The sequence below is a fragment of the Amborella trichopoda genome, chromosome 3, assembly GCF_054954075.1.
Source record: "Amborella trichopoda isolate Santa Cruz 75 chromosome 3, AtrichopodaSantaCruz75HAP2 v2.0, whole genome shotgun sequence".
In the NCBI taxonomy this organism is placed as follows: Eukaryota; Viridiplantae; Streptophyta; class Magnoliopsida; order Amborellales; family Amborellaceae; genus Amborella; species Amborella trichopoda.
This window is the reverse complement of record NC_142338.1, coordinates 5,027,461-5,099,549: the sequence shown is the minus strand read 5'-3', so window position 1 is coordinate 5,099,549 and position 72,089 is coordinate 5,027,461. Positions and strand designations below refer to the sequence as shown.

The window sequence follows — 72,089 nt, the reverse complement described above, 5'->3', positions numbered from 1 at the left end:
TCGAGATGTATGGACGCAAAAAAATAATTTCAAAATCTAAAAATGGTGCATCTTGTATCGCGAGTTATCTCAATTATTTATTCTTAAGATTTTCAAGTATTTATATATCTGCTTGACTGGTGCCGCTTTGACATTTTCAATTTAACAATCAGAGTTAGACATGGTTTTCCAATCATCATAAAGTCTTCGACGCCATAACTACATCTTCTTGCAAAATTTAGAGGTGTCCCAAACTTCTATAGGATAAGTCGGGCACCTTATCCCAAACTAAAATCGTAACTTATTATTCGTGGTTTTAGGTATGTTTTTTTAAATTAAATGAAATTAAAATGATAAGTTGTTAAATAAATAACATTGTTCAAAAAGCTTACAATTTGGATCGGAACAGGTCGATCCAAATTGGTAATTGGTAGGGCTGATATGGTCCCTCAAAATATTGGGAAGTGATTGGTCCGCTTCCCTCGAAACATTGGGAACGGGCATGTTTCTAGCAAGGTAGGGCCAAAATCGGGTCCATCTTTTATTTTCTTTTTTTTTCAATTTTTTGTTTTCATTTCTTGCTTTTTTAATGGGGCCGGTTCACTCGGCTGGATCGCTCCAGACCGCTTTTCCGGATGAGGGATCTAAGTTGTTGAATAGTTAGTCTTGATAGCTGTCCATAAAAATTTACTAAATTTTCAGTTCAAATTCTTTAGAAGTTCGATGAGATATCGGTTCAAAGTTTCAAACATACCCGAAGAAATTAATGCATGCTTTCCGAAATTTTTTACTAATCAGTTCCTTTTTTTTTTTTTTTGGGTAAATGCTAATTAGAGTTCTGAACTTTTGAAATAAGAGAACCAAATTACTGACAGAGGGTTATTTTGGAAAACGAGGTCAAACCATATATATATATATGGATTCTAGGTCGTAATGGAGAGTACAACGGCTACAAATTATTTAGGCCCGTCGGCGCGGAAAGGAAACTTCAACTCAAGATATGCTAAAATTTGAAAATATTTGAAACTTGGCGGCCCGTGGAAGGGCAAAATTATCACATTTGACAGAAAGGTGACCAGCTTTCCTCAATGAATGGCCACACGCTGAGGGAAATTTGTGGCCCATACGGATTGTGGTATTCTACTAAGAGTTAAAAACAATTGACTAAAATGCCACAATATTTTGTTGATATGACATATGCGATACCTTAATAGATAAAAATTCAATTATATCTTTTCAAATTAGATACATAAAGGTCATCGTGTAAAGTATCAAATTATATTGTCCATCAAACGAACTTATAAGACCGTCCACACCTATATGTATAAGACCTCAAAAGATCACTATTAAATTTGACACATATCTCTATAAAAAATCCTATATACATAAATGTGGGAAGGTCTTATAAGATCATTACTCTTAAAATAAATTAATGGTGGATAGACGGCCCTATTCTTGTACAGTGTATACTATACACTTGGGCTGTCAGAATACACCTAAGATAAACTCATTCGGGGAAGTTTTTTTTCAAAGCCATTTAATATTTATTTTTATATAGGAAAAGTTTATACAAGGTTGCAACCTTAAAATGTAGAATTAAAGATGCACCTCAAAAATCCATCAAAAAATGTTGTTTCATTGTTGAAAAACCCTATGTATATGAATAAAAAAAGATTATGATTCTCAGAACTAGTGCATCTTGCAGCACATTATCTAGACCACCCATTTTCAAGATTTTTTATATGTTTATAGATTTGCTTGATTTTAACTATTTTTGGAATTTTAAATTTTATAATTACATATGAAAATAGATTTTCAAATAATCCTAAGAATATTTTACACCAAAATTACATGTTATAATAAAATCTGGAGGTGTGTCGTAATTGAATTGTTTAAGGTTGCAACCTTATAGAAACCACGCCCTTTTTACATTTTTATTTAATTTTCAAATACCCATAAAATTACATATGATTTTGAGTTAGAAATGGATTGTCTACAAAGAGACTATTTATCTTTTGTATACGGACGTCACAATCATTCTTGTCCCTTGAATAGAGTCAAAGTTCCAAAAAGAAAATCTCGGATTTCGTAATTCAACCCACTCCTAATGAGAGGATGAGTGTAACCTCTATATATAAAAGATAAAGGGTCCGGTTTATATAGAGCCGAGGCTCTAAACAATCAAAGTAAAGTTCACCTTTAAATAGCATCGAGAAATGTTGTTTCAGTACTGAAAATCTTTGTGATAGCCTTAAAATATATTTTCATATTTAATTATAAAATTTAAAGCTTCAAAAATAGTGTAGATCAAGAAAATCTATGAAAACTTGAAAATCTTGAAAATTGAAAGTCATAAAATGCATTACAAGATGCACTATTTCCAAAACTTGAAATCCATTTCTTTCTCATTTCCATGCATATTGAAGACGAGGTGCTCAATTTGAAGATATTTGGGTATCAAAACAACCTCTTCGAATGAAATTTTTGAGGTGGGCTCTAATTTGATTGTTTAGAGTCTCGGCTCTATATAAACTTTTTTCAAAAGTAAATGGTCTCTTTGTAGACAATACCTAGAATAAAAAGTTAAAATGGTAAACAGTTGAAAAATCTGATAAGCATTTTGATTAATTTCTATAAAATGAAATATCTACAACATTTCCAATTTATCATAGAAACCCCTACAATTAATTACGCTCAAATCATCATCATCGAAGTTAAAACATCATTATCATCATCAAAGTTTTTTTTCCAACTATTTAAGATCGTCTATACAAATCTTAATCCATTATTCTGCTCTATCAAAGACTAAACTCTCAATGAGGAATTAACTAGGCTCAAATAAAAACAAAAATACGTCTACATGTATAGTTAATTGAGATATGCGTTTCTAATTCTCAAATTCCATAAGACTCAAATGATAACAATGATGATTGATTTCCAGCATAAACTTCACTTATCTTCCTTCTATTAATTTCCCCTATTGAACTCCTAACTCAACCTAAAATTACTTTTGCTCTCTTATGAGAAAACACAAACGAGGGCAAAATTGTCACACATGCAAGGAAAAGAGCATTGGTCTTCCTCTTGTCTAGCTAGTTCTAACAATAAAGAGTGGTTGTTATCGTCAATTTACCAAGGTACCCAGTTTTTCTGCGGCCATGCCTGCATATGTGGAAATGTGAGTCTCCTAATAAATCTATTTTTGAGATAGATTTTAAGACTTAATTTTAAAGACGTGCAATCTTTAATATGAAAAAAAAAGTAAATTTTAAAAGCTAAAAATAATAATTTTAGTAAAAAAAAAAAACAGTTTTACCGTTAGTTTCTATTGTTTTTAGATGGAACACCTAATTACATCTATCTTTAAGGCCTTATACTTTATTGGCCGCATATGTAAAAATGCGGCCCAGCCCGCATGAAACAGTTTTTCTTTACCAAATGTTACCCGAAAAGACAAAATTGAAGAACACGTAGTCGATCCAAATTTTTTACCTTGAGCTGGTCCGCCTCTTTCCTCTTCATCGTCTGCTTCTCCCTCGAGCAAATCGTCACCGTCCGATCGTCAACGGCAACATACGATCCCTCTTTTGATTGGGAGTCGGAATCTCCAGCGAACTTTCCCGACGTATCGCCGGAATTCGATTCGATGGAGAAACTTCCCGGAGCTATATCCGACTCGGCCTTAGTTGCAAATACCGAGTACTTGGCGGCCCTCTCCACAAGGCTGGCGTTAGCCGGCAAAGTGGTTGAAACTTCGCCGTGATTTAGTACAGTGGAGTAGTTTTGGCCGGAATTTCCTTTTCCACTGATATTTTGCCCGGAAATTGGTGGGTGCAGTAGTACTAGAGCTTCGCTTGATTGAAGCCCTAAAAGAGCAGTAAAGGAGCTGCTATCAAGATGATTCTCGCTCGAAAATCCTCGTATTTCTTCTCCAAAGTGGAAGGGCTCTGAAACTCCTTGAGCAAAGGGAATGGACGTCGAGGATTCAGGCAATGAATCCATAAACGGCTTTAACTTTAACAGGCACCGGAAATAATTTTGCGATCGAATTCCGGTGAGAAATGCCTTCAACTCTAGCTAGGGTTTGAGCATTTAACAGACGAGTGTGACTAGAGCACCATTACAAGGATTATTTTGCTCTAATATTCACAATTTTGCTGTGTCTTTTGTTCAATGAACTAAAATGACACACTGGTATATAATGGCCGGACACAATTTTGTGTAAAACTAATTTTCCTGTGAATTATGCCGTAAACCCTAGCTCACTCCATTTACTATTCAGTTGCTCTTGTTTAACTCAACTGAAATTCTCCATAAAACAGCCCTTTCTAGGACAATGTGCACTGTGTTTTCACTCAGAGTCTGACCAGAATTCAACCGTAATTCTCCAAAAGTACTTTTCCCTGCTTTTCAGTACTATTCCCTGCTTTTCCCGGCCAATCCGAAGCGGAATGTAGCAGAAATCCGGCGAAAACTTTCCGATAGCCCTAATTTACGGCCAATTTCTCTGCAATACCTCCCGTTAATCGACTATTTCTGCAAATTCCGGCCAAAAACCCAAGGCCTGGAAAGGAGGCTTATAATACAAGCGAGAGACTGATAAAGGGCGGGACCTCTATATCAGCCATGGCCGTCAGTTTCACGTTTTACCAGAACCTGTCTCCCATACGTGCCATGAATCTCACCTGTTCTAATGACGGACGGCCAGGATTAAGGGAGTGGAGCGTCCGAGACATCTGGACCGCCGATCGGGCCCCTTGCGATGCAAGCAATACGACGTGAAAGCAACGTATCGTTAGCATCCACTGGTGGTTTTGGGTTCAACAAAAGGAGATGAGGAACAAGCATTAAATACCCCTGTTGCTCTCGCGTCTCTCCTAGGTCTTACTTTCTCCTACGGTTGGCAATGGGTTGAGGCGGTCTTAGCCACAGCTCGGTATTAGTACCAAGCTCTGGATCGGGCCTGCGCCGGCCCGGATAAACCAAAAATGCCACATCTGTCCTAGTCCTATGAAAGCCAAACCAAGCCAGCCTCGGTAATAAAGGAAAATAAATCATTAAAAAAAGAGTGCCAATAGGGGTGGCAAACGACTTAACTAGAGCCAGGAACCGACCGGTATACCCGACTTCAAGTCTTGGTATGAGTCTAAATTTTGGATCAAATACTATTTAAGTCCAAGTTGGGATCGAGCCAGACCCGACCTATTCTTATAGTCATTAAAGTATATAATGGCAATAATGTATCTTTAAATATTATTGGTAAAAGAAAAAAAGCAAACCCGTAAGGTGTATGATGGTAAAATAAGATGGTAGTAACAATAGATCCAAGACCCGACATGTGAACCCAAGACTAGACAGGTCTAGGTACATGTCCAAATTTTAAATCAAAAATTCAAGTCCAGCCATTCGGGCCCGTGTCGCGTACGCGATTGGCTGCCACCCCTAAGCATGCTAGCGTTATTATACCCTAACTCAGCCTGCCCTTTGGGTGGGTGGGTTGGGGTGGGGTGGCCTGGCCAGGCTTACAATGAGGACTTTGTGGCAAAAGCCCCATTTTTTTTTAGTGCCGGGTCACTTGAATATCTATGATTCTATGCTACCGGGGTACATTCTCACCCGTACTTTTTTCTCTCCTCTCTGTTGCTTTCTCTCTCCTGTTACTTCTCTCTATCTGAAACTGTCGTCTCAGAGACAGAGGGACCGTATGTTTATACGGCTTGTCTGTATAAGTGGCGTTTCCCCTAGGAGTACGGATATGAACCGCATTTATACGATGTACGTATTGCTGGGGACCGCTCCCGATAGGGCCGGGAAGTTTCCTGCCCCCGCCGCGGGGCCCATCCGTCATTTTCAGTCATTTATTAGGGGCCCAAGCCTGTTTTACTGAATACTGACGATGGGGTCCGCAATTTTCGTTGGATTTTCTCCTATATTTCGGAAATGGAGGTTTTCCGAAATTTCGATTGTCTTGATGATTTTCTAGAACGTTCTCTGGTGAAGACGAAATTGCCCTCTCTGTCTGGTGGCTTTGGTGAGCTGCGTGGTGGATGGACGGTAAGGGGCTATTCTCGTATTTGAGCATCAGAATCTCATGATGATTTACAAAATTTCTATGATATTATTAAAAATTTGAAGTTATTTAAAAATAATTTTGTCTAGGATGCAGTTTTTATAAGGTATAGGTTTTATGAAAACAAAGTAAACCCACATTTCAAATCCTCGTTCTAAACAAATTTATTTGAGCATCACAAATATCCAAGATGGGTTCTAAAAGTAATTTCCAGCATGAACTATGAAATTTGAAGCTAAAAAAATAATAGGTCTCATGGATCTATAAACGCTTATTCTTAGGGTGAAATGAATGTTTTAGATAAGTTTTTATAATATATATTCTTTTTAGGGCTTGAAGTCTTAATTTGTTTTTACAACTATAATGATCAAGACCAAGATGATAGATTTAATGATTTTCTAACACCAGAATTATAATTTTCGATGAAATTTAAGATGACGCTTTACTTGTTTTTGATAGGTTGATTTCATATTTTTTATGTTTTATGCTTACGCCTGGCGGCGGAAAGAGTTTATATTACATTTAATTTTGTTTTCTACAAAAGTCAAATTCGGGAAATAGCTATCAATATCTCACATTTGTAAAATATCAAACATATATTTATCAGAAAAATGACCAAAATACCGTAAAGCTTTTGAAATTTACAGGAATAATTTGGTTATTTATAAATTAATTACATATTTTTATTTTTATTTTACTATTGCACTATTATGAGACTAAAATTTGTGTTTAGTCTGACATAGAAAAAATAAATACCCTTGAAAGTTTCAAGGGGTATTTTGGTCATTTTTATCAAAAAAATATTGGTAATATTTTTTATGGATGCCCCTCAATGAGAAGATAGCACATATCAAATTTCATATTCAGAAAAATTGTATTAAAAAAACTAAAAATAAAATACTTTGAGACATTGGATCTAAGATCAAACGATGAGTAGCTCTCTTGATAAAAAATGGACAGTCGGATGGTAGGAGGAACATAGAACTTCTTTGGTATAGAGAGAATATAGAAGGCTTTCCCTAAAGAAATTGCATTCGAAACTAATGATCCAAACAAGGATTAGTGGGTTGACTGACCAAAGTTCTTTACCAAGACTATGAATTGATCTGATTTAGAGGGGCTCCCCCAGTTTTGTCTATGTGAGTCTGTCAAGAAACCTTTACCACAGCATGGGTTAATCAAGATGGACCAAATCACCTGATTACTGGCTAATATATTTTTTATTTTTTAATATTTTTAGAATAAAATGGTATTTTGATATAATTTGAAATTCATAATTAGTAAGCAGAATCGCCTATCTAGTTCGCTCGGGATAATTTACAATGCCGATCTTTTTCTTCTTTTTTTTTGGGTGAGGTAGTGGGGAGAATGCCCCTACTCTTTTGTAGTAACTGAGCATAGGATGTAACGTTGTAAAATCATCAAGCGCTAACCAATTAAACCCAATTAAACATGGTTAAAATCTGAACCCTACTAATGGGAGATATGAGGTATGAAAGAGAGACAAAAACCAGTTATAGATAAGGAAAAGTATATATATAGAAAATGAAATCTCAAATCATGGTTGAAAGCTTAAATTTAGTTTACAAAATCATTGAAACGGAAAGCCTGAGGACTTTGGTCAATCACTCATTGCTCCATCATTTGATAAAACATCTTAACTCGTGGCCCTCAGGCGAGAAGCACGGCCGAGTCCGTCAGGTGATTACAGGGCTTCTGCAATATCAAAAAGAAGTTAAAAGAGTTGCCTAACTATAAAATACACATTTAAAAGTGAAACAAAGCCGAAAGTAACAAAAAAAAAGTCCAAAAAATTTAAAAAATGATATATAAAACATAGATTAAAAGTAAATGGTTCCTATCAATGGTTTAAAAAACAGATCGGTGACTCGGATCCGGCTTCCAAAAACAGATCCGGATTGGTGAATCGGCGATCCGGATCGGGAATCGGGTGAATCGGTCAGAATAAAGCTTAAAAAAGATTCGAAAAAATAATTAAAATTCATTATAAATATTGGTTTTTAGGAATTCAATAAAAAATGAGGGTACTCCATTAAGAATTTTCATGTTTTTGAATGAATATGCGAATATTGATATGTTCTTTCCCTGCATGAACCGCCATTCAGCATTTAATTTACAGTATTTCGTGCTCATCCCTACACTGTTGCTGTTGGGACTCGATATGTGAATAATATGGCTGGGATAGGGTGGCCTCAGAATCATCATCTCTCTCGTTTTCTCTTTGAATAATATGGATTAAAAAAAAAAAAAAACAAATTTTCAAAAAAATCGATCATGGATTAAAAAAAAAATCACAAAATTTCAAAAAATTCTATCATGGATTACAAAAAAAAATTCGATCATGGATTAAACAAAAAAAATCACAAATTTTCAAAAAATTCAATCATGGATTACATAAAATTCGATCATGGATTACATAAAATTCGATCATGGATTACAAAACAAAAAAAACAAAAAATTCAATCGTGGATTACAAAAAAAGAAAAAAATAGTTCGATCATGGATTACAAAAAATTCAATCATGGATTACAAAAAACTCTATCATGGGTTACAAAAAAAGCAAAAAACAAAAAATTCAATCATGGATTAAAAAAAAACAAACAAACATTTCGATCATGGATTACAAAAAAAAAACAAACATTTCGATCATGTATTACAAAACATTCGATCATGGATTACAAAAAATTCTATCATGGGTTACAAAAAAAAAAAAAACAAAAAAATCGATCATGGATTACAAGAAAAGAAAACAAACATTTCGATCATGGATTACAAAAAATTCTATTATGGGTTACAAAAAACCAAAAAATTCGATCATGGATTACAAAAAAACAAAAACAATTCGATCATGGATTACAAAAAAATCGATCAAGTATTACAAAAAAATCTATCATGGATTACCAAAAAAAAAAAAAAAAAATTCCGTACGGAATCTCCGATTCACTGTTCGGACTCGCCGATTCCGTACAGTGAATCGGCGATTCACTGTACAGAATCGTCCGGTTCTCTCTAGAACCGAACGATTTCCGATTTTTGGGCGATCCGGTTCCTTTTTCACTATTTTCGAGTCGAACCGGGCGAGTCCGATTCGACTCAGCGTTTTTTAAAACGTTGGTTTCTATCTATAATTTCCTTTAGAAAATTTGATTTGTAGTTTGAGATCTTTTGTAGGAAAAAATTTATATAGAGTCGAGGCTCTATCAAAAACTTTACTAGAAGAGACTGTTTTGATGCCCAAATTTCCTCAAATTGATCATCTCGACATCCAGATGCATGGACATAAGGAAAAAATGGATTTCAAGTTTTGGATATAGTGCATCTTGTAACGCATTTTTGACCGTCAATTTTCAAGATTTTCAAGTTTTCATAGATCTGCTCTATCTACATCATTTTCTAAGCTTTAAATTTTATAATTTAATATGAAAATATATTTTAAAGCTATCCCAAAGATTTCCAGTATCGAAACTACATTTCTCGACACCATTTGACGGTGAGCTTTACTTTGATTGTTTAGAGCCTCGGCTCTATACAAACCGCAACCTAATTTATAAGATCTAGAAAAAAAGAAAAAAAATATAAAAGTAGGACATATGACAAGAAAAAACTCACAAATCATTATAAAATAATCAAAATTATAAAATTTGTATAATTTTTTATTTATTATAAGTGGCCCTAGTTGAATCAGAATATTCGGCTCTAGAAGAAGCTGAGTCTGTATAACTTGGCCAAATCCGTGTGGACTAAGACTTCTCAATCATAAGTCGTTATCATATAACAACACATAGAAAACGTGTCTTACCAGAAAGAAAGATAGAGGGTTTAATGTCTAGGCAACTAAGGCATACACCGTCCTCTCCAAATGGAGATAACCCATGATTCTCAAGGACAGATTGAGTATTGTTCATCCTGTGACTTCAGGTCCACCTAAAAGCTTTGAAGTTTTGAACACCAAATTACAAAATAACTATCCCAAATAGACGAAAAAATTAGCTTAAGATTAAGGAATAATGTTGGGGCAATCGGTGGTTACGGGCTGATGCTGCAGCATAACATCCCCACCGTCCATTCTCATTATTAACACGTCGAAATAAAAAAGAAAAAAGCTTGAGATTGCTTGAACAGCAATGAGAAAAAGCGGCAAACCACAGCGGCGAGGTAAAGGTCCGATCCGTTCAGAAATGAAGTAAATCCATGCAGGATCACTAGACATAGAAATGTGTCTTAAAGAGAGTGAAACTCTACTAATCAAGCATGAACTGAGGGGTCTTGATTAACATATGAAAAAATTGTAGCAGCACATGCTCCAAAGCTTTAAAGTCCTTAGTAACTCTTGACTTGAGGAATTACAAAATGTCATTACAAAAACTTCACCACATAGTTAGCTAGATGTAAAATAATTCAATAAAAAAACAAAAAAGTGCAAGAAATAAAACAAACATAAAAAACAACAATTGATTTACACAGCTCATCCTAAATGGACTATGTCCACGGCTTTTGATAAGACAAAATCCACTATCACAATTAAAGTTATTATTTTGGATTACAAGACATATTTTTATCTAAACATCGGCAAACCCCGTGCCAATTCCCTTCTAAACCCACTCTCCTAACTAAACAACATCTGTCAATCAATTTCATATTTGCCGCTATCACATCGCTACTTTAAAGAGAAGTTTCAAAGCAATTGAGAAATTCGCTTTCTCCACAAGTGGAAAGTGAGCCAACCCAAAACCCACAGGAATATCACATCTAACCATTTTGATTAGCCATAATAAGGTGACTCCAAAAGGGATGAGTCTTGTACCTTCGTTGTGTGAAAGGCCTTTCACACATTGATCCCCTTTTATGTAGATCATTTGCTTTTTTTTGGTCCTCAGAAAACTTTCTTTTTTCTTTTGCCACAATACACTTAATCCTATCAGATCAAATTATAGAGTAGGTGAATAATTGAATAAAAGTGGTTAAAACTCAAACATTCTCGTCATAGCCACCGATTTCTGGTGGTTCTAAGTGGATTTTGGGCATCAAATTCGAATATAAACAATTAATAACCGCCCTAACTCACTAACAAACCGAAAAAAAAAAAAAAATTGATCCTATTAATTATCTATTTTGTTTAGACAAATGATAAACTTGGTCTTCATAGTTTCGAAATCAATCTCTGTTTAAGTTGATTTAAGATTATACCATCTATCACTGGTTTAAGACTCTTAAATCCATCATTGTTGAGAACAAACAAAGGATATTTCATCAATATACGACACGACGTACATAGGGTGTGTATGATATGCTTTTCCTTGGGGCTATTAATATTTAGCAGAAAGAGGGTTTGATGACCACTGAAAACTCAACAACTCACAATAGAATTTCTATCCGATATAAAGGATGTCTCATGGGTTTCTCATAAAATCAGGCCTTTTGAGGAGCATGGATACATTTCAAACATTTTCTTGGTGAAAAAGATATGTGCATTGATAGGATTTTTCATGGAAAAGAAAACTATGGAAATTGACTAAAGAAGAGAAAAAACAAAACCATGATTGAGAAGTAGTGTGCATTGTCGCCTTCAACAATGAAAGGAAACTGATGCAAAAGAAATACTCAAGGCATAAATATCTAATGCGTAAGACACAGATGTCTACAAGGATAGGGCCATTAAAGATGAGAAATAGCATTGTTACTTGGGGCATACCCTTCAGGATGTAAGAAACTAAAAGTAGGGCGGGCAATAGGCCTGGAGGGCCCGCCAGCATAATCGGACCTTGGAGGTACTTCAAAACTAGGGCCTGGGCCACAAAATTTGGCCCGGTTTGACACAAGTGCTAGGCCAGACCCATGCCACTTTGGCTCGAGGGCCAAACCCAGGTCAGGGGTCATGATCAGCCTGCCTGAGCTAAGTTTTTTTTTCTTATTGTCACGTTTTTCTTTTGTTAAATTAGGCTAGTTTTGGCCAGACGAGGATTGGGCTAGGGCTAGGCCACACCCGACCCTTCAACCCAGTCTAGACCATGCCGGGCCTTCAATGACCCGGGATGGGCTTAGCCCATTGCTAGCCCTAAGAATAAGGCACTAGAATCTCCATCGACGTTAAATTAGATTACTAACACATTTTTTACTAAAATTAATTTGTTTGTGTCAAATTTATTGACAGGCTATCGGTTTATATGATAATGACACTATGTCTATTATTGTTAACATTTCGTAGCAAAATTTGCTCAGGATTTCAAGTTTACATAAATTCATGACTTTGAATATTTAGGTGATAAGTGAGTGTTGAAAACCAGAATTAAACTATTTAAAGTGCCTTCGGCAGGCTAATCTACAATGTTCTAGAGCGAATTTGGGGTATAAAATTTGTTCCTTTCATTATTATTATGAGAACAATGGAAGTTTTTCCTCCAAATCTTTGAAACTTACGGTACTAGTTTTCTGGAAACCGCATCTTCTGAGTATTGTAACACCTCTCCGTTTGATAGCAGTGAAGTGCTATACTAAAATGGATACGGCGGTATCCACTTACCTTACATTTAAGGTTCAAAAGTGGATGCTTCAAGTTCAATAGAAAACTATAGACGAACCCGTGGCTTCCAGAAAACACACACACCCTTAATAAAATGGGAGAGGTGATGCCCTAACCCCTTCAAGCCCTCTCTCTCTCTCTCTCTCTCTCTCTCTCGTACACAAATCACAGACACACTCAGGCATGCACTTACTCCCACATTGGCAATTTAATTGTTTCTCGTGTGGTGTGTTAGGTGGTGCCTTAGCAAACTGCCCCTTTACAATTTACCTGTAACATGACATTGGATAGTTTCTATTTTAACCCAAATGAGGGTGGATTTCATAATTACATTCATAGGATTTGAATATATGAAGTGAAAGAAACTTTGAAAAAAATGAAGATAGAAAAAGCTTGATGGATTTTAATAGAGGTTTGGAAGTATATGAGGTGATTGACATATGATTACTGACCAAGTTGTTCAACAAGGTGTTGAAAAAAAAGATAAATCTAGACAAATGGAGAAAAAGTATTGCAGTACCTATTTATAAGAACAGAAGAGACGTATAAAATTGTATGAACTATTGAGGAACTAAATTTACGAGTCATACTATGAAGCTATGGGTAAAGTGGTTGAGCAACGACTGAGGCATAAAACAAGTGTATTGGAAAATCAGTTTGATCTTATGCCAAGGAGATCAACTATCGAAGTCATTTTGCCACTTGAACAACTGATTCAGAAGTTTAGGGTGAAGGAAAAAAACCTCCACATGGTCTTTATTAATTTAGAGAAAGCATATGTTAGGGTACCGAGAGATTTAATTTGGTGGATGTTGAAAAAGAAAGCAATCACCAAAGGCTATATTGACATAGTGAGAGATATATACGAGCACTAACCATTGTGCGGACAACTATAGACACATGAGTTCTTAGTAACATTAGGCCTACATAAAAAGTCGTCATTGGGCTTACATTTCTTTATTTTTGTTATGGTTGAGTTAACCATACACCTACAAAATGAAGTATCGTGGTGTATATTATTCGCATATGACATAGTTTTGATTGATGAGACTAGAGATAATTTCAACGCAATGTTAAAATGCTAGAGGGATGCTTTAGAATACAAATGTTTTAAAATTAGCCATACTAAGATAAATATATAACATACAAATATAGCAATAATAGGAGTAGAAACAAAGAAGTAGTTGAGATTGATGGTCAAGAAATACCTTAAAGAGATTGTTTCTATAGAATAGTTATATGACCAATCATGTTTTATGGAATGAAATGTTGAGCAGTTAAAAAACAACATATCTATAAGATGAACGTAGCAAAGATGAGGATATTGAGATATTTGAGTAGCAAGACTAGAAAAAGATTCAAAATTAATATATATAAGCGAACTTAAGTATGGCTTCAATAGGCGACATAATTGAGAAAGTAGACTTAAGTGGGTTGGCCATGTACTGCATAAAACCATACAGCACCAGTTAGGTGGTGCAACTTGGTTCAAGTGGAAGGCTTTAAAGGGCAAAGAGAATGCCCAAAAAGACATGGATAGAAGTAGTGAGAAAAGATATAGTGACTTTTTGTCATATTGAGGATATGACCCTTGATAGATAAACAAGAAGAAACTTAATCATGTAGCCATCCCAAGTAATTGAAATAAAACTTGGATGATGATGATGATGATGATGATGATGATCAAATAGTGATTTTTTCTTACGATCTGCTTGCATGTCACCTAAACCTTATTTTCAACAAATAATGGCTTCCACATATGCCCTTTAGCCCTTAAATAAATGTACTAAGAAAACAGTGTAGAAAGAAACCATGTTTTCTTCTCAACTACATTCTCGTTCTTTTATTGATACCTATTTGTTGGAGGATCATAAAAGTTTGTAAATCATAATTTTTTTAAAGGAAAGTAGAAATCTTTTATTTTTATTTTTCATTCTTGTTCTGTGTAAGGAGAAATCTCTTTGTGACTATGACGACATTCAAGTAACTGCAATATTCCTAGATTGGATTCATTTCCCAAACTTAAATAATCTATTAAACATAAAATTTAACTGTATTGAAATTAAATTATACCAATTCTGGTTTATTCCAAATATTTCAAGGCTAAAAAAATAGCCCTACACAAACTCGACCAAAAATAAGCCAGATTTGATAGGACCTCAATCATGTAGTTATGATCGTTATTATGCATCAAACATGTTGCCTAGGATCTCCACCCCTTAATCACCAATCTAATAACTATTGAAACATCAATCTATTCCAGATAAATGCATCTAGAATGTATGGTAGCAATCCAGTTGACATTCTTGAATAGGCATAAACTAAGTTTCATGCTTGCTCAATTTGGGTTTGAACTTCTCTACTAAACACTATTACATATTTAATTATAAGCATATCAAATAAGAAGCTTTCTTTGATGTGAGGCTATGTTTCTTTAATGGACCCGGTTTCTATGCGGCCAAACCCACATATGTAGAAATGTGGGCCTCTTAGGAAATCTATTTTTGAGAATTTTTAAGGACATATAATCTCTAACATGGCGATCAAGAATATCAAACAAATAAATAAATTTTAAAAATTAGAAATAATAATTTTAGTCAGAAAACATTTGGACTTTAGTTTCCATTTTTTTTAGATGGAACACCTGCTTGCAACTACCTTTAAGATGGATGCTTTACACTTTCTGGACCGCAAATATGGTCCAGTACGCATGAAACAATTTTCCTTTGTTAATTTCTTTCTTTTTTGTGCACATCATATTGATTTATGTAATATATAGAATTATTGTGCTCTGCTAAAGATTCTAGCAGCAATCAAATGACAATCTTTCTGACCAACTATAGCTGATTAAATCCAATCAACAAATTTGTTGTTTATCAGTTTGCCAATTTGTCTTGTAATTGTGCAGCCTATGCTTGTGACAAGGGATTTCTTTATAGTGGGTGAATCCATTGAATCAAGCGACAAAATTCAATGGTTCTGTTATTTACCGTAAATGTTTTAAAATCTAAGCGCAGGGTATACCGGTGTAGATTCGACATGTTTTCCAAGATTGTCAAGAAGTGGCACGTCTTTTATTATATTATAAAATTTACACTGTCCAAATAAAATAGCTAGCGTAGATTATTGCAACCTTCACTAGTTGCAACATTATATCGTCTTTTCCTTTAAAAAAAAAAAAATTTTCCTACTTCAGTGAATCGGTGACAAAGACTATGGGGAATAATTCTTTCATTGACCATTCCATGTCTTATAGGTTTACTTCATAATTGTTCCCCATACCAATAACTACTAGTCTTGGTATGCAAACACCACCAAAGAGGGAACCTCAAGGAGCTCCCATCCCTCTTGAAGTGATGCCCCATAGCAAAGACTTCTATGTTTAGGAAGAAACCAGCAGATGCTTCTACACTAAGGTGCTATTCGTCCTTATACCTTGTAACAACATGAGACTATAACATAATGAACCCATTCTAATTCACTAAATTTTCACAATATCGAAGCATCGATTTGTCTGTAATTTGTTTCACTATATCTATCTCTAAATACAATTGTATGGCAATTCAAAGTGGACTTATGTCTAAATGAATGTCACTTATCTCTAATTAAGGAATCCATCGATTATCTTTGTTGATTCAAGTTCAACTGTTGCGAACAAGCCTCAAAACATGAAGAAATGTTGTGAAATCTGGTATGCAAATCCATTGGGAGCTCAGTATTCATGAGCTCTTCGTAAACAAACTTTTAACATTTTCCGGGAAAATTATCGTCTTGTAATGCAACTGATTTTTCACTTTTTACTGCATAAACATTGAAGGTTTTCGTTGGTTCTATTACTCCAGGGCTCTCCACTGACGTCCACACTACACACATGCCCAAATGAGACTAAAAAGAGTAGGATTTTAGGTAATTAGGATAATGAATTGATACTTTTTGAGGGGTATTAACATGGAATTTGGGTGGTTGCAGGCCTACAGGCAATAGTTGTTGTTGTTAATAATCACAGAGTATACAGATTTGATCATTACCAAAATGAAGCAACAGTTCTGATGAACTTTTGAATGAAACTGAAGGATGGGCTGAATGTGTCCTTTGTTGAAACGCAAAACTTGCTGTTTTCTCCATAGTGTTTTTTATTTTAGATCTGCATATCTTATATACAGCACTGGATGTGAACTCGATCAAATCATGCGAAGATGGATTATGCATGTGTTTCAACTACCATGTGCCAAGTTATGTCAGGATTACTCACCATCACGTGCCTCTTTTGTGATACACTGAAAACAAGTTCAAGGCATCAGGTCTTTCAAAATTCTGCACTCCCCTTAAGATCATTTATTGGTTTTTCTAGTTCTTGCTTGAATTATTGGCACTTCAAATGATTTCTTTCAAGTCTCTTAGGGGTAATCTGATATGTATTAATTTTTACAATTTTGAAATAAATTTATCCATGGTCAAGTTTACTGCTCGTAACTCGACCTTGTTTTGGTTAAACAAGAAGTTTCAAGGTTACTTTGGTGGGGTGCAACTGTCAAACCAAAGATAACATGTGGTTTGAGCATTAAAACAACAATGGTTACAAAATGTGAACGTTATAAATGCATGTTTTATATAACTAGGGTTAATTTGCTCAGCAGCTATCTTTTACTTCATTTTCCTCTATTTCCTCTTATGGACAATCATCTATTTCCTCATTTGTTTCTTGGATATGGATGATGATTTTTCATAATAAAAGAGAAATCTAGAAGGATTATTACTCGTACAAGGTTACCACATCCTGATTTCCACTTTAAAAAGCTAGTAAGTGATATTTCAGCTGGCCTAAATTCCTTGAAGTTTGTCAACTAACTCAGCCATGAAAAAAATGCTCGAGCTTGATTGGTTAGCACTTGACAATTTGCAAAACTACATCCTAATCTCACTTCCTTCCAAGGGTAAGGGCCCTCTCCCCACTGACTCACAAAAAAAAAGAACAGCACAATGGATGAGTGCAAAGAAAGTTTAATTTTTATGAATATTAGCTGCCATTAGATTTGCTATGTTTGCATTCTACTTGACATATTGGGAACTTAGAATGCAACAAAATCATGCCATTTATATGTGGTCTTAGGGTCAAATGTTAAAAAGGTGGTTTCAAGATATTCTCCTTCTGTCCGCTGTGCATTTTCTTGTTGGCTTAAATTTGGACTTCTTATGTAACCAATAGTGCCTTTTTCCTAAATTTGCTGAGCCTAGAGTTTTAGTTTGGAAAGTATGTTGTTCCAAGTTAGTTCAAGTTGAATGTAGATGGGTCTCTCATCCATGTTTGGGTATTGCAATAAAGTTGGTTCCCAAACCTAACCATGATGCACGTTTATTTAGCCAAGGCCCTAGCCAAGTGGGACATTCAACCATCACTTGTTGAATTTAGATCAAAATTACAATTACTGATCTAAATTCCAAATAGCAAAAGCTAACTTGGTTGAATTTAGATCAAAATTATAACTACTGATCAAAATTCCAAACTTCAAAAGCTAAGTTCATCTAAATTGGAAAAGAACAAGAACATATTCTAAATTCCAAAATCTTGGCTTTCAAACTGATTTTGAGAATCATGTCGAAAACCGGGAAAATTACTATGAGCATATCACCACGAAAAATATATGGAGCAAGCTTTCTATGCTTTCCCTACAGCATAGAAGTTCTATCATCCCCCTTATCCAACCATCCATTCTGAATGGAGGGCTAAGATTGCCCCAATCACAATGTCACGTCTCTACACTATTTTATTTTTAATTTTTTTCTATAAATTATTTTGATACCAAATTTTGGACTTCCATTCTTCTATTAAACTCGTACTAGCGAAAAATATATAAATTTTTTTTTAAATAAAATAAAATGACCAAAATACCTTTGAAAGTTTCAAGGGATATTTTGGTCATTATATTTTATCAAAAAATTATTTTTAATATTTTTTATAAGTGCGCCCCAATGAGAAGATGGAACGTACCAAATTTAATATTCATACAATTTGTATAAAAAAAAAAACTAAAAATAAAATACTTTGAGACGTCGGATCTAAGATCAAACGGTAAGTAGCTCTCTTGATCAAAATTAAAGGATGGTACAGGATTGAACTTCGAAGCTATAGGGGAAGCATAGAAACATTTCCCAAATATACGGTCACAACAGAGTACCACCATCCAAACAATGGATGAACCATATGGCCTCTGTCATCAACTGGTTAAAGGATCAGTTTCCACCCATTTCTGCATGAAAGAACAACGAGATGGATCCATAGTGATTAAAAACTCACTTTTCAACTCGAATAAACTCGTATGAGTGGGTTCAACTTTTTTGACAGTTGCTCGTACCATAACTAGAAGCTTGGTTCTCTCCATGTGTTTTATTTATGCATATTATTTTGTCAAGTGAAGGTTTATTTAGTGGAATGATATGTTTTGGTGCAGAACTAGGCTCCTAAATGGTGTTAATGGGGTTACAGACATGGCCGCAAGCAAAATGTGCAGGATCTAAGTACGGCATTGACGGTGGTGGACTGCTCGATAGGCTTGCCAATAAGTGGGATCGAGCAGTCCCGATTCTAGCGCCGGCAAGAGTCCGAAGTTAGGCACGGGCCGAGATGTTAAGAAGACGATTGTTCCCTAACACGCTTTTATAAAAATCAGTGATTTTAAAAACAGGTCAATGACCAGGATTGGGTATCGCAAAAACCGGTCCAGATTAGTGAATCGGAGGTCCGGATCGCCGTTTTACTGTGCGAAAAAAATAGTGAACCAGACAAAACCCGGTCCGAAGCTGCATTTTTTACTGTAGCAAAATAGCATTTTATTAAAGCAAATTGCCGGTTCTCTTTTAGACCCGAAAAATTTCCTATATATTTACAGAATCCGCATGGATGACCGATTCCCAGGTTGGACGGAACGATTCCATGCAGCCCGGCGTTTTTAAATCATTGCTAAAAACTCAATGGCGTCTTGTGAATAATTGTTTAACTTGCCGAGTCGACTCGGTTTAGGCTATGACCAAGTTAGCCAAGTTCTTAGTGCATTGAATTTGTTCCATATGCTCTGGTTCTTTTTTTCTTTTCTTTTTTTTACTTTTTTTTTTTGCTCAGCAAGCAACACCATGGCTTATGTACAGTTATGATTATTTTTGTATTTGTATAATTATATTTAACAAAATTATTTGCATATTTAAAATATGTGATTGTATACTATGTAACCCTCTATTTCTATTACAAGAAGTTCACGAACATTTTTAGCCATCGGATGTGATATTTAATGGATTGAAGTGTGCTACAATGTCCAAAAAAATTTATTTTGATCATTGTGCCTAGTCAATGAACATTCCTAACAACCAATTTTCGCATCTAACAATCAATTGTAGTTGCGATCTCTTTACATCAAAATTAAATATCTCATTATATACATTTCCTTGAAATATATACAACTATGGGATTGTATACAATAAGACCATTTACCTTTCATACAAGGAAGTCGCAATTACTTACAGCAATCCGATGTGAAATCTGACGCTTGGGTGTGTTACAAAGTTCGAAAAAATTTCTTTTAAAGTTTGAGCTTAGTCAATGAAATAAATGCACTCATCTAATTTAACATTCAATGGTCAAGATTAATTGTGACCACTTTGTACCAAATATAAATAGTCTCGTAATATAATTTTCCTATAAATTATGGGAATTTCTCAAACCATGACTATTATTGAATATTTCAAGTATTTTTTCTATCCAAACTCCTCAAAGCCCTCAAAGGACTTGACATAATGGGTTATTAATCTATTAATTGCGGATGGCTAACATTTTTTTTGGATAAGTAAAAGTGATTAGTCAGTCGGGAGTTGAGCTCCTATTTTTTTAATGAGAATGAAGTTCGAGACCTCATCATAGAGCCCGACAATACTACCGCCAAGGCGCAACCATTCTCAAGGTGGCTAGCACTTTACATATCGAAGAGGGTGATAATGGATCTTACTTCCCTCGTAAGTCCTGAACTACATGTTATGTAGATGATCCCTCTCTCATTGGACAAACACGTTTTTTTGTCATTTTCGTGATAAGTGGCCACAAGCATGCTATTTAGGGATTTCTTTTCTTCTTTTTTTTCTTCTTAATCTTGAGTGAGTTAACGATTAATCTTGAGTGAGATAACAAGCCGCCCATAGACTCGCCCGCGTTAGCGTCAACCAGGAGCCAACGATTCTGGAGGCACATTTGCAAAAATCGCGAGTTCCCTTTTGCTACTTTCCCATAGAACCAGCCGAGTCGGACCTCTTACTCCGCAGATTCTGTGACTGAGCCAGACTTATGATCATAGCAAGTGCAAGCCCGAGACTCTACTAACACTTATAGGGTGTGGTTTGTATAGGGCTGCAACTTTAAACAATCAAATTAAGGTTTAATTTTGGTGGAAAAACTTCTTTAAATGGCCTGAAAATCTATTTTCATCTCTAATTATAAATTTTTAAACTCAAAAAATAGTTCAAATCAAGTAGATCTATAAATATATAAAAATATTGAAAATGGATGGTCCAGATAATATGTTGCAAAATAAACTATTTTTGGGACTCAAAAATAAAAAAATAATAATATATATATAAGATAAATGATCTAAAGCAACGGTTATATCATAGTATAATGCAACGACTCTTCTATTCATGTATCTTGATGTCAAGATGATCAATTAAAAGACTTTTAAACATTACAACAGCCTTTTCGGATGGATTTTTTAGATTCATCTTAATTCTACAGGCAACCTCGTATAAACTTTTTCCAAACTTATGCAGTGGAGTTACGTTGCATTAACCAACTCAACTGTATTAACCAACTCAACTGTTCAAATGTATCCAACCATCTAAAATCCATGTTTCACATGGATTTTGTATCCAGATTTTAGGAGATCGACAATTTTGACCACAATGATAATTGATTTAAAAAATAAATAACTAAATTTGAACACTAAAAATTAATTTTATTATTTTAAAATTTAATTTGGACACTCTGTTTTGAGTAATGATCCTATGAGACCCTCCTCATCCATATGTGTAGGACCTTAAAGGATCACCATTAAAGTTGACATGGATCTCTAAAAAAGTTATCACATAGGTGTGGGACTTGACGAGGTTCCAATAGATCCGTACCAAATTTAAAGGTGATCCTTTGAAGTCTTACACACATGGGTGAAGGAAGGTCCTATAAAATCATTTCTCTTCTTTTTTTACTCCTTTGCCAACTATCCAAAGATGGGGAATAATTCAGAACTTGTTCGCTATCCTAAATCTATGAAAAACAAGAGTTTTCTCGCGCATCGTCCCCAAACTTATTTATTACCTTTCTCAACAAATTGGCCTCCTTATTGAGTGCAGCTTCAACTCTCAAATAGCTGTTCATATGGCAGATAAAATTTATGTACCTTGGAGAGTTTATCATTTATCTCGAAAGAATGCAACACAGTAGTAATTTTCCTTTTTTTTTAAAAAAAAGGCAAAACTACTTAGGTTTCACACTAAAACTATACCTTTAATACAAGTTGTTTACAATTACTTGTGGACCCAATTTCTATGCGGCCAAGCCCGCATATGTAGAAATGTGGGCCTCTTAATAAATCTATTTGTGAGATGGATTTTAAGACTTGATTTTTAAGGACAGGTAATCTCTAAGATGGAGATCGTGAATATGAAAAAATAAATCAATTTTAAAAACTTAAAATAATAATTCTAGTAAAAAAAACATTTGGATCATTAGTTTCCATTGTTTTTAGATGGAACAACTACTTGCATCTATCTTTAAGATGGATGCTGTATACTTTATAGACTGCATATAGAAATGTGGTCTAGCCCGCATGAAACAATTTTCCATTACTTATAAGTTATAACTATCAGATGTGAAATCTGATAGGTGAGGTGCATCACAAAGTTCGAGAGAATTTCTTGTGAATTTTGAGTTTCATCAATTGGATAAATGCAGCCACTTCATTTTATATCCAATGGCCTCATTGTATGTTTTTTAAAATATGTTGTCCATGGGTGATCATAGCTAAAATTTTCCAAATACGCGAATTTTCTCTTTTTTTGAAATTGTTGATGTGGTCAATAAAAGAAGTTATGCAAACTTCCAGGTCAAAAAGGTCATCCAGATTAGGTGTTTTGCCTACTAGAACAAGTGTACAATTCACTCCCATGAGAGTAATTATACTCACCCATCATGATCCAAATCAAAAGGAAATTCCCTACCGTGTTATGCAGAAATAATCCTATCATGCAAAATAACAATTACAGCTCTCATGGCATTAAACTTTCCTGTTACGCCAGTGTTTTGCAGATATAATCCTATCATGCAAAATAACAATTACAGCTCTCATGGCGTTAAACTTTCCTCTTTGGAATCTGAATTTTAGTTGATGGAATGTTCATGAAAAGTCAATGTAGGGATCTCGAGAACTCCTTAGCTTGCGAAATCGGGAATCTTAAATACCAAAATTTCACTCAAGATCGTATACTCAATTGGCCAAATACGAAGTAGATGAATACAACTATCAATCGAATGCGAGAAATAAAGCAAACATAAAAAACACACTATAACAACACACGATTTATGCACACCACGGCCTCGGCAACTAGAAATCCGTTATCACAATGAAGATTACAGTTTTGGATTATAAGAGATAATGCCTATATATAGGCATCGGTAAAAGACCATCATCGATATTCCCTTCTAACCCGCTCTCCCGACCGAGCAACACCATGGATTAACATCTTTTTTCCCACCACACCGCTACTGTAAAGATAACCTTGAAAGCAATCGAGAGACATTCTCTCTCTAGAAATGAAAGTTAACGAACCCAAAAGTCATGAGAATACCACCTCTCTCGAAAGCCATGTCTCTCTCTTGGAGACCCATCTCTATATTAGAGATCCATTCCTATAACCTCCAAAAGGGTGATCCTCAAAGGATGTATATTATGTTATCATTCACTCTCTTATAAAACTATCACTTTCTTGTTTATAAAAAAAATCCATTTTCTATTTCTTATAATACTTTTAATCTTTAGAAGAAAATATGGGTATAGTGATTTGGCTATTACCAAACAGCAGTCAAAGCACATGACACAAGTGATAGAGGGAAAGAAAAAAAATAATGGCAAAATGAGGAAGACACAAGGTTCTTACAAACTTTCAAGAGGCTATGGTAGGATATAGGAGTTCCGTGTAGATGGGGGATCAGGTCACCATGTATAAGACACACTCGACACCCATCAGCATTGGAGGGATGAGCAAAGTCCTCTAGGGAAGACGTGTGGTTTTTCAGAGTGAGGCTCTTGGATCGCCACTCAAAGGGTTGCGGGCAAAGAGAACCGTTCTCGACACTTAAAAGGATGGTATTCATGGAGATATGAGGTGGATCTTTCCGTTCGGATGTTCTTTCTCTGCATTCTTGCTGGATACTAATGCGGAGGCGGATGCACTAGCAAAACAAAGCACAAAAGTCCTTGTTGAGTATTACAACTTGTTATGCTTTGTAGCGTGTATCATCTGTCCGTGTCCCAGCCATCCGATCTAAATGAACAGTTGACCTCAATCACAATGTCACACCTTACATTATTTTATTTTTTATTATTTTTCTAAAAATGATATTGACACCAAATTTCAGGTGTCCAATCCTCCTTTGAGTTCTCACTTAAAAAAATTATAAAAAAAATATTCCTGATAAAAACTTATTTGTTTGGCTTCTTATAAAATGCGCAGGGCCCGATATCCCATTGATTCTCCCCAAACAAAACAAAAAAACTATCCCTTACCCATTTAAATTAAAGAGATGAAAAATTTGAAACACTTGTGCTCATAAATAATTTGTTCCTTAATAGAAATACATGATCCTCCAAACTGGGGCCTAAATAATCGAAAGAAAATAAGAAGATACCTAAACTAAGTGGCGTCTGAACTTAGGAAAATTTCCAAATTTAGATACATAGGTGGTGACTAGAGTGAAATTTTGATAATTTAGATTTTAGGGTATCGTAAATAAGAGCTACAACATGCATAAATGGGATTATGCAATATAAGACCGTAGACTTTTGGCAGTAGGAACTTACATTCATTTTATTCATCATGTGAAATCCAACAACTTAGAGCAATATCGTAAGATTTGAAAACTTCTTTATTAAATTTCGTCACACCCTTCCCCCCCCCCCCCCCTTTCATCATATGTGAAATCCAACAACTTAGAGTGTATCGTAAGATTTGGAAACTTCTTTATTAAACTTCTTCCCCCCCTCCTCCCTACTACAGCACACCTCCGGCATCCCGATTCACAAAGGTGATTATGACCTCCTTATGCCAATGATAAATGGTGATATTATTTAATGATCATTTAATTTTACTAGACTAACTATCATGATTTTGAAATGTTAATACAATCGCTCAGTGTTTTAGATGTGCAATCCAATGTACAAATCTGGATCGACAAGTGAAGCAAAATAATAAAACTAAAGATAGATAGAAATCGAGTCATTATGGGAGTCATTGGTCACCCACAGATCCTGGTTGAACCGGGCAAATCCATTTTGACTCGCTTATCTCAAACCTTGTTTTGCTTGTTGGACATTGTCTTTTGAAGCAAAATAAATCTAGGGATTATCTACAAAGAGACTATTTATCTCTTGTACATATAAGTCGCAATCATTCAAGTCGCAATCATTCTTGTCCCTTAAATTTCAAAATGAGTTATTGTAAGAATGTCATTGAATATATACAAAGTTTCAAAAAAAATATTCTCGAATTTCATGACTCACCGCAAGCCATTGAGTTTGATATCTAATGAGTGGAAATGATTATGACCTCCATGTAAAAAAGATAAATAGTCTATTTGTAGACAATCCCATAAATCTATTCCTTTTAAAGATTTTATGGCAAAATAAAGTTATGGTGGATTATTTCAAAGCAAAGTCAGTATGTCATGAACTAGCTAAACCGGTAGTAAGGTACAAGTGCAACTACCATTGTTCTCTCATACCAAGTGTGCAAGCTACTTTTTAAACTTTTTCAGAAAAACTTTTCCATAGACTATTAGTAAAATCTTATGTTCAATATCAATGAAAATCAGTATGCGTTATCAGAGGGGCAAATATCATTTAAGATGGCTTGATAGGGCCGGGCCAGCATTATCGTGGATCGGTGGTAAATGAACAAAATCTTTTTTTTTTATGTTCCAATTGCTCATCTTCCTCAAAGAAGTTTGAGAAATCCCTTGTAACCATTCATCATGAACTTTGTAATTTCTATCCAACTTAATTTTTAAGTTACCATTCTCTTCTTTTTTATTCTATTATTAGGAGGCTTCTTCGTTAAATCCAACATCTCTACTTCTGATTAACTTGTTACTTCCTCGGTTAATGGTTTAAAAGTTTTTGATTTCTTATCATAATCAATATTGCCCTAGTTTAGGGTTAGAAAGTATTAGAGTATATATATCTATATTGATATACATCATCGTGAATATATAATGAGATATGCATTTGTATGGATATGTATCTCATAGGTGTCTCTTGATTATGATAAGATTAGTTAGTAGTTATCCATAACCGTTGGTATTTATCTTTAATTGTTACTGGCCGAATATTTATAGAAATACCATTTCTAACATGGTATCAGAGCATTTCCTCAACGCTTTCATATATCTCTATACATAAATACAGTTTCTAATATGGTATCAAAGCATTTCCTCAACGCTTTCACATGTCTCTATACAGAAATATAGTTTCTAACATGATATCAAAGTATTTCCTCATGAAGCCTTAAAAATAAAGGCATTTTAGTCATTTAAACCACCAAGGGGCTCCAACCAAATGATAAAAATAGACCCACTAGTTCAATGCTATGAATAAGGAAAACATCATTTAGGAGAGAGCATACCAAATGTTAAAAGGATGCAGTTGACATATGGATGCATTCGTAGGTGTAGAGGTAAGGTGTACTTTCAAATTTTATCATGGTATATAATTTTGATATAAAATACTCTTAGGATTATCTCAAAATCTATTTTATATCTAATTATAAAATTTTAAATTTTACAAATGGTTAAAATCAAGTAGATCTATAAACATATGAAAATATTGAAAATTGACGGCATAGATAATATGTTGTAAAATGCACTATTTCTGAGACTTAAAATTTTTTTTTTTTTTTATAGTCATACATCTCGATGTCAAGATGATCAATCAGAGGGTTTTCCAACATTAAACCTACCTTTTCCGATGGATTTCTATGGGGCATCTGTAGTTCTACATTATAAAGTAGCATCCCTATATAAACTTTTCCCTTGTTAAAAATAGAAGAAAATAAAAATAATTATCCTTCTTATTTATATATATATATATATATATATATATATAGACCGCATTGTCAGAGAGAGAGAGAGAGAGAGAGAGATTTGAGCCCACAAGTGAGATACCAAACCAAGACACACAGGGGTTTCCAACAAAGGAGGTGGGAAATGAACCATTCATTCTACTACAAAATGACGGATGAACCAGCTATTTCTCTCTCTTCCCTTGAAGTTTATAACTAAACATCAGTAACGTGCTTAGCACACTTTTTTTTCTAAACGATGATTAAAACAACCAAGCTCAACTTCAGTGGTCGCAAAATTGAATCGGAATGGTTAATCGAACATGGGCGGGAATCGACTTAATCGGTCTAGCCTATAAACCAGTCGATTGAACCGTTCTAATCGAAAAAGTCTTGAACGGTCAAAAAATTGTTGAAACAAATGAAAAAGCTACAAAACAAATCTACTAAAATATGAAAGGCATATAAAAAATTATTAAAACAAAACATATTCAAATAAAGTTGAAAATTAATGAAAAAAACAGATTTTAAAGAATCAACTTGTGCCTAGGGTTATTTTTTAAATTTTTAAAAATGATAAGAAAATATAAAAGTGAGTATTAATGACGAAAACAATTTCTAATCTTTATCATAATGTAAAGAATATTAAACTATGTATTAAAAATCAAATTCCTTATTTTTGATATTTTATATATATTTTTTTGAATTTTTTATTTAAAATACCGCCCAATCACCAAAACCGCCCGAAACCGATTCTAATCTAACCTACCGGTTTTCCAACCTAGCTCAACATGCACAGACCAATTCATGCAGAAACAACATACGTCTGAAATTTAGCTAATAAAATTTAGGATCTCGTTATGCTACGAATATGGAAGGGTGAGTTGGTTCAAATAGGTCGGATAAGTACAATGTAGACCCGGCACAACACTTGTTACGAGGTGCAACATGGTTCAAGTAAAAGATTCAAAAAAGGTAAGGGGTAGATTCAATAGGATATGGTAGGAAGTAGTGAGAAAAAATATTGAGACTTTTGACGTCACTGAGAGTATGACTTATAATAGTACGGGATCACAAACCAGAATTTGTGTAGACAACCTCAAATAGTTAGAAAAAAGATATGATAATGATGAGGAATTAGGATGAATCCAAACCGAGGGTTGATAATCCTCATAAAACTCAAGTAGACATTCAACACATTTTTGGTGAGAGGGTTGCTTTTGCTTATGAGACCAATGCTTCAAAAATTGGGATCGGACTCCAACTCCTCAGGGATCTAAATCCAGCTCTTTAAGTCTAACTTGGGTAATTTTTAGACGATCAAAAAACAAAATGCTTGCGATTTTTCTAGGTAGGACCGAAGTATGTTTAACAAAAACAATTGAAAAAATATCCAAATTGAAAAAAAATCCAAAAAATCGGGAGACACGGATGGTTCCAAAGTTTCCCAAAATCACCAACACTCCAATCTAATCTGACTCGGGTTATTCCCGAGTCAAATAGGTCTTTCAGGCGATTTTAGTCGATGCTTTAGAGTTTAGACATTGAAAGGAATTATACTTTTTTCTTATAGTTACTAATTAATTTAACAAATTTTTATTTTTTTAAGTAGTTGAGAAAAAAAAAAAGCCTCAGCCCATAATAAGCATAAAATTCAAGACGTCGAGCACGTCGATACCATTTGACCTTAAAAGTCGAAAAGAGGGGGCGACGTTTTACATGGGAATCAACCCCCTTTACCAACGATGCCCAAACCCCAAGAAAACGAAGACTCACTTTCAATCATTCCACTTTCGTTAAAAACTCAACTTCATGTTCTAATCTTGAGAAAAAGCCCTTGAACTTTTAAATAACAAAGATATTACCATCATTTGGGACCCATGCAACAATAAATAACGGTTGTTACAGAGTTATAAACACCTACCCACCCACCTGACAACAATAAACAACGGTCGCTATAAAGACAATCACGTGCCGCGTTCTCAATTACAGGCCTTTAACGGGAGGCCGCATAGGCAATCGTTGCTCACAAATGAGGCCGCCTCCAAACGATCGAACGGTGATCCTTTAGGGATCTGACCGCACAAATGATTGTGGCATAGATCCAAGTGCCCGATAAACAAAGCCCTAGCCATCGATTGCGGGATCTTGCCCCTGAAATTATTCCACGAAAGATCGAGCGAAGTGAAGTAGGATCTTTCGCCAAAAACATCCGGTATTTCGCCGTTAATTTCGTTGCGGCTGAGATTCAAAATACTGAGTCCCGGCATCTTTAGGATGGTGGCCGGAATAGAGCCGGAGAAGTGATTCATGTCGAGATAAAGGGTGGAGAGCACCGACATTTGTCCTATGGATGTCGGAATCTGACCGGAGAATTGGTTTCGAGAGAGGTCGAGGTCGGCTAACCTGTTCATGCGGGAAATGGACGCCGGAATTGGCCCGGAGAGCTGATTCCGGTTTAGTAAGGCGCGACTGAGCATCCTTAACCAGCCAAAATCAGACGGAAGAGGGCCGGAAAGTTTGTTATTGCTCAGGTCTAGGTGCATTAAGGATTGGATCTGGACTATAGAGGTTGGAATATGGCCGGTAAATTGATTGTCCGCGAGATTCAACACCGCGAGCCTCGAGAGCCGTCCGATCTCGGCCGGAATCTCTCCGGAAAACCGATTTCCGACGAGATCAAGGGTGCGGAGAAAGGGGAGTGAGGTTATACAAGCAGGAATCTCGCCGGAAATGTTTTTCCAGTCGGCTAAAACCAGTGTACTGAGGCGATTCAGAGCACAAATTTCAGATGGTAATTTACCGGCCATTAGACCTGGCCTTCCAGCTTTGACGATGATAGGGTCCTCTGATTCGCCTCTCAGGTTTATATCAACGACTCTTCCATCCATTGGATCGCAGCTAACTCCATACCAGTTTTGGCAACAGTTTGAACCAGTCCAGGTGGAGAAGAGCCCGAGATAGGGTTCATTCATGGCGGATTTGAACTTGAGGAGAGCTGCTCTGTCTTGACTGGGGCAGGGGGTAACAGAGAGAGCTCCATTAATGAGAAGGAGAGTATAAAAATGGACGAGGAACTTCATTTTCGAGGTCTCTGGAACTAAAAGTCTCTGTAACTTCGAGAATGAGTGTTTTATAGAGCCATTGAACTCTCGTTCCGTGTGGTTTTATAGCTCTCTCTCTATACATGTGATCTCCATCTCTTATCAGTGTGGATTTATAGCTTAGTACAGCGTGAATGTCTTTTTCTTTTTCTTCTTTTTCTTTTTTTTCTTTTTCTTTTGAAGGATAGAGAAATAGGGAAATTTAAAAAGAAAATAGGCTTTTTTTATTCAATTTTTATGGAGGGGCAAGCCACGTGCATGGGGTTGGAAGGGAGTTCGTCTATTTATGGTAGGCTTCGGATAGGGTTGAGTGTTGTCACTTTGTTGCTTTCTGGCTATTGCCCCTGTAATTTATCAAAATAAATTATTTGTATTTTTTATATTTTGTAAATTTTGTTCTATTTTTAGAATTTAAAATAAAAAAAAGGTATAGACTGCGATCATTTATCGCTGGTACAAAGTGGGCACAATTAATCTTGATCATTGCATCTGAAATATATATCATATATTCCACTTTTTGAGTTTACATTGTATTTTAATCTCTTTTACTTTTATATAGCTTGTATTAAGTTCGAATTTGGGGCGTTTTTTACCACCTTACACCACTAAAAAATACAACTAAAAAGTGAAAAAAAATTGAGAGAATAAAATTATCAAAATACCCTTGAACTGTAGGAGAATTTTGGTTATTTTATATAAAAATATTTTGTTGTTTGCAAGTATGTAACTATGAGAAGTATATCCACCCCAAATTTGAACTTAATTTGATTTATAATAATATAAAATTAAAATACATTGTATGTTGTCAAAAAGTGGAGTTGAGCATAGAATATGGAGGACTACCTTTAAGTTCACAAAATAAAATAGAATTTTCTATAAATTTTTCTATGTTAATATTAATCGAAATTGTCTTTGTAATATTTCTATTTATAATTTTCATTAAATAACAAAATTGATGTACACATTTATTGTAAAACAAATCATCCATGATGGTTTTGCAAAAAAATTGAATCCTCCCAAAAAGTACGCACTTTTGATATCTTACGCCGATAATCCAGGAAAATAGAAAGATTGATGAAAATGCCGCACATAGATTTAGAGCTGGGAGGGTAAAGTGAAGATGTACAATCGGAGTTTTATGTCATCACCCCATACCAATAAAACTAAAGGGGCAAGTTCCATAAGACAATTGTAAGGCCAGCTTTGCTTTATGGGGCAAATTGGTAAATGGTCAAGAAACAACATACCCATGGATTGAGTGTAGCTGCGATGAGGATATTAAGATGGATGGGTAGCAAGAAAAGAAGGGATATAATTCGAGATAAATACATTGGGGAGAACGTACGGGTATTTCCAATAGGCAATAAGATAAAAGAAAGTAGACTTAAGTGGGCTGACCATGTGGAGCACAAAAGTAATATAACACCTCTTAGAATGTACAAGTTAGTTCAAGTGGAAGGCTAAAAAACGAACACGGGGTGGGCCCACAAGGATATGGTTGAAAGTAATGAGAAAAAATATGGCAATTTATAGCCTTGCTCAATGTATGGCCCTTGATAGAGTAGAATGACGGACCAAAATTTGTATAGTCGATCCTAAATGGTTCCAAAAAGGCACTGGTGATGATAATGAATTAGAAACCCCTCCAAGGCTAAACCAATGTTGTTGTATTCGATTCAAAGTCTTCTTCGGTTTGGTGAGAAAAATGAAGCAATCCGGTGTCTCGACCAATTTGGAAGAAGGCTTTGGATTTTTTTTAAAATTTAATATAAATAACTTAAATATTTATATATAATATACAAACCATGGAAAAAAAATTAAACTAAAAAAATATTTTTATATAACTATTTCTTTTATGGCCGAAGCATACCCGAATTTGACCGAAGCAGCTCGAATTTGACTGAAAAAGCAATACCAAGCTTCGCTTCGCTTCTGTTTATGCCTAAAATCCGAAGGCTTCGGCCGAAGCAAAGCGAATTTGATAACACTGGGCTATACCCGCAAAATCATTTGCTAGTAAATTATTTTACATATGTAAACTTGATTGAAAGGTACTATCAAGTTTCTAAATATGTATTTGTTTTCATTTTTATTCTTGTTAAGGAACTTGAATTTGTATTAAATTTGGATTGCTATAAAATACCGTTGTTCTAGATTTTTAAAATGGCCTATTTTATGTAGCTCCTTTTCTTGGCCCTAATTATTGTGAGCAGGTTTCTATAGAGAGAATGCGAGGTTGCTTTTTCTCCCATTCCTCAACAAGCGTGTTGAGAAAAAGAAGAAAAACAATGGGCTTTTAGCAAAACTTGAATATAGCCTTTTTATTTGAGGATCAAGAATGGGTATATGGTCCTTTTTTCATTTCTTACATTTGTGAATTCATTTGAGGATCAAGAATGGGTATTTAATACTTTTTTTATTTCTTATATTTATTTTTTTATGACTAGAAAAATGATTTGTAAATGATTATTTGGGTCCATGAAGTTCAATTATAAAAAGTGCCCTCTATGATTTGTGACATGGGATATCTTGATAATTCTTTTTTTTAGGCTTTTAGAATTTAAGATATCCAAATAATTCATTATTTCTATTTTTATTTTTAATTAATAACTTTTACTTATTTAAAAAAACTTGATGTACATGTCAGTGGGGCAATACAAGTTTGACTCTAAAGACCAGGTTCAAACAAAATCGATTCGACTGCGTGTTAATCCAGATAGATTGGATTTTGAAAAAATAAAGAAAATATGAATAACAATTAAAAATATAAAATATAATACAGAAAAATGCCAAACTCTTTTTATCTTTTCCGACCGGTCAAAACTAGCACTCCGATTGACTAAAAATCAGTCAAATATTGGTTGTGATCGGTTTTCAACAAAACTTATTTTTACTATGAACAAGACTAATAAAAGCACCAATTGGCCGTCCGAAAAAAAATTTAGAATCACGCAATCCAGTGCGATCTTAATAACCATATGAAGACGTTAAAAAAAAAAAAAGAGAGAGAGAAGAAGAAGAACAAGAATCATCTAACCTCGTAGGAAGCGTTAGTGAACTCCTTGAGTAAGCAGTCTACATTGCATTTTTCTCAATAAATGTGAATTTTCTCTCTATAAACGTGATTGAAAGAGAATACGAAACTTCTAAAAATGTCTTATGTATCATCAATTATTTATTATTTAAGTAGAAACTAAAGATGTCGACTAAAGAAACTTTCCATGTGTGTATCAATAAAGGTAAATGATGGTAGTTTTTGCATCCTACAATCCACGTTGTCTTTTAAAGTTATTAACAGGCTTTTGAGCTTTGTCACATAGCTGGCATGATTGGGGGTCCATAGATTTCCTATTGTTGATTATGATTTTGTTGTTGATTCAAAAATATCAAAAGTATTTTATCATCGTCAAAACTTTATCTCAACTAATTGAGGTCGCTACGTATTATCTATCATCATCGTCAAAACCTTATCCCAACTAATTGAAATCGTTACGTATTTAACTGATTCTTCTAAACCCAAAAAAAATACTAATTTACTAACATATTTTTAATTGGAAAAGTATCCATCTATATTATGTGGACGGGAATAAGGGTACACAAACAAACTTCCAATGGTTGAGATTTGATAGGGCCCAATCTAATAGCCAAAAAATACTTTCACTTTTTATTTATATAAAATATTTATCTGAATTTTGGAGTGTAGGTTTATTTTCATAAAGATAACTAAATAAAAATAATTTAAAACTATTTTAAATAAAAATAAACAAAATCTCCTAATTTTATTTTGATCAATATTCAAAATAGTTTTCTTTATTTATTTATTCCGTTTTGCTTATAAGAAAAATCCAGAACCCAAATTTTATCTATTTGATTTCACATTCAATGGCTAAAAATAATTGCGACCTTCTTGTATCAAAAATAAATAGCCTCGTAGTATACAATTCCCATGAGACAAAATAATTATAGTTCACGTGACCATTATAGTCTATAGAGACCGATATCACCATCCGATCTATGGTTACAAAGATAATGTGACTTACCAATCGGATTATGTCATGTTCTGCTGGATCCCAATGTCTTCATCACCATCTATTGGTACATTACACGTTGCTTACACTGATGACCATATACTTAGTGATTTGTGATAAGAGTTAATCCTATATCAAATTAAGATCATTTGGTCATTAATTCTAGAGCAAATGGTTAAAAAGGAGAGTCAAAAGACTTTGTGCTCTCAAGGGAGCATATCGCCTAGTTACTCCCTCAAGTAAAAGGCAATCTAGAAGTGTTTTCAAGACCCCTAATCGCATTCTTTATGCCTAAAAAATAACTTTTCAAGATTAAAACAAATATAGGAATAGAGTCAAGGCATAGGCGGTATGTGCATGGTGAATACGACAACATAACATCTTGAGTTTCATTCCTACTATGGGATCCCTTCCTTACTGATTTACCTAGGAAAAAAACAAAAAAGAGATTTGATCAAAGATGCCTCTTTGTTGGAAGGCAAGATCTAGGTGCTGAAGGATTCAAAATCTAGATTTCTTTCGTGAAAATTATCATCTTGTGATTCTTAGTGGATCCCTAATTTAATATCTAAAATACTCTTTCCAAGCGGCATTTTTCTCGTAGTAAGTATACATCATGCTCCCACAGGTGCATAGCAGCCAATATATGAACAATTAAGCCTATTGAAAACCTTTCATCTTATTCCAATAAATTAGGCTATGCGAAATTTACACCAAATCCGTAATTTCAGGCGAATTTCAACGAGGACGGCAAAGAACTTTAGTTTTCACTTTAGAAGATACTCTGATCTTTTGGCCTCTACATATCTACTTGATTAATCTATTTGTATTCACAACTCATCATAATTTATTTATAACCATTTTTTTTTATTTTGAACGAGGTATAAACCTAATAGCATGTGGACCTCCGTGAAGATCACTAGTCACGAGGAAAGACATTTCTATACTTTCCTTCTTCTTCTTTTTCTATGATTGGATGCGGATTGTCTGAGGTTGAGGTCTTAAACAATCAAAGCAAAGCGTACCACCGAACGATGTTGACTGATGTTGTTTTAGTGAAAATCTTTATGATGGTTTGAAAATCTATTTTCATCTCTAAATATAAAATTTAAAGTTTCAAAAATAGTGTAGATCTAACATATCTAATAACACTTAAAAATAGATGGTTCTTATAATACATTACAAGATGCAATAGTTCTAGAATTTGAAGTTTTTTTTTTTTTTTCATTTATATCTCATGTTCAAGATGATCAATTAGATGCATCTTACTTCATAGACCTTTTGTATAAACTTTTTCCTTTATTGTTTTTTTAATTTAAATAATTCTACTGTCACATGTACTAGTATTCCTGCTATCTAAAGTCATTTATATAGGTGGAAATACTACACAACAGCTATATTTCACCCATCTTTTTGAGTGGGAATATTGGCACAAGTAAAATCACAAAAACTGGAAAAATGGAAACAAAATTTCTTCATTTTTACTTTCTAAATAAGAAAAAAAAGAGAGGGAACGTGAAAGCACTGGGACCGAACGTAGGGACACGTGAACGTGTCTTTGGATAAAAGGACGCGTGTCACTGAGAAAATGGGTTAACACATATTGACACCCAAACTACCGACACGCCTGAATCATCTCTGATCTGTGCGATTTAAATCTCGGCCCCTCACATGCGAATGAAAACAAAATCTTGTGTAACTTTTAAGTTTTTTTTTTTTTTAACAGTAGTCTTGTGTAACTTTTAAGTTTTTTTTTTTTTTAACATTAGTCTTGTGTTACTTAGTCTATAAAAAACGTAAGAGATAAAATCAGGAATACATTAGTTTATCTTCATGTCTTTGTCCTCCTGGTTTGTGTGAGAGAGAAACAGAGAGTTGGAGAGATACAGAGAGAGAGAGAGAGAGACAGAGGACTATGGTCATGGAGGAAGAACACCTTCTCAGTTCCTTTAAAAATTCGGCCGAGTCTTGTCTCGGCCTTGGTACCTTATCGAGTCTACTCCTGAGGATTGAGAATATAGAAAAATCACAAAAATTATATCAATGTATTTTAGAGATGCATTTTGGATATGAGAATCAACAACGCGGATGCATGAGTCACACACCTGCGGATTTATAGTAGCTTGATAGGTGATTCGGGTCTAAAACTGTAGAAAAATCAAGGCGGATGCATGGGCCACGGATGCACCCAGAGCTTTTGTTTTTTTTTTTTTTTTACATATCCCACTATAGCCTGGAGCGTTGGCGGTAGTATTGTCGAGCCCCATGAGGTTTCTAAGTCCATTCTTCTACTTTAGATTTCTTATACACCGTGTACGATTAATCTATCTCCTTGGGTTAGGAATCGGACTTGTCCTTGAATGGTTAGAAATTGAAATTAGCAATGTTGTATCCCAAATTTGATTCCTGAACTATAACTTAGTAGATCGATAGGTGATTTTGATCTACAAGACACCTTTTGGCTTTTACACATATATACGCCTCGTTAATTGTTCATGCATTGCATGATAATTAACAAAAAAAAGAAACTATATCTTTTATGCTTAATTGATATATGCCGGGAAAAATTATTGGATTTTTGAACGTTTTTTTTTTTTTTTCATCATCATTATTGTCAAATACATTTTTAACTAATTAGGATCAGTTACACGAATCTTGGTCCGAAACTCTGTTCTATTAAGGGTCTTACCCTCAATGAGACTATAACTCTTTTCTTTTTGGTTAAAAATATTAGGCAATGAAGCAAAGCTCCTAAGTCTCAATAGTATAAGGCGAAGAAATAAGGATGAGCCACACCTAAATCCAAAACTATTCTTAAAACGAGTTGTAATTATAACTTCTAGCATATGAAAAGTTTCAGAAGTTTTTAAATTTTGACGATTTTTTAAAACATAATTAACAACAATTAAAAATAAGAGATCTGATATTTTAGGAAAGATAATTTTTCATACTTCTTAATTACCAATTTTATTTTTTCATTTTTTTATTTTTAACAGATTAATGCCATTATAAAAATTGCCTTGAAAACCTTGCTCTTCCAAATTAAAATTTACCTAAGGCCCACTTTAATTACTTGTTTCACAAATGGACCCAACATAAAAGCCTCAAGAGAGGTATGTAATCATAAGACATAAAGTATGACACAAAGGTATAGAACTAACCATTTTATTATCAATCATATCTCGAATTAAAAAATTTGAATGTGGTTGGATCTAGACTTAATCCTCCGATCCGCAATCATTTCACCGAAAGGGAATATCATTGTGATTCTTATTATTGTTAATCACATCACGAATAACTCCATGTTTGCGATCTAGATTTGATCCTCAAATCCTCAATGGCAATAATCACTAATTTGTTTTGGTCTCAACACAAATTGGTGGCGAGGTGCAAACGGATCGGGATCGGTAGACCCATCGGCGAGGTCAACACGATTATGATCAGAAGCTATAAGTGGAATTTGACTCTGCAGCCCGGATCTAGGTTCACGTTATTTTGGACAGGCCGGGACCATGTTCAAGTCCAGGTCCACCACAACTTAGGGGTGGCAATGGGACGAGTGACCCGCCCTAAAAACGTAGGGCTTGGGTCACAAAATGTGGCCTAAGGGCCTTGGGCGTGGCACGACCCTTACCTAATTTTTTCATCATTTTTTTTTCTTTGTTTTTTTTTTTAAAATACTCAAGGGCTAGGCCTAGGCCGCCCCTCAAGGGAATAGGATTGGGCTTGGGCCAGGGCTAGCCCAACCCATTGCCAACCTTAGCACAACCTAGTAGCATTAAGTTTAAGTTTACATCATATTATATATGGGAAAAGTTTCTATACTTCCCCTACAGCATAGAAGATCTATGTTTCCTCTACCATCCAACCATCCAATTTTAATCAAGAGAGAGCTACTCACCATTTGAGCTTAAGTCTGACGTCTTAAAGTATTTTATTTTTTGTTTTTTTATACAAATTGTATGAATATAAAATTTGGTACGTGTCATCTGCTCATTGGGGTGCACCTATAAAAATGTTACAAATAAGTTTTCGATAGAATATAATAACCAAAATACCCCTTGAAACTTTCAGGGGTATTTTGGTCATTTTATTTTATTGAATTTTTTTATATATATATTTTTCACTAGTGCGAGTTTAATGGAGGATTGGACATCCAAATTTGGTGTCAAAATAGTTTATAAAAAAAATTAAAAAATAAAATAGTGTAGAAACGTGACATTGTGATTAGGGCAATCTTAACCCTCCATTCAGAATGGATGGTTGGATAAGGGGAAGTATATAAGTTTTATGTTGTAGGGGAAGCATAAAAAGCTTACCTTATATAAATTGTCTACAAATATTTTTCTTTTAAATTTCAAAATGGGTGTTTGTTAGAGTGTCATTGAACAAAGTTCCAAAACAAATTTTCTTGCACTTTGTGATTTACCTCAATCCATCCAATTTGACATCTACTTAGTATGAATGATTGTAACCGTCATGTACAAAACATAAATGGTTTTTTTGTACACAATTCAGATACGGTACGGTTTGTATAAAGCCTAGGCTCTATATAAACTTTTCCCATATATATATATATATATATATATATATATATATATATATATATATATATATGAAATTTCTTCCCAACGCCTATAGGCGGAAATGAACAGTGATTTCGCTTATAGTCATCACCGTTCAAAGTTCATCATACGGTCACGATTGTCTTGGTAGTATTTTTATTTTTATTTTTTTATAAATCGAAATGATCTAAATTTAGAGCGTGTGTATATCCTAGTGAAATGCATCTAATAAAAATATGAAACAAATATTTTGTAAAATATAAATTGACCAAAATACCTCTATAAATTTCAGGGGTATTTTGGTTAATTTATATTTTATGAATTATGTTTTTTATATTTTTATTAGATTATGATATTTTTTATGAATACACGCTCCAAATTTTAAATTATTCCGATTTGTAGAAAAAAAAAATGAAAATTGAAACACTTTCGGACAACTGTGACCGTATGATGAACTTTGGACAGTGATAAGTATAGGCGAAATCACTGTTCATTTTCACCTATAGAAGTTGCGTAGTGTTTTCCATATATATATATATGAAATGTCTTCCCAAAGCCTATAGGCAGAAATGAACAGTGATTTCGCCTACGGTCATCACCGTTCAAAGTTCATCATACGGTCACGATTGTCTAGTAGTATTTTTATTTTTTTATAAATCGAAATGATCTAAATTTGGAGCATATGTACGTCCTAGTGAAATGCACCTAATAAAAATATGAAACAAATATTTTGTAAAATATAAATTGACCAAAATACCTCTATAAATTTCAGGGGTATTTTGGTTAATTTATATTTTGTGAATTATTTTTTTTATATTTTTATTAGATTATGATATTTTTGATGAACACACGCTCCAAATTTTAAATTATTCCGATTTGTAGAAAAAAAATGAAAATTGAAATACTATCGGACAACTGTGACCGTACGATGAACTTTGGACAATGATGAGCATAGGCGAAATCACTGTTCATTTTCACCTATAGAAGTTGCGTAGTGTTTTCAATATATATATATATATATATATATATATATATATATATATATATATATATATATATATATATATATATATATATATATATATGGAAATGATCTAATGCAACGATTGTATTGTAGTATAATGAAACCATACATCTAGAAAACCATATTTTTGGTATTTGTATGAACCCAAATTTTGCATGCACATTCTCTTCATCCTCATAATCAATTCTACGAAAAAAAATTTCAATTTCAAAATTAGTACTCATCCAAAAATGAATCTCGACTATCCATTTGGTGAATTTCAAGATCTAAGCCTTAACAAATTCAAAATCACTTTTTCCCTTTTTAAGCCTTATTAATCTAATGATGATAACGCTATATAAAAATTTTGGGAATAAAAAATGCTTATGAGGCATATATCTAACCATCTCAACAAAATGGACGACTTATATTAATTGGGCTAGAATGAAAACTTCCTAGAGCAATTTTTCAATTTTTTTTTTTTTTTTTGTGATTGTTCTTCATGATGAAAGGAGTGTATATTTAAAAATTGGTTTCAAACAAATGTCTCTAACGTGGTTTTGTAAGACGATTGCATTATACTACTATACAACCGTTGCATGAAATCATTCCCAACGCCTATATATATATAGGAAAAGTCTTCCCAACACCTATAATCGAAAATGAACAGTGATTTCGCCTATGCTCATCACCGTCCAAAGTTCATTGCACGGTCACAATTGTTCGGTAGTATTTCATTTTTCATTTTTTTCTATAAATTGGAATGATCTGAAATTTGGTATATATGTACATCTTAGTGAGGCGCGCTTAATAAAATATGAAAAAAATATTTTATAAGATATAAATTGATCAAAATACTCCCATAAATGTTCAGGCGTATTTTGATCAATTTATATTCTGTAAATTATTTTTTATATATTTTTATTAGATTCTCCTATTTTTTATGAAACAAGCTCCAAATTTCATATTATTCCAATTTATAGAAAAAAAATGAAAATTGAAACAGTACGGGACAACTATGACCATGCGATGAACTTTGGACGGTAATGAGCATAGACAAAATCAATGTTCATTTTCACCTATAGGCGTTGCCTAGTGTTTTTCATATATATATATATATATATATATATATATATATATATATATATATATATATATATATATATATAAACACTTAAACACACTCATAAGCAAATTTCTACATTTGGCTCATCATTATTTGAAGTCCATCAAATAAACAGGATTGCTGGATAGTATTTGAATTCTAATAATTTTTCTACAAATTATATTAGCCTGAAATTTGTAAGTGTGTGCATCTTGGTTAGGTGGAACTGAATAAAATATAAAAAATAATCTACTTAATAAAACAAACAAAAATATTCTTATGAATATTTTAGAGGTATTTTTATCATTTTATTTTTTAGAATGATTTTTTAAATACTTTATTTAGGTGCCAGTTGATTAGATATACACACGCTGTAAATTTTAGATGATATGATTGGTAAAAACAATTATTAAAATTCAAACGTTATCAGACAACTATGACCATATGATGAACTTTGGATAATTATGAAAAATAAGCAAAATATTGTAGAAATTCACTTATAAATGTTCGTAAGTGTTTTTCTATTTACAAGCTTAGAAGGTTACGACTACAAAGCTTCTTATGATAAAGTGCCCTTATATTTTCCAAAATAACTTAACTATAAAGAGTTCATGTATTTTAGAAAGACAAATTTATATAAGGTCGCAAAAGGTGTTTCGTAAAAATCTAATAGTAAAGAGCATTATGAAGTTGGAAACCCTTATAATTGGTCACCTCGACTTTTAGATGTATAGACATAAAGAAGTCTTAATATTCGTGCATTTTGTAATAAATTATCTAAATGGAGTCTATTTGCACGATTTTTAAGCAATTACATATATGGTCAATTTGTACTGTTTTTAGAATTGGGTGCAGTTTGTATAAAGCTAAGGCTCTAAACAATGCAAATAAAGCGTGTGAAAATTATAGAAACCTGACTTATTTTTTGGTACAATATAAGTGTACACATATTAAGAATGTAGTTCATTACATATGTTTCTTTAATAGTACACAACTTTGTAACCCTATAAATTGTAGTTTTTATTCACATCGATAAGCATACTTATACATCTTCCATGGGGGCTTAAGGCTCAAAGATACTTAAATACAGTTTCTAATATTGTATCAGAGCCATACCATTGAAATGTCTGAAATTCCTTACACTCCAAGCCTGACTACTGCCTTATCACAATATTCAATGTCAGAGGTTCTTTCTAGGCTTTTTTCTTTTCTTTTTTTTCTTTTTTCTTTTTTCTTTTTTTTTTTGAGTCTAGGCAAACTAAGGCTTTTGCAGCCATGGTGGAGAAAAGCAAGGGCAGGAAGGAGAAGGTGGTGACCACAGATGTTAGGGTGGATGTTAAGCTCAACAAGCACAGTGGAATTCGTGGTGTGCCCAGAAGAGTGCGGGATCGTATGGCTCGTAAGAGAAGGATGAGGAGGATGCAAAAGAGGAGCTCTTCTCTTGTCACTGTTGCCGAGATCCCACCAGAGGTATTGAAACGTCTTGGCATAGCAGTCATCGATGAGGCAGATTAAGTACCCTCTCTCTAGTTTAAATCCTACTCTCTTTTCGTTCCCAGCATAAAGACAAATAGTTTGGTTTCTTTTGCTCTTGCTATTCTTCAATTTCATAGTCTGTCTCGGTGTGATTTATATATGGATGAAAATTTTGGGTTGTTTATGTCTCTCTCTTGCCCCAAATCAGAGTTTTGATTTGGTATTTTGTCTCTCAAGCATCAAGCCTCTGTATTCAGTTTTTTTTATCGGTGAAGCTCTCAATCTGATTGCGCATCTCTGTTCATCTGGTATCAAAACCAAGGTAAACCATTGTTGTCATACTCCCCTCTGATGCTGAACCTTTGGTGAGCTGGATCTGAAACCTGTCTCTAAATCCACTATAGAAAATAGCCTCTAAAACGGCCGATCTGCACTATCTACAAAACAACATATGTCTCTCTGTTGAGTCGTGTTTCGACTCGTCTCCAAATCCAACGTAGAAAATGGCCTCTAAAAATGACCGCTCTGCACCATCTGCAAAACAACATACGTCTCTCTGCTGAGTCGTGTTTCGACTCTCTGATTTATTTTAGATTTTATTGTTCTCAACTCTGAATCTAAGGTCCTACTGTACTTGTTGATCCGTTGGTGATTTTTGTTGACTCTTCCATGTGCCTGCTATTTGATGATAGAATTTTCCAATCCTGGTTGATGAACAAGTTTTTTGTTATTTGATCATGTGTAATGATTGAGTTTACTGTTACTCAATCCTATAGGATGATGGAGTCTTCCGTTACTCCATCCTATGTGATGATCGGGTTTTTTCGTTACTCGATCATGTCTGTTCCAGAGTCCTGATGATTTGATGTTATGCACGAGTACTTTGTTCGAGACGTCGGTTTCTGATGATTTTTAATTTGCAACTGCTCAAGCTTCTTTTGTTCTTGATTTGTTTCTAACGTTGTACAAACTTAAGTTGCTCTCTTTTAACTCATTTTGAGTTTAAGGAGTGTGAAAATTATAGAAACTTGCACTTATTTTTTGATACAATATTTTCTTTTCTTTTATGTGTATCTATATTAAAAAAATGGATCATATGAATCTTATGCTATTGCTTGCCTTCCTTTGTCCAAACTTGAATTGTTCTCTCTTAACGCATCTTGAATTTAAAACTCATCTTGAGTTTAAGGAGTTGGAAATTATAGAAAACTGCACTTATTTTTTGATACAACATTTTCTTTCTTTTTATGTGTACCCATATTAAGAATGTAATTCATTGATTCTTTAATAGTACACAACTTTGTAACCCTATAAATTGAAGTTCTTGACCACACCTTTGATAAATTGAATAATGCATCTTCCAAGAGCTTAAAGCCCAAAGATTCCGAAATACATTTTCTAACAAAATGCACCTTCAAATAGTGTCAAGAAATGTAGTTTCAATATTTTGGAAATCTTTGTGATAACCTAAAATATATTTCATATTTAATTATAAAATTTAAAGCTTCAAAATTTACATAAATCGAGCAGATCTTTGAAAACTTGAAAATATTGCAAGATGCACTATTTCCAAAACATGAAATCCATTTTTTTTCTCATGTCCATGCATATTAATGTCGAGATGATCAATTTGAAGATATTAGGACATCAAAACAACCTCTTCTAGTGAAATTTGTGAGGCAGGCTCTAATTTGATTGTTGAGATCGTCGGCTCTATATTAACTTTTCCTTTAGAATTTGAAATTTCATAATTAGACTTGAACATGGATTTTCAAGTCATCATAAAGTTTTCAAGTCATCATAAAGTTTCGGACACTATCCTTACAAACTTTTGACAAAGTTTAGAAGTGCACCTTACTTGTGCAAAGTTTAGAAGTGCACCTTACTTGTGCAGTATAACATTGACACCTTAAATAAACCTCACCCATTTAGAAAGGGTATTTTCATCCTTTCAAAATCCATCTAAAGCTCAATTTCAAATTTAGAAAAGTAATTCTTACCACTTCATTTCGGTTCTGCATATATATAGGAAAACGGTTAAATTAAGAAGGAAATTGGCGTTTCCGCACAGTAAAATGATAATTCTCTACAATAAAACAGCAATCCAGACCGCCGATTCACCAACCAAAATACCCCTAAAACACTTTCTACATAAAAGCTACAAAATAAAGTGCAAACCTATTTCTAAGACATTGGACATACTAGGTTCAATCAGAACCATGGAAGGGTGTGCTTGTGCACCCTTCAAGCATTAACATAAACACAAAAAATCGTTTGCTAGTATTGGCTTTTGATTTCGTGCAACTAAATTTTGCAAGTTTTACATAATAGAATGAAATTACAAAGCTCATGTCTTGAATAGAATGAAATTTCAGGCAATATATCTTACAGATCACTCGAACAGCAAAAATACAAATCCAAAGTTGCATCCAAATATTATTCCTTTACCTGTTCTCCAAAAAACATATCTCCCAGAAGATTCACCGACGAAAAACAAATCATTTCCAAGATTTGAGTCTCCAGAAAGCCATATGGGCCTCAGGAAATGATCCTCCAAAAAGCTAAACATGCACTCACAGAGAGAATTGGGGATGGATGAATAAGTGGAGAGAGAAAGGAGGGGGTGGATGTTGTGAAGAAAGGAAGACATTTGTGCATGTTTTTAATCTTTGTGAAAATCCTACAATGCTGATATGCATTTTGAAAAGTAATGAAGATTCATTTTCATTTGCAGCAACATAAAGTGTAAGCCAACCAAGAATTTACTCGTCTCTTATACAAGCCAACCAAGAATATCAACTCTCTATCCCTCTCTATCCTAACCACAAGAGTGTACTCTCTTGCACAGAAGCCAACTCTGAATACTCTCTCTATCACACATGCAGAAAGAGAATGAAAGAAAAATAGGAATACTGTTTCGGTGTCTAAAGGAACTCTATAAAAAGCACCGGTTTAAAAAGATTTGTAGGAGCGAAATGTTGCATCAGGAATATTATTTTAACCTGAAGCAAGAGCCATTTGATCAGGAACAGCCATCATTTAAATAGTTCAGATTGTAAACCATCATCCTCATCGAGAATTGCAGTAACAGCTGCTCCCACCAACCTGAGATATTCGAAGTCATATTTTGTCAATATTGCAATCAATTGAGGAAGAATAAGCACATGTGGATGATGGAGAGAAAATAAAATAGAGTTAACAGTGTGCACGCATCCGCACACAGCCAGAATACGAAGACAGAAAATGAAATGCATCAAATGACACGCACACACGGACACACATATATATAGCCAAAATATTATATGCTCCCGACAAGTATATCACCCATTCACTCCAACAGGTAAAAACCTTAGCTAGGAGTATTTTTTACGATCCCAGATTGTGGGGATGTTACCACCTCAACCTAGCTACCAAACTCCCAAAAAAAAAAGAAAGCACTCCATATGGGAATGTATGTTACCATAGCTTACCAAACTTCCCAGAAAAAAGAATGCACTCCATATGAGCCTGAACAAAATAGAATCCTCAGATTTATTACAGACCATCAATTTGGACTGTTAGAGCTACGAGTTTAGGAACTCAAAATCCAAAGCTACTTGTATGATAATACACGAATGATGGAATGAGTAAATTTAGACAACATTAAGTCATGTCCAGAAAACTTCTAGAAAAACTTCTTTGGGAAATTTGCGAGACCCCAACTTCATGATGAACCGCGTTCATCACAGTGAACAAGCTTACAAAAAAAATCCATCAAAAAAAAAATCCACAAAATGGTCTTTTATAGGATACAGAAAATGGAGTAAATACATGATGTCATTTTCAGGAAAGGAAAAATAGCATTTGATCAAGGGCCTAGGAGGATTTGTTTGACTCCAAACTTCGATATCCCATCATTGCCATATGAAAAACTTAAGAGAAAAGGAAATTTGATTTTCAGTTCTTAAAGACCTATAACTAAAATGGAAATACTAGGTTTCCACTGAACTCTCTCTCTTTCCAAAGCAATGCATTTTCTAGGATTTTCTTGTTTTACCTTTTTCTTTTTAGAAATTGTTTCCATGGTTTAAGAGCCTGTATGTACAAGACTTAGTGTCAATTAAATTCTCCTAGGTGATTTTTAGAAATTTTTGGCTATGACATAATGCTGCCGATATTAGCTCTTCATTGGAGGCTACAAGCGTTCCCCATATACCACAATCTCAGTGTGGACAGACGGAGGACAAATATTTTTATCACAATTGTTCTAATACAATTTAGACTACACACACAGGCACGCGTACGCACACACACACACACACACACGCATGCACGCATGGACACACGCACAAACACACGCACACACACACACACACAAATACACATATACATTGGTAATGATTCTTAATTTTTAAAGGCACCCATTCCCTACTAATTTTGCTCTTCCTTCTCTATTGAAAAGAAAGCAATAATAGTTTTACGCAGAGTCACTTTGTACTATCTTTTTCAATTCTAACCATCAAATCAGCATATGATACAAGCAGCAAATGTGGCAATTACCACAGCAAGTTCAAGACAAGAACTACAATTAGACAAGTGCTGCCTCTTTACATCATGGTAGGAGCCCACAAATCACAGCCTAATAGGGATGTATCCTAAGATGCAGATACAGCTACAGATACGGACAGGTATACGACGACTATGATACCTGTCATTTCTTGAAATTTCTCGAAATCTAGGATATAGATAGCGGGAGTGTCGTATCTAATATACAAATGTAGCCAGTCCAACAAGGGAATATTTGCATCCAACATCCAACATTGATTCACATATATACCATAGCATAATGCATATCATATTTTCATTATTACGCATTTTCCTATATACAAGTACCCTAGCAGTATCTCGTACAGTATTGGTGTCAAGACAGTATGCAGCGGCATTTTAAGCATATACAAGAATTGTGCACTATTGGATGTATCATATTCATAACACATGATCTATATAGTTACACTGATTTTTTATTAGTAATTTCTTGGTACAATCTATCAGGATCTTGGGAGGGTTTTGGTTTTTGTCCAAGTATTCTTGTAGATAAGAAATTATTCTTCATATTCACTCTTAATAGAATCTATTTTTATGTCTCAAGTTGTTCATATGCACATCCAAGAGAAAGAAATGACTAGGAATCAAAAAAAAAAAACCCACACTTAGACACAAAACTGTTAGCATGATACAGATAAGCTATTCCTGACTAGACACCAAGCAAGTACTAAAAATTCCAAACTAGGTGTACAAAAGCTGTCAGTAACCATATAGAACTACTTCCTTTAGCGAAACGAATGAACAACAGCACATAAAAGAACAATTGCCAAAACCATATTACCAACCCCCCGCATATATAGAAAGAGAAAATCATACCATAATCCAATAGTGTAGTAGTCCAAACCGGAATCCACAAACTGTTCCCAATGGCAAATGGATAAACAGTAACTGTACCTGGATGGCTGGATTGGATGTCCCAGTATGCCCATTAAGGTTAATCCCCACCATCCATCGGCAAGAACAGAGAGTGGATATCCATTGGACTAAGGTATCCCAAACTCCATTGGATTATAGAATACACACCATTAGATAGAATTACAGTTGCTTCAAATGAGGTAAGGGAACAGAAGAACCAACTATTACACAATCATAAAGAAAACATACCTGAACATGACAACAAAAAAGAGAGTAAGATAAAAAGCAAGCTTCACCATTCGATACTTCTTCTCACCATTCAGCAATCTAAAGATCTCTGTCACATCAACCAAGTGCCTCCTCGCCAAATACCTGGAAGCGCATGCAAGATATGGATAAGATAGACAATCCTGCAACAAGTTCACCCAAAAAAAAAGAGAACCATCTGAATGGAATTAAGTAGAATGTCAGAAAATGAAGACAAATGTGGGTCATATTTGCAAATCTAAGCCACATACTCAACAAGAAAAACGAATTTTTCTCAAAAAAAAAAACTGCTTAAAATAATGTCTTCCCAATATAATGATATGATTAAATGTATAACGATTAAAGTTGCTTTTTACCTCTCTCCATGCCTAGTGTGTGTGTGCACGCGCATGCACGTGTGTGTGCACACGTGTGTTTGGCACTCCATGAGCCGAACTGCCTTTGAAATTGAACCTAAATCCAGTCTCGCACTCCATGTGCCTTACCGGCTTTTGTGATCTGCTTCTATGTTAAAATAGAAGCCAATCCGGCACATGGCGCTCGGGACAAGCTTCAAAATTAAAGAAAAGCCTGGTCTAGCACTTCATTGGCCGGACCAGCTTCTATGTTAAAACAGAAGGCGCTCCAACACATGGAGTGCCAGAACGACTTCAAAATTAATGAAAAACTAGTCCAGCCCTCCATGTGCCAAACCAACTTTTATGTTGAAACATAACCCAATCCAGTAAATGGAGTACCAAACTAGCTTCAAATTTAACGTAAAACCCAGCCTAGCATTCCATGTCCTGGGCCGGCTTCTATGTCTAAAAACAAAAACAAAAAAATGCCACGAGGTGAGTTTAGCAGCCCCTCTAATCAAATTTTCATTTATTTAACACAATAGCATTTTTATTTTATTTATTGATTTTTATAGTGACCCAGCTTCTCTCTCTCTCTCTCTCTCTCTCTCTCTCTCTCTTCTCTCTCTCTCTCTCTCTCTCACTCTCTCCATTTTTCCTATAATTTTAATTTCTAGGTATGATGGGCCCACACTAACCACTTGATGCTCCATCTCTCTCTACCTTTTTATGAGTAATTATGGTATGTTGGGTTATTAGCAGTTAACAGTTAATTACTCACTCTCTCTGATGATTTTAGCTTTGTTCTTAGCAGTGCAATTAGTTTTGATGTATATCCAATATTAATTCCTTAATGTGATGAATTTTGAAAATAAGCAGAAAAACGAAAACAATGTATTGTCCATTGACGGACCAGCTACAAAAATTAACCAGAACACAATAATACTCATGTGATGGACGGGGTTCAAAAATTTCCCAAAACCAGTGGCACTCCATGTGCCGGTCCGGCTTGTATGTTAAAATACTAAAAAGTATACCAAAAAATTGACTACTTCAAGTTAAAAAAAATGAGAACTTATTTAGAAAGAGCTTAGAGAGAGAGAGAGAGAGAGAGAGAGGTTTCTTGGTTGGTGCGGAGTGTTGCAACCTAAATTGAAAAAAGATATGCAGAGGAAAGAGACCAAGAGAAGGACAGGGTTAATAGCAGTGAGGAATGTTGCGGGAAAGAGAAGGGATTAGAGAGAGGGAGAGAGTAGGGTTGGGTGAGAGGCAGGACGAAGGAGGTGGGTGGAAGAGCCGCTTGGAGGAGAACGTGCGTGGTGGAGCTTTGACATAGAAAGGAGGCATGTGGAGAAGCCTTGAGAGGTTCCTAGAGAAGCTTTGAGAAACAAAGGAGGAGCATGGAGGCGCCTTGGTAGAGAAAGTAAAGGGATGAGAAATATTTTCTTCCTTTGGGGGGGGGGGGGGGCTGCAAATAAAAACAGTAAATCAGTTATTTCTGCGATTAAAAATATTTTTTTTTTTTTTTGGGGGGGGGGGGGGCACTATGCCTAGAAAGTGTGGTCCAAAACTTTATAAATGCAAGCATAATAAAAATAGATGAAGAGGGCAAAATGGGATGAACTAGAACGCTGGCTCACAGGGAATCATGTTTTTGAGTTTGCACTTCCTATAGTCTGTCCGACAAACTAACTAGCAGCCAAACGACTTGCTAACTGCTACCCAAGCTAGCAGCTAACGGATAAATGAGAATGCCTAGTTGTATCAATGTACTGTAAGTTTGTTCGTGAGACTGGCTAAAGTTATCTATGAAGTAGAAAACCATACATTCCCTTGCATAAAATACTTAGAAACTCTAGGACAGTGCTTTCTAACAGACAGCTCCATTATATTTGGAGATTTCACATACAACTAAATTCACAAAATCAAAATCTTCGATATATCAAAATGGAAAAAAAATTATAGCAGCAGCTAAAGAAATGCATTGGGTCTCAATGAAATTCCAATGTGTAACTTATCTTTTCTTTTTAAAAGATCCTCAATAGACATGCAGGAGTTGATAAGAAATACTTCACACAGAATACTAGGAAACTAGAAAAGGCAAAAAGAAACAAGGTAATGACATGTACAAGAAACATGGCTGATGAAGAGTTACGCAACACTCTATCCATGCATACTAAAGACAACAGTATAAAATATAAGAAGAGGAAATTCGAATCTTAGTAATAAATTGTGAGATAGGGCGTTTCAGTCAACTATACAGGGCTTCAGGTGCTATGTTAAAAACAGCTCGAACAAGTAACTGAAATATATGATCTCATGCATCAGAAGAAGAATGTTTCCCAATCATGGTACAGAGATCCAACTATATATGGTGATAACTAAATGGTAGTAACATATTAATCATGATGATTAATATCTTAAAACATATAATATCTTAAAACATATAATATTTAAGATATGTTTTAAGATATCATCATGATGATTACTATCTTAAAACATATTAATCATCATGTTATATATGAGATAACTAAATGGTAGTAACATATTAATCATCATCATCATGGCCTTTTCCCAACTATTTGGAGTAGCAACCTATTAATGTTTGACAAAACGATTCCGGGCTATATAAATACTTCTATGTAACTTGTCATCATCTAACTTCTCTTCATACATCATAATCTCATAACTGAGGCAGAGTCCTGAGATTGTTGGCATAAACAAAGTAGATCTTCAGGGTTTGGGGACTCAGGTCATACTATATCACCAATCCAAGAACTGTTCATCAAATAGAGTACAATCCCCCAAAATCCAAATTGATGCTGCTATAGCAAGAGCTAGCAGTTCCGGCAGTGTCACTGGGGAAACATATAAAAAGTTACTGAAAGAGTTATGCAGTATATCTTGATATTGAAGAATCCATGGGCCCCGAATCATATGTGACCCTAGCCATTGTTTGCAACTAAATAAAGGATTCTTCAGGAACGACTATCCAAATGTCATCTGCTAGCTGGAAGGGGGGACCCTCTGGTACCTTGAAAGTTAGGGAGAATTTTTCCTAAATATGTATCCATTCTTCATATTTTATATTTCGGTTTCCCTTTCATTCTTAGGGAAGCAAACACAGAGGCAGGTACCAGTGAATATGAATGTATACAGGGATAGCTCGGGGATATAGGTTTTCTTTGATATAAATATCATTATTTTTTTACTGGTTTTTGGACTTTCTTACAGCATTTTTCTCCTGAAATAATTTTAGCATTTGTCGAAAACAAACTAAATATTGAGATAAAGGCGCTAGCATCACATGCAATCCATGTCTCAGATTAAGATCAGATTAAAAATTTCTCTAAAACAAATGAAAATTAACCAAAGAATACACAGTTGCTTGCAATAAATAGTCCACCAAACTCTAGCATTTCTTGATATAGCATTAATAAATGTTAAAAGAGATACAATCCAATGTTTTCATCCCTGTGCAAAAGCACACAGTCCATGCCTAGAACCCATCCATGCAGAAAAGGTGGGTATTTTTTTCTTTCAATTCTACACATTCTCCATAATTGTAACAAATTATTAGAAACATAAAATGACCTTTCAGTAAAGAAACATACGCAAGATTATGGCTAGTAAGTCATCTTTATTGACAAAAATAAACACACCCGGGCACTTAACTCACAAACAATGGGTTTCTGAGACTCACAATTTTATATGATAGTAAGTCACCGGTGCCATTAACAAAAACATAAACCAATGCCATGTTAAAAGAAAAAGTGCAGATAGCACCCCTTGAGTCACAAACTCTGGCATGATTATTGCATTTATACGAGATGAAGAATCGTATGGGTTGATATAGTCATATTCCAAATCCGATAAGCAAATAAGCTGCATCCACAATTCAACAAACGAAAAGGTGAAACACAATCAGAATATGTAACACGCATGCATGTCATGCTTCATAAGAACAGATGGATAAGAAAGATAACATTACCCCAAGCATACATATTACAAAGTGTATTTAAACCAGCCAAAATAAGGTGTTGATTATGTGCGAATGCCAATCAAACCAAACAATTAAATAAGCTTCATTTTTGTATCATACATCCCTGTCAAATAGCATCCAAATATACTTTTTCTTTTTTTGTTAGCATCCAAATATACTTAGAATCATTGTTTCTTGCATTCAAGTATGGAGTCACAGAACAGATGATATCAAGGACTTCTTTTCCACCACAGAAACAAGACAGGAGACAAGAAATCCATATATCCATGAAAATAAGTTTCATTTATGCTGGCTCAAATAATAGTCATGAACTAACGAAAATAATTGAATAATAATGGAGATTATTGCAGCATAATGTAAGTTATTACTCCATTTGTTTCAAGAGTTCACACCATTCCATTTTTCTTTTGCTTTCTATCAAATGGGTTAAGCACATGTTCAAAATAGCAGGATGGCAACAGTCAAATGGGACATGTTTGTAATATAACATAGAGAGACCAGATTAGGAACCTAAGGGAATATATCCAGAAATGCTGGATGCGAAACACAATGCAAGGAATGAAGTTCGAGGTCCGAGATGATAAAGAAGCTCCTGAGTGCAAAGAGGATCAAGTCAATTGTAGCTCACTCAAAAATGGGTATGCATAAATAGCAGTTGGCAGGTATCAGGTGTTTTTTGTGGTGGACTTCTAGAGTGGGACAGAGACACTGGGCCTTGGTTGCTTGGAGTTACAAAGGTTCCCTCGGTACAGAAGGATCAGGGTGGAGGAAGTATTCAACAAGCAAAAGTGGCTTTGTACCACTTGTCAAGAAGATTTGCTTAAAAGAACAAGTCAACTCATTATTCTTGTCACTACAAGCATAAGTATATGCTCCCTTTCAAGTATGGAAACATAATCATACTTGGGTGCCCGAGCCATTTTTTTTTTTGGAAAGACAAGCCATCAGGGGTTTTCTTGTTTAGATATTTTTACAGCGCCCTAATTACTGTCATAGAGCTGCTTCTTTAAAAAGGGAATCGGTTGGCACCCATCCCTGCACAAAATGGAAACTTTAGTTTTTAATGAGAGACAATGTCTAAGCGGAGAATCAACTACCATATGAGGGCTTCCTCTTCCTGAATTTAATTGTGTATGTAGGGAAAATGAAGAGTTTGTAGTGTCTTCGTGCCTAACTGCCTATGTTACAAGCTAAAGCCTCCCATCCAGGGTGATGTTCCAGCCCTGAACTCTGGCTCTGCAATTCAAGGAAGGGAGTAGAAAGGAATTGTGGCTCCCTCTTGCCACTGTCTTCGTCAACAATCTATCCAAAACAGATATTAACGCACGCACGCGCACACACACACACACCACACACACAGACACACTTCCACATTCAAACATATATACACACACATATGCATCTATAGATATATAGATAGACACAAAAGACAAAGGGGACGCACATCACATGCAAAGGCATACACATGCACACAAAAACACAAAAAAGCCCGGTTTGGACAGCTGAACAATATCAACAAGAAAGTTAAGTTTATTTTTGCAGGTATGTGGATATTTTGGCAGCTTTCTCTTTGACAAGAGGTGTTACAAAAGTCTGTCACACACGAATATAGAAGCACAGCAAGCAGGGCGGTTTTTCACTCCTAAGGGATGGAAGAAATAAAGGGCCCTGTTCCTAAAATTTGGCTCATCAAAGGAGGGCCAGATAGTGAGGTTCTTGAGCGAATTGCTTTGAATTTTATTTTTTTTCTAAGAATAGACATTTGTGATTCCGTATTGTATAATGTAAAATATAAATAAGCCATGCAGATTGCAGAATACAATGCAAGAAATAGTAGGAAATGAATACTATAATGTGAAATATAAATAGGCCATGCAGATTGCAGGATACAATGCAAGAAACAGTAGGAAATGACTACTACGAATAGCTAGAGATATATACTAATCAATCAAGTTATTTAGTATGGTTTCTTGGAAACTCTGTGCATTCTTCCCAACAAGTCCTCAATCACCCACCTATGCATTCCATTCAAAATACCGAGGTGACAACGGCATTTTTGTCCAAACTATGACAGACAGTCCTCTCATCTCATATTTAGTATATTGTTCTATTCATTCACATATGCTGTCCAACCTGAAGATGTCCATCCCAAAGGACCCAAACCTCAATCAGCAACCGCTACTCAATCCATTTAGGAGTTCTATCACATCAAGTAGGAGCTTTTCTTTTCTTTTCTTTTCTTTCTTCCACCCCCACCCCCCCCCCCCCCCCCCCCCCTTCTTTCTCTCTCCCCTCACTTATTTGTGGATCTCTGGGATTACTTGGAATCTCAAGACCAACTGATGTCCTCAGGGCCTTGAAATTAGGACCTTGACACCCTATAGGGTGCTTCATTATTCGTGCATTTGATTTCTAGAAGCAGCAGCTTCCAGAGTCATCACTTCCAAACATTGTAGAACTTTGCCTGTTTGGTAGGGGGAAGTGCCACAATATTTGGAAGCTGCAGCTTCCTTCCATGTTAAAAATCACATTGAAAAGTGGAAGTGGCAGCTTCCATTGGGGGCCATGGAAACCATCGCTTCCACATCCTCGGGAAGACATGGCTCCGAAAGCCACACCTTCCCAAATTCAAACATGCTCTATAGGTTGAGGTGTATGAATTGATAGTACATTTATTAAAAATACATCAATTTTATAGTGAATTTATCCACTCTAGAAGGATGGCTCCGAAAGCCACACCTTCCCAAATTCAAACATGCTCTATAGGTTGAGGTGTATGAATTGATAGTATATTTATTAAAATTACATCAATTTTATAGTGAATTTTCTTGTTTAGATATTTTTACAGAGCCCTAATTACTGTCATAGAGCTGCTTCTTTAACAAGGGAATCGGTTGGCATCCATCCCTGCACAAAGTGGAAACTTTAGTTTTTAACAAGAGACAATGTCTAAGTGGAGAATCAACTACCATACGAGGGCTTTCTCTTCCTGAATTTAATTGTGTATGTAGGGAAAATGAAGAGTTTGTAGTGTCTTCGTGCCTAACTGCCTATGTTACAAGCTAAAGCCTCCCATCCAGGGTGATGTTCCAGCCCTGAACTCTGGCTCTGCAATTCAAGGAAGGGAGTAGAAAGGAATTGTGGCTCCCTCTTACCACTGTCTTCGTCAACATTCTATCCAAAACAGATATTAACGCACGCATGCGCACACACACACACACCCCACACACAGACACACACTTCCACATTCAAACATATATACACACACATGCATCTATAGATATATAGATAGACACAAAAGACAAAGGGGATGTACATCACATGCAAATGCATACACATGCACACAAAAACACAAAAAAGCCCGGTTTGGATAGCTGAACAATATCAACAAGAAAGTTAGGTTTATTTTTGCAGGTATGTGGATATTTTGGCAGCTTTCTCTTTGACAAGTGGTGTTACAAAAGTCCGTCACACACGAATATAGAAGCACAGCAAGCAGGGCGGTTTTTCACTCCTAAGGGATGGAAGAAATAAAGGGCCCTGTTCCTAAAATTTGGCTCATCAAAGGAGGGCCAGATAGTGAGGTTCTTGAGCGAATTGCTTTGAATTTTATTTTTTTTCTAAGAATAGACATTTGTGATTCCGTATTGTATAATGTGAAATATAAATAAGCCATGCAGATTGCAGGATACAATGCAAGAAATAGTAGGAAATTAGTACTATAATGTGAAATATAAATAGGCCATGCAGATTGCAGGATACAATGCAAGAAATAGTAGGAAATGACTACTACGAATAGCTAGAGATATATACTAATCAATCAAGTTATTTAGTATGGTTTCTTGGAAACTCTGTGCATTCTTCCGAACAAGTCCTCAATCGCCCACCTATGCATTCCTCTCAAAATACCGAGGTGACAAGGGCATTTTTGTCCAAACTCTGACAGACAGTCCTCTCATCTCATATTTAGTATATTGTTCTATTCATTCACATATGCTGTCCAACCTGAAGATGTCCATCCCAAAGGACCCAAACCTCAATCAGCAACCGCTACTCAATCCATTTAGGAGTTCTATCACATCAAGTAGGAGCTTTTCTTTTCTTTTCTTTTCTTTCTTCCACCCCCACCCCCCCCCCCCCTCCCCTTGGGATTACTTGGAATCTCAAGACCAACTGATGTCCTCAGGGCCTTGAAATTAGGACCTTGACACCTTATACAGGGCTTCATTATTCGCGCATTTGATTTCTAGAAGCAGCAGCTTCCAGAGTTATCACTTCCAAACATTGTAGCACGTTGCCTGTTTGGTAGGGGGAAGTGCCACAATATTTGGAAGCTGCAGCTTCCTTCCATGTTAAAAATCACATTGAAAAGCGGAAGTGGCAGCTTCCATTGGGGGCCATGGAAGCCATCGCTTCCACATCCTCAGGAAGACATGGCTCCGAAAGCCACACCTTCCCAAATTCAAACATGCTCTATAGGTTGAGGTGTATGAATTGATAGTATATTTATTGAAATTACATCAATTTTATAGTGAATTTATCCATTCTAGAAGGAATAATAAATAAGGTATGTGCTAACATGCAAGTAAATAAGTTTTAACTTCTCATAAACCCTGGATTTCCGAAATCCCTAAATCTTCATCTTGAGGCAAATGTGAACCCTAAAGACAGAAATATAAAAAATCCCAACTCGAAAATTAGAAGAAATATTTTCTTTCTATTGATTCAAAAGAGATTAATATGAAAAAAATACACATTTATCTTTGCTTCTGATCTAAACTTTTCCTTCATATTTATTTCTAAACAAAAACTGACAAATTTGTTGCTAGTAGTATATCTAGATGTCATAAGAACTGATACACAGGCCCCAGTTACAATAAGGCTACAGATTCCTGGCCATCCAAATGATGGACATAGTTTAGTGCACGCAAACCATAAAGTGGCCTCAATAGAGGTTCATCATGACTCCTTACCTGATAATCATTGCAAACCCGATAAAGTAAGTAGCATTGACAGTTTGCAAAGAGTTTTCTGGACCATTATTCATTTATTAATGTGCACAAGTTTCATTTATTCTTGCTTTATCTTGCACATAAAAGTGTGTGGTATTTCCATCATTTATATTTAGACCCCAAAACATCTTGCATTTGTATGTCCTTACTGACAACAGCAGTGCTTCTTCCTCCTCCATTGCTCCACTACTCTTTAAAATGTTTCGACCCTTCAGTCGAGTAGACATTAAGTATGCACAAGATAGGAATGGATAGGAGTTAGGCATGCAAGCAGATAGAACATGGAATGGATATCATTAGACAAAATCTTTGCAGATACGGTATCCAGTAACGGAAATAATGGTACGAGCCAAGAGATGTTGGTCGAGAAATGTATGAGGAGGGGGAGGATAAGGTGATCAGGTAGTCATGCTTCAGGAGGACTTAAAGGAATGGAATTAGTGATAGGGTTTTAATAAGCACTAGGAGGCCATGGGAGGCTGGACGAGTAGTCGGGAACCTTGGTTTTGAGGTGCCCCAGTCTTACATATATGCATATACAATAAACTAATGCATGTAAAACTAATTACACAGAATGCCTTAAGAACGCATATAATAAACTAAAGGGCTCCTGCCTTGCCCTGCGGAAGGCACATAGGCAAGCTGTCCTAGGTGCCAGAGGTGAGCACGGCGCTTTTTTAAAACAGTGATATCAGAAGCTAATCAGTAGGTTATCTAGAAGAACTAATTATCCTGCACATAGGTCTTGAAAGGATTCCATGGTGCGACATGCGATAGTTCTAGTTCATATTGTTCATAGGGAGCAATATACCACAACTGGGATATATCCAGGCCCCATCTTACAATCAATATTTTAATAAGTCGGTTACCCATGATGAAATCCAGACAACCGCCCAGATCAAAAACAACTTAAAAATAATTTGAAGTTTTAAGCTAACTTTTGGTAGACGAAATCAAAAAGATAACTAAAAATGGCGTCAAAGGTTTCATAGTTCTCAAACGTCTTAGGAAGTTTTTTGGACAAAGTTTTGAATTTTGATGTCCATTTTTAAGTTTTGGTTACTTTATGGGAACCTCCAACTTGTTGGCAAGGTTTTTGAGATCTGGCTTATCGTTAGAAAATAACCATGTGGCACATCAAAGGGAATTTTTTTGGACCTTTTTTGGATTATTTTTGTTGGATTTTTAGTGAAAGAAACATATGGTATTAACCAAAATTACCCACATGCAAAGGATGAGAGATAATATTTAATAGGTTCAACAAAGCTATCTTGCTTTCCTGGTCATGAAGAAGTTTTGTGTAACTGTAAGGTTTTTCCCAATGATTTAAAAATCGGCAAGTCCGGTTCGACTCGGGAATCGGCACAGCCCGTGCCGGTTCCAGTACAAAACCGGGAACCACCCGGTTCTAGAGCAAAACCGCTGGTTCCCACCCGGTTCTATCCGGTTCCCTCTCGATTCTAGCGGTTCCCACCCGGTTCTGTCCGGTTCCCTCCCGGTTCTAACGGTTCCCTCCCGATTCCAACCTCAAAAGCACATTCACACATGTGTACGCGTCACACGTGCAACACGCACCACTCCCACACGTGTGTACGTGTGACACGAGCGGTAAACACTCCCACACGTGCCACACACTCCCAAACGTACCATACGCACATGCACGTGTGCACCGGTATACACTCCCACAAGTGCTACACACACGTGCCATACGTGCGACACGCACATGCATGCGTGCACGTGTGCACAGGTTCTAGTTGGTTCCGGCCTCAAAAACACTTTCACATGTGTGTACGCGTCACACGTGCGACACGCACATGCACATGCACACGTGCACAAATGCCCTAGTGTTTTCACACTTGTGTTTATTTTCCAATTACATAATCATTTAATGATGTAGGATAATTCCCAAACATCATTAAATGAAAACAAAATGTAAATATATGCTATTAATAGGTAATTTTGAACACATATGTTAAGGAGGCATGATGGTTATCATTAATGTTATTTGCTTTGACTTCTCAAGTTCGAATCCCCCCTTGGGCCATATAATAGTTTATCCCCTTTTGAGCTAATTTTTGTTCCCCCCTGAGCATATAATAAATCAAAGTGTTATTTCCAAAATTTGTACGCATTTTATTAATTTTGACATTGATAACCAAATCTTTTATTTTATTTATTAATTTTTACATTATAAATCATGTAATGTACTATTTTTCTTACAATTGTCAATAATACATTTTAAATTAGATAATATTATAAAATATTTTTAATTTGTTATTATTTATCTAATAAAATAATTATAAATATAAACTAATAATTATAATTTCAATATATAATATTATAATTAGTTAGGTTGTAATAATTTTGGATTATAGTTAGTTAGGCTGTAATAATTTGGGTTTTTTTAGCAGATTAGGGTTTTTCGCCAAAACGAGATTTTAATGGCCATTCTTCATTGATTTAGTCTACTCTTTATTATAGTCCATGTGAAATTATATATTTTATCCATGATAGTTCTATGATTTTTCTTTTATGTGATGCAAATTTAACACTTAAGTTTATACAGGAAAAGAGAATCTCAATATTCACAAATTGATGCAAAAAATGAAAGTTAATAATGTAGTTCCCTCATTTCTTATTGGATTCCTAAAAAACAACATTTATAATGAGTTTTAATAATTTTACGGATTTTTTTGAAGCTTTAATTCGACCGATTCAGCCGATTCCCGATCCGGATCGCCGATTCACCAATCCGGATCGGTTTTTGAGGTGCCCGATCAGGGTCACCGATCCGCTTTTTAAACCATTGGTTTTTCCCATGGAAGGAGAGTTTAGTATAATGTCATGAAAAGCTATACCTGAGTGTTAGAGCTATATCTTAAAGAAGAATCAATTAATTCACACTGTAATTAATTCCCACAAAAAACTTTATTGTGGTACTTCAATCAAGCAGTCCAGGGCAATCAATAAATTCACATTCTACTTGAATATTCTCGATTTTTTAGTTTATTTATTATTTAAGGTCGTTTATGTTATTGTTTTGAAAATTATCGGAAAAATGAGAGGCAGTATTCCTGATCCTCTTTTCTGAAAAATTTGCCATGTCCTGTGTTCATCTCCATTTCATAGTAGTGACCCACATGTTCAAGTCAGTTGACATGGCCATGATTCGATCAAGAGAAAAAATTTGCGGTGGTTTCTGGTAATTAGCAGTTTACCCTAGGGTTTAGGGTTTAGCTTAGATGACTCAAAGGTAAACCCCTATCCAACAAAGTTCATGCCACTAAAGCAAACCCAGGTACCACGCATCTTTAAGATAATTTAACATGCATTGTTCTAACTAGAATAATCTTGAAAAAATTTCATATCATCTGAGCTGCTCCCAAATAACCCAAGAACTGGCAACTGTTAAGACAAATGTGTATATTTATTAAAACAATTCCATGAACTATAAGTAGTTACCAATAATCCAAAGCCTCGAGCAAATTCTATCGCCAAAAAAAATTACCTATAGAGATAGGAAACCGCAACAAATATGCAGAAATCATTTTCAAAAGTAAAACTCAAAATATCAAATTAGTGAACAATCGCTATAATTGAGTAGGGATTTTACAGGAGATAGTTTACCTGATACACCAACACACCGAGAAGAGATATGGATATGAAGAAGCAAATTAGCCATAGCCACACTTCCCAGACCATATTAATGGGGTTTCAGACCAGAAGGAAAATTCCGCCTATAATAACTCTGACATTCAAATTTTCACAGACATGGAATCTGACTCCGCTACCATAAACTATTGAAAACCACAACGATCGAGCAATACAGGGAGAGAGAAGAGAAAGGTATTCTCACTAGACGATATTCATATTCTAGAGAGAGAGAGAGATAGAGAGTTAAACCCTTGGTAATGGCGGAGAGGAAGATGTTCTTCCTACTAAAAAACACACGGAGACGCTCTTCTTATTTGCGGTTAGAGAGAGAAGGGAAAGTTCGTAGAGAGAGAGAGAGAGAGAACTTCCCAGGAGCCGAGACGGGCTTCTCCTTCGCTGGATCTCGCTGATGTATTTTGAAACTTTACCAAACTACCCTTACCTATCCACAAAGATTTGTATGAAGCCAAAAGGAAAGTACACCGCAATGCGTATTACGTTCCTGAGGCTCTAAACAATCAAATTAGAGCCATCTTCAAATAGTTTCGAGAAATATCGTTTATGTACTGGAAAGTTTTGTGATACTGGAAAGTCTTTTTGATAGCCTTAAATTATAGGAAAAAGTTTATATAGGGCCTAGGCTCTAAACAATTAATTTAGAGGCTACCTCAAAAATTTCACTACAAAATGTTGTTTTGAGGTTCAAATATCCTCAAATTGATCATCTCAACATCAAGATGCATGGACTAGAGAAAAAAAATAGACTTCAAGTTTTGGAAATAGTGCATCTTGTAATGCATTTTTTTATCATTAATTTTTAAATTATTCAAGTTTTCTTATATCTGCTCGATCTACACTATTTTTTAAGCTTTAAATATTATAATTAAAGATGAAAATATATTTTTTAGCTAATCAAAGATTTCCAGAGTTGAAATCGTATTTCTCGAAACTATTTGATGGTGGACTCTAATTTGATTGTTTAGAGCCTCGGCTCTATACAAACTGCACCCTAAATTATATTTTTATCTTTAGTTATAAAACTTAAAGCCTCAAAAATAATAAAGACTTGAAAATTTTGAAAATTGATAGTCCAAAAATGGATTAGAAGATGCACTATTTCCAAAACTTGAAATCTATTTTTTTTTCATGTCCATGATGTCAAGATGATCAATTTGATGATATTTGGGCATCAAAACACTCTCTTCGAAAGCTTTGAGATAGGCTCTAATTTGATTATTTAGAGCGTAGGCTCTATATGAACTTTTCCCTTTTCTAACGGGTCCCTTGAAAAAAAACTCTAAAACATATTCATATGGTGTCCTAGAAATCGAACTGGACTCGAAATAGGCCAAGGGTTGGATCTGAGTAACCGGTAAACTAGCCAATTCACTTGGCTTAACCAAATAAGTCTTGGCTAGTCTAAAACGTACTAAAAATAAATAAAAAAGAACATAAAAAATTTAAAAAACATATACAATATATTTAAAACATAATTAAATAAAGTACATCCGGTGAAGTTGGAAAGTAGTGAAAAAAAAGATTTTAAAAACTCAATTTGTGCTTAGGAGTAGTTTTGAAATTTTTTAAAAAAAATATGGATGAAAAAATATAAAAATAAGTATCCATAGCAAAAACATTTTCCAATCTTTGTCAAAATGACAAAACAAAAATACAAAAACACGTTACAAACAAATCCATTAGCTTTTTTAGATTTTTTTAATTTATTTTTTAATACATGACCGAACGACCTAAACCGGCCAAAACTGGATCAGCCAATGCCTAGTTCCGATTTGACCAGCGGGTTTCGAGTTGCACACTCCGCAAAACACTATACGTCTATATCCACAAGTCCTAAAGAGTTTGGCATAATTGTGGATTTGCGTCAAGTCTGTGGAATGCTCGACCAAGATTTTTGTTGAAAAATTGCGTGATTTTCTGTCATCAAGGGATTCAAGGATTTCATATGATTAGATTATTTGCATCATTGTATTTCCAATCAAATTGCTATGAACAATTGTTTCATGTGGGTTGGATGGCCTTTGTACAATATGCTATCTAGAGGTACGAAGCATCTATGTTAAAGATGGATAGATAGTCCATCAAAAACAATCATAACTATCAGTCCAAATGTTTTCTTAATATAATTATTATTTTTAATTTTTAAATTTTATTTACTTTTTTATATTCATGATCTCGATGTTAAAGATTATATATTCTCTAAAAATTAGAATCAAATTATATTTAAAAACTATTTTTATTGCCAAGCCCGCATCTGTACATGTACGGGCTTGACTTCATGCTAACCACATCCTTTTTCTAAATACGTTATAACGGCTCGCTTTTAGCTCCTTTAACATGATTTAAGCCTTTGTCATGCCAAAAATCTAGCTATGGGGACGGAGCTGTTTGAATAGCTTCTAAATAGAACCGAAATTATGAAAAATTGCAAATCCCTATATTTATTATTTAATATTATATATTAAAAATATATCAGTACTATTATAATATTATGGATGTAGTTGCTATAGGGGTGCATCCCTATTTATTGAATTTGGGCTGCAGTCATCAACACCATCCATGTATTTGGACACTACAAATCTCGCACACTTCCTGATGAAGAAAACGAGGCTTCTCAATTGTCATGCACCAATTGCTTCCTTTCGTTTCTATTTTCTTCCTACTCTCCGCCCTTCTTTTAAGCCACAACATAAACAAGTTTTTTATTTTGTAATTGCGTACAATTTGACCATTTACTTTTGGTACAAGGAAGTTACAATTACTTACAGCCGTTCGATATGAAGTCTGATAGCTTGGGTGTGTCATAAAGTTAGAAAATAATTCTTTTGAACATTGAGCTTGGTCAATAAAATAAATATAGCCACTTAACATCACATCCAATGGTCAAGATTAATCATGACCACTTTGTACCAAAGGTAAATGGTCTCATTATATGCTTTCTCTTCTATTTTCTTCATACTCTCTGCCCTATTTTTGGGCCATAGCATAAACAGGGTCGGAGCTGTTCACCTGCTGTGCTATCACGAAACTCTTCCTACTTGGTTCTTATATCTGAGAAAGAAGCATCATATTCTCAAAGAATGCAGTTGAATCTATGACATTGTATTGGTTATAACCTTTGTTCAATAGATTAGTTTTTAGGATCAGCCATTACAGGCTCAAGGGAGAGAAACCCAATTGAAAGGAGATAAAATAATAGAGTATGGAGGGCTATTATTGCTTTAGTGTTCATCTTGAAGTTGCATAAAGGTTCTTAGAGTCAATAATAACAATTTAGAAACAACTAAGTTTTAAGGATTTAAGGTTTTAGTTTTGCAGTCTCAGTTATGGACATGAGGCTCAAGATAATAAGATAAGGTAAAGTCAGTTAAATGAAACTTGTCCATTTATATATGAATACTTCTTGATATTTTTCAGGTTTTAAGTCCCTTGCTTCTTGGGTTGAAATTGGAGTCCTTCTTATTTTTACTAAATGTTAGGCCTACTACTAACGGATTTATTGTTTTTTCTTTCGGGGTTTCAATTGACTCTGATATGTGTTGTTTAGTTTCATTGGGTTTGGCTTCACATTGCACAGAGAGAGAGAGATCAGTCGACTCTGATATCTACTATTTAGTTTCATGGAGAGGGAGAGGAAGAGAGCTCATTCACTATCCTTTATCTTTATGGTGGATTCAGTTCATCTAATTTGAGCTCACTGTTTATCATAGTTCTCAAGTAGAGAGACTAAGTTCTTATCTATTTTCTTTTTTCATGTTTGTAGACACCCCTTTCAAAATTTTAGCTAAAGGAATTCCTAAAACATTTGATTCCGAGTCCAAAGGACCACACAAACCCTAGTAGACCATAGATAACCTAAATCCAACACAATTATCACACAAGTTATCCCAATACCCTCACATAGTCACCTTACACACCCATAAGTCTTGTGAACCCACAAAGATTTCAGTTCATCTCAACCTAGATATCGGTGCTGATCAAAGTGTAAACAATGTTTCTTCGCTTTTTTCAACTATAGAATGTTCGGAAATGGATATTTCGGGTTCATATTGATATACATCATTTTGGATGTATATGTATATATCTCTTAATAAGGTTAGGTATCTAGAAGATATAGACCAAGTTACTTGGTCATCAAGTTATCATATCATATTTATTTCATGTAATTGTGTGATTGTCCTGTATATATAGAGATACTTATTGATGTAAACATTTATCCAAAATAATGAAGATATAGCCAGTTGAGCTTTGGATCTGTGGACGTAAGGCTTCGGCCTGAACCACATAAATGTTGTGTCATCTCTTCTTCTCTCTCCATTCTCCATTCAATGCATGTGCATGTATGCTCCAACATGGTCCCACGAATTCTAACATGGTATCAGAGCAAAGAAGAAAATATGATTTGCTGCCACTATGAGAGCACTATGGTCCACCCATGGAGAAAACCGATTTCATCTCTACTGATCAGTGGCCTTGGTTCTTTTTCCCAAAAATTTCAGAGTACCATCCCAATTCTTGATCTCCTCCTGAGTATTGTCCGCTGCGACTTGGTAAAGCGTTTCCAGCATTATCCGTAAGATGTCGATATACATGATGAATTGAGGAGCCTCTTGAATGAACATAGGTTCCCACCTCATCATGAGAAAAGAAAGCCACATAATTGCTTGTTTTGTTCTTCCTCAAGGGACTGAATCTCCTCCATGAGAAGGTTTCTGTCCTCCTGGGAACTGGCCAAAACTACTTAAAAGTCCCTTCGCTGTACCATTCTTGTGTGGGATTATCAATGGTACAAGATCATCAGCTACATCGTTCAACATTTATATTTATGCATGGTCTTGTTTCATATACCTCACTTCTCAAAATAAGTTTCCTTAACGATTTCACTAAAGCCCCATCAAATGATCCACTTGAATCTTTGCATGCATCCCTCCAAGTAGTGAAGTGAAGCAACTCAAACCTCTCAGCCACATCCCTCGATTTACAGTAAGCGGTTTCAGGGGTATCAATGGGCAATATGCGACGCCATCCATCTTTTGAGAAGAGACGCAAATGAAATCGGCACCATGAATGTGCTCCTTCACCTGAGGGAGTATATCAGAGAAGCTGGACTTGGTTACCTGCTTTATCCGCCATTGTTTTGAGCTCGAGGAGAAGAAGCACCTCCTCAACTTGTGAGGAGAAGAAGCACCTCTGAGGTCGGGATTCATAAGCACCTGTAACTCTCTCTCTTCACAGCTTTTCATCATGCTTGAAGGGTTTATCACCACAGGTTTCCGGCCAAAGAGCCGCTCCTTCCTCTGAAGCTCCTCCTCACAGATCCATCTTCCACCATCATCGATTTATTCTGATTGATTATACCACCCGTAACTATCTCTTCACGGCTTTTCATCACACTTGAAGGGTTTATCACCACAGGTTTCCAGCCAAAAAGCCGCTCCTTCCTCTGAGACTGCTCCTCAACAGATCCATCTTCCACCATCACCGATTTATTCCGATTAATTCCAAGAAAAAAAGAAATTGTTCTGAATCGTGTTTCGACTCTATGATTGTTTCTCTGTCGAGTCGTGTTTTGACTCTCTGGTCTGTTTTAGATCCAATTGTGCTTGTTTGATGATCGAATTTCTCGATCCTAGTTGATGATCAAGTTTTTCCATACTTGATCCCGTTTGATGATCGAGTTTTTCGTTACTCCATCATGTGTGAAGATCGAATTTCTCGATTCTGGTTGCTGATCAAGTTTTATGTTATTTGATCATGTTTGATGATGGAGTTTTCCGTTACTTCATCCTGTGTGATGATCAGGTTGCTCTGAATGCCTATGTCTAATGATTGAGTCTTCCGGTACTCAATCTTATTGGATGATGGACTTTTTGGTTGCTCCATCCTGTATGATGGTCGTCGAGTTTTTCGTTACTCGATCCCAGATGTTCCGAAGAAGAGAAAAAGAAATATTATTTTCTTAAGTATCTAGAAGATAGAGACCAAGTTATTTGGTCATCAAATTATCATACCATATTTATCTCATGTAATTGTGCGATTGTCCTTAATATATAGAGGTACTTATTGATGTAAACATTTATCCAAAATAATGAAGATGTAGCCAGTTGGGCTTTGAATCTGTGGATGTAAGGCTTCGGCCTGAACCACGTAAATGTTGTGTCATCTCTTCTCCTCTCTCCATTCTCCATTCAATGTCTGTGCATGTATGCTCTCACATGCCCCCAAGAATTCTAACATAGGATTCAAGCCGAAACATATTGGAAATCATATTTCAATCAAACAGTAGCTTTCTTTAAGGGTACATTTGGTTCGTGCATAAATGTTTTCTGGATAACATTTATACATGTAAAATGTGTTTTATATGTTTGTTTGTTGTGTAATGCATATGCAAATAAATTCAATGGTAAAAAAATTTACAATGAAATGGTCTAATTCATGGTACGATAAAACCTCACCGCTTGAGGTGGGGAAACATTCTTCATGCTTTTTCTTTCACACGTGGATCCACTATTCATTATTAATTATTTACAACATAATATATAAAATATATTACATAACATTATAAAATATATATTAGTTTAATATAATATTATAATAAAATACATAATATTATAATATAGTATATTATATATTATTATACTATATATTAGTTTATATATTATAATATATATTTATTATACATAATATATAATATTTATGTATACTTATATTATATTAGATATTATGTATATGTAATATACATAATATATTTTATTTATATAATAGATATTTATAATACATATATAGTGTATAATATTTTATATTTACTTTAAATGATATTCAATATATAATATTTAAATAATATTAAATAGTATTTAAATAAATATAACTATATATTTTACTTGTAATAGTTAAATATGGGTGCGGTTTGTATAGAGCCTAGGCTTTAAACAATCAAATTACAGCCTTCGTTCAAATAGTGTTGAAAAATGTGGTTTCAATATTGGAAATCTTTGTGATAACCTTAAAATATATTTTAATCTTTATTTGTAAATTTTAAAGCTTAAAAATAGTGCAGATTGGCAGATCTATGAAAACTCGAAAATCTTGAAAATTGACAGTCCAAAAGTGCATTATAAAATATGCTATTTTCAAAACTTAAAATCCATTTTTTTCTGTTATTCATGCGTCTTAATGTCGAGATGATCAATTTGAGAACATTTGGGCATCAAAACAACCTCTTCTAGTGAAATTTTTGAGGTAGGCTCTAATTTGATTATTTAGAGCCTCAGCTCTATATATACTTTTCCCTTTAGATATTGCACGTATAAATATAATATATTTAAACACCAAACAAGTTACCAAACAAATATAATTCATTACAGAATGCTTTTTAAACATGTTAGCAAACATGGTGAAAAGAAAGTTTGCAAAAGTTTTTCTCGCAAAGCGTTTACATATGTAAATATTTTTCTTGGAGAAATATTTACGTACCAGTTACGAATGGAAAGATGTGCTTTTATCAGTCTATGCAATTTGTTAAAGGAGATGACAATATTACAGATACAAGATATTTGACAGTTGATGTGCAAGTAGCCATATTTTTAAGCACCGTCACACACGATCAGCGGAACAGGGTGGTCCAGGAACGGTTTCAACATTCAGGGTAAACCATAAGTTACTACTTCCATAGAGTTTTATAAGCATCTTACAATTGGAACCCTTGTTTCTGCAACCAACAAGCAATGAAACACCGGCCCATATTGTTGGTGATACACAACAATTTTACCCATATTTCAAGGTATGCGAGTGTCAAGTAATCCACATTGTTGTCCTCACATCCACAAAGGTCTCATACATAATAGTATGAAAATTTTTTCTTAATAGGATTATGTCGGAGCTATTAATGGGACTCATGTCCCTGCTCGAGTTCATAGTTGATTGCATAATCGTTTCTAAAATAGAAAAGGTTTTCTAAGCCATAATGTTATGGCTGCAGTTGGTTTCAATATGCGCTTCCATTATGTACTTGCAGGTTGGGAATGATCCGCATCAGATTCTAAAGTCCTATAAGACGCAATTAGTAATAAAGGCAGTAGGCTTGCAATGCCTGACAGTAACTCCGTTCCTTCCTATGTTTCGTTGCTTTGGTTTGTACAATATTTCTAGTGTAATATTTTGCCTTACAATATACTCATTGCACAAACATGGTACAGAAAAATATTACTTTGTAGATGGTGGGTATCCTACTATGCGTGGTTTCATAGGACCATATCGAAGGGTCCGTTGCCATCTAAACGAATTTAATTCAGGCCCACGAGCTCCTCAAAATCACAAGGAGTTATTCAATAAGCGGCATTCCACGCTTAGAAATATGGTGGAGAGGACGTTTGGACTTTGGAAGGCCAGATTTCCTGTACTCAAGAATCAAATGCAGTATCATTTACGAACACAGGTTAATGTAGTTATTGCATATGCAATATTGCAGAACTACATCATGATGACACAGGAAACCGATAGTAGAAGAGAGCTGTATTTTCGAAGGAGTGTTGAGAGTCAACTTGTAAGTAACGGAGATGATGGTTTTTCGCAATTGACTCAGGAGCACGCTGGTCATGACGTTGGCGTCAGTCTACAAGATGCCATGGCGACGCAGTTGTGGGAGGCCTACCTAAATAGCTAACACTTATAATTAAACCTTGTTCTACATTTTATATGGACCTTATTTTGTGGCCACAAATATTGAATCCTCGTCGAGTGTTGTCTTCATTCTTCTGCATTTTGAACTACGTATGTTTAAACTATTACATGTTATTGTTGAATGGGTTTGTTTTGTACATGGTTTTCTTTATGGATGTATGAATTGTGAATGTTGCTTGAAAATGCATCACAAATGTCTTAACAAATAACATACAAATGTTGTGTACTATTATAATCTTAGTGTGTGTGTGTGTGTGAGAGAGAGCGAGAGAGAGAGCACAAATGTTGTATGTGCATGACTTGTGAATGACGTATATTTTTAGGCTGGGATACGGATGCATCAGTGCTGAATGTAAGTAGTGCTCAAATTATTACGTGTTATTCTTGAATAGGCTGATTTCTTACTGCTTGCATTGTGCATGTATGTTTGAATAAGCTGATTTCTTAGTTCTTGTAGTTTTAATTATGTATGTTTAAGCTATTACAGGTTAATGTTTAAACTTAATTGAATTGAGGTTGTACTTGACATTGTCTATAGGCTGCTTTAATTTTGAGGTTCAATGAAGTTTATCATGGAACATTTGCGTCAATTGGTGTACAAACGGATCTCTCTAGGATGCTTCTCTAACTCATCAATTTTAAAACTCTCTCTCTCTCTCTCTCTCTCTCTCTCTCTCTCTCTCTCTCTCTCTCAATCCAACGTACTTTACTTTTAAATGATATTGTATTTCAAAAAATAATATTATACAAATTAATAAAAGATAATTATTTAAGTCTCAATTTTAACATTTACATCTTGCCTATTATTTAAAGCTAATCCAATACAGATATCCAATTCTTCTTTAACTTCCCAAGAAGTTGTCAAATAAGAAACCAGGAACTTCTTTGCTTCCCAGGAGGTTATCAAACACAGATGCCATGAACTTCTTAACTTCCTAGGAGTTTATCGAATACAGAAGCCAAGAACATCTTTAGTAACTTTTAATTTACAGTTAAAAATGAACTTCCAATTTACAGTTCTTGAACTTGCTTCCAATTATCAAACAGGCCCTAAGGGAATAGTGAATGGGGATAACTTGTATTCCAACTTCCCCCATTTTTACTATTCCCAAATAATTGAAAATTATAGTAACAGGAAAAGTCACGCTTTACACGGTTATCAAATGCATGTTAGTTAGATCGTAAGTCAATATATATCTTATAACTACTTCCATATATATCATTTTGGGTCTTTCTCTTGTCCTTTTAGAATCTTTTACTTAAATAAGATCACCCCTTCTAAATGATGTTGTTCTAGATAAATGTCGGAGATGGGCAAATCATCTAAGTTTACTTTTCATTATCTTATCCCATGTTGGACTTACCCTAAGTTATCTTATATGTATTCATTATGATCTCTATGCTTTGTTGTCTTTCCATTCATCTATTCATTATGATTTATTGTCTTTGTATTCATCCATCTCAATATCCTCATCTTAGCCACTATAGATTCATTGTTTTTTGATTGTCCAACTTTCTATTCCGTAAAGCATGGTTGACCTTACAATTGTTCTACAAAACTTGTCTTTTAGTTGCATTGGTATGTGATGATCACATACGCCTTTAGAAGCACATTTCCACTTTATCCACCCACTTTAGCTCTATGTCCGACATCTTCCTCAATTTCTCCATTCTCATGTAACCCGTATAAGAAAAAATCGAGCGGTTCAAATCAGAATTGCCCCATTAGATCAGAACTGGCCCCTACCCAGTTTCGGTGAATCATCTGGGTATTTTAAAAAACATTCAAAAAATTATATAAAATCCAAAAAAAAAATGATTTTGTTTATAATGCATTTTTATTTATTTATTTATTATTAATTTTTTTATCATTTTGGAAAATATTGGAAATTGTTTTGGCCATTAATACTTATTTTTACATGTTTCTCTTTTTTTTTTAAATTCAGAAATACTCCTAGGCACAAATCGATTCTTTAAAATCTATTTTTTTTAATTAATTTTCAACTTCATTTGGATTTTCTTTGTTTAATCATGCTTTAAATATACTTCCATAGTTTATTAGATTTTTTTTATTTTTTTAAACACTTTTTTGACCGCCTCGGACTTGCTTGGCTAGGCCGAATGAGCCGGCCGGTTTACGTGTTAAGTGTGGCATTCCATATAGGGAAACATGAGGGGCTTCCTACTAGTGTAGGAAAATTGAACCAGAAAAGTTAACCAAACATGTGCCTAGAAGCAGTTCAATCGGCCTAACTAGTAAATCGGCCTATTCAACTATTCCAACCAAGCAAGTCCCAGACGGTAAAAAAAGTGTTAAAAATAAAAAAATATAATAAAATGTAAGGAATATATTTAAATAATGATTAAATGCATTATCCAAATGATGAAAAAACATTAAAAAAATGCATTACAAAAAAAATGCCTTATTTTTTTGGATATATAAT

General features: G+C 34.8%; 4 protein-coding genes across 8 annotated transcripts in view; 1 reads left to right on the top strand and 3 right to left on the bottom strand.

The window, feature by feature from the left end:
* The window catches only part of LOC18439914 (transcription factor bHLH48), a 12,089-nt gene extending 7,292 nt beyond the window's left edge, over nucleotides 1–4,797 (bottom strand). For all 4 annotated transcript variants that reach the window (XM_011627160.3, XM_011627161.3, XM_006850069.4 and 1 more), the window contains exon 1: nucleotides 3,472–4,797. In XM_011627160.3, the coding sequence (XP_011625462.1) occupies nucleotides 3,472–3,981 (510 nt within the window). In that variant the 5' untranslated portion in view covers nucleotides 3,982–4,797. The remainder of the gene's footprint in view (nucleotides 1–3,471) is intronic.
* Nucleotides 4,798–28,745: 23,948 nt separating this feature from the next.
* Nucleotides 28,746–30,088, bottom strand: LOC18439913 (uncharacterized). Its single transcript, XM_006850068.4, has one exon. The coding sequence runs from the start codon at nucleotides 30,035–30,037 to the stop codon at nucleotides 28,937–28,939; it is 1,101 nt and encodes a 366-aa protein (XP_006850131.1). The 5' UTR covers nucleotides 30,038–30,088; the 3' UTR covers nucleotides 28,746–28,936.
* Nucleotides 30,089–42,034: 11,946 nt separating this feature from the next.
* LOC18439912 (large ribosomal subunit protein eL31) lies at nucleotides 42,035–42,274 on the top strand. The gene has a single exon (XM_011627222.1). The coding sequence runs from the start codon at nucleotides 42,035–42,037 to the stop codon at nucleotides 42,272–42,274; it is 240 nt and encodes a 79-aa protein (XP_011625524.1).
* Nucleotides 42,275–44,933: 2,659 nt separating this feature from the next.
* On the bottom strand, nucleotides 44,934–61,224 carry LOC18439911 (protein cornichon homolog 2). 2 transcript variants are annotated; one of them, XR_016052823.1, is made up of 4 exons: nucleotides 60,922–61,224; nucleotides 51,983–52,164; nucleotides 47,714–48,046; nucleotides 44,934–45,340 (listed from the first exon to the last, which is right to left on the bottom strand). XR_016052823.1 is itself a non-coding variant. In XM_011627159.3 (4 exons), exons 1-4 carry the CDS (start codon nucleotides 60,994–60,996, stop codon nucleotides 45,271–45,273), a joined length of 450 nt encoding a protein of 149 aa, XP_011625461.1. In that variant the 5' UTR covers nucleotides 60,997–61,224; the 3' UTR covers nucleotides 44,934–45,270. The 2 variants fall into 2 exon arrangements, 1 of the variants encoding a protein (XP_011625461.1); XM_011627159.3 differs by having other exon boundaries at nucleotides 47,924–48,046.
* Nucleotides 61,225–72,089: the final 10,865 nt, after the last annotated feature.

What these genes read in the sequence shown, in the direction of transcription:
- LOC18439912 (XM_011627222.1), top strand. Translation starts at nt 42,035, where the DNA reads ATGGTGGAGAAAAGCAAGGGCAGGAAGGAGAAGGTGGTGACCACAGAT.
- LOC18439911 (XM_011627159.3), bottom strand. Translation starts at nt 60,996, where the DNA reads ATGGTCTGGGAAGTGTGGCTATGGCTAATTTGCTTCTTCATATCCATA. An exon ending in TCGGTGTGTTGGTGTATCAG is followed by an intron (nt 52,165 to 60,921) that starts GTAAACTATCTC and finishes TTGTGGATGCAG; the next exon opens with CTTATTTGCTTATCGGATTT. An exon ending in ACTTACTATCATATAAAATT is followed by an intron (nt 48,047 to 51,982) that starts GTGAGTCTCAGA and finishes ATGCGCTTCCAG; the next exon opens with GTATTTGGCGAGGAGGCACT.
- LOC18439913 (XM_006850068.4), bottom strand. Translation starts at nt 30,037, where the DNA reads ATGAAGTTCCTCGTCCATTTTTATACTCTCCTTCTCATTAATGGAGCT.